The 72,089-nt window shown below is 40.9% G+C and overlaps 1 pseudogene; it reads right to left on the reverse strand.

Moving 5' to 3' along the window:
- Positions 1–22,510: 22,510 nt before the first annotated feature.
- On the reverse strand, positions 22,511–28,571 carry LOC110150820 (large ribosomal subunit protein uL14-like; annotated as a pseudogene).
- Positions 28,572–72,089: the final 43,518 nt, after the last annotated feature.

The following is a 72,089-nucleotide window of genomic DNA, read 5'->3' on the forward strand; positions in this document are numbered from 1 at the left end:
AGGATAGATTTATTGTGAGTGCAGTGCAAAAGCTTTAGAAAGCTTTAAGCAGGGAAACCTGACCTGGCTCACATACTTTTAAAGCAATGCTCAGAGAGCCTTGTAAGGGGATAAAAATGCAGTAATAGGATTCATTCTACTTCTTGCTTTGAAGCAATCATCAGCCCTAGACTCTTGTCCTGCTTTTTTTTTGGACTCTAAAGCTGACATAGAACTCCTTTAATGTGTGTTGTAGCCTCTGCGGAAAACGGATCTATGAATTTCTGCATCGATCCCAGATCTGGAGGGAAGTCGTGCTCACAGACCTTGTGTAGGGAGCAGCCCAAGCAACCCCTCACGTGGAGTAATCATATTCTGCCTCACCTGTCCTATCACCCTGGACCCAGAGACCGGACCAAGAGAGGCACCAGCGAAGCCAGACTACAGGCTGGCCAGCGCGTAGGGAAGTGGCCCACCTAGCCCAACAAGGTCAGCGATCGAGAGCAACAAACCTCTCCAAAGGGAGTGCGTTTCGTGGCAGAAGCAGCAGCAGATGGTAGCAGGAGGAGCTCACAGAGAGAGTAACACTGTAAGGATGGTTAGAAATGAGCAGAACTTAGAGGTTAGCATAAAAGGCTGAGGAAGATGCCCAGGGCAGAGGGGGAGCCACGGCAAAAAGATACTGATCTTTATCAATGGAGTCAATTAATTCATGCCACTGGGAAGTGGAATTGAAAAAAAACCAAAAGGACCTGGTTCTAGGGGAAAGTAGGGTCCTCCAGGGTGATCCGTTTCCAGAAGGCCTGGATGCAGGACACCTCCTGGGTTCTCTGCCTTGGTGCTCTCATTTCTTCATTTGTCCTACCCACCCCCCAGCAAACAGGGCAGTGCCTCCCCCACCCACCTTTGTTACCCTTTGCCAGAATGAAATCTGACAACCACACTGCCCTTAGGAATATCATGTTTACTGAATTCTTCTACATCCTTCAGATTTAGGAGGAATCTATCATAATTTTGACCAGAATAAATATGTCTTCATTGGCAGTTGAAGCTTCAGAGTTAAGCTTGATGCCTGGGTCGGGAAGATCTCCTGGAGAAGGAAACGATAACCCACTCCAGTGTTCTTGCCTAGAAAATCCCATGGACAGAGGAGCCTGGTAGGCTACAGTCCATGGGGTCGCAAAGAGGCGGACATGACTGAGCGACTTCACTTTCACTTTCTCAGAGGAAGAACTAAACACCTATAGTAACAAATAAGGAGATAACAGGGCTTCCAGAGTGGCACTAGTGGTAACGAACCCACCTGCCAATGCAGGAGATGTAAGAAATGCAGGTTCTGATTCCTGGGTCAGGAAGATCCCCTGGAGGAGGTCATGGCAAACCACTTCAGTATTCCTGCTTAGAGAACCCCATGACCATAGGAGCCTGGCAGACTACTGTCCATAGTGTTGCAAAGAGTTAGACACGAATGAAGTGATTTAGCAAGCAGGCAGGAGATAACAGCCAAAATGACTGTAAATTACTATAGAATCACAAAATCCCCTCCTACAAAATAACTTGTAGATTATTGAGCTGCACATTTATGGTTGATACATTTATATGTACATAGATATTTTAAAAATTAAATGTAAAAAATAGTAACATTTTCATAGATACAAAAGCGATCCATCACTCCTCTGTTTAGAATGATTTATTAGTAATCCATAACCCTTAGGACATAATCCTAGATCTTTAGAAGGGCACGCAAAGCCCATCTCTATGAGCTGCTTTTTCTTCTTTATCTTCTGAAATGCAAAGATTCTGCTCCAACTGTATGGAACCAGCTACAATATCCTGAATGGTTGTGCTCGCTCGTGTTTACCCGTCTGCTCTGGGAAGCCTCTTGCCAATGGCCATCCCCTCTGCTTTGAGCCAGTTCTCTCTGTGGGTCCATCAGCTTTGAGCTCACTTCCTCCTTCATGCTGCCCTGTGTCCCACCGGATCCCTCTGTGACCGTCTACTCTAGGCTGGGTTCTGAGTTGCCAGGAGGCAGGGGTTCTGTCTTTCTCCAGTGCCAATCACAGTCCCAGGCATCCATCATGTGTGCCTCCAAATAAATGTTTACTGAGTGAATCTAGAAAGTGTAGCTCCACTATCCCGAATGGAGTAATGACTTGGGGTTGCTTGGGAAAGACAGACTCTCTACTCTCAACAGTTATGCTATAGAGAATGTGTACATATGTATACATAGAGTATATATATAATGTATATATAATCCTTCTTCACACATAATTCCTAGATAGTGCTGTACAAGGATGGCGTGCTCCCTGATGTTTTCAATACTTCTACTCCCCACTCCTGCCTTGAAGTCTCACCTAGAAAAAGCAGACACGTCGTGCAGGCCCTGCCTCTATATGTGGCATAGACTAGGAGACAGCTCGGCTGTCAGAGGGAGCAGTGTCTTTCTGGTCCCACTAGGGGATGGCTTTGGTTATTTTTTAATCATTCACTTGGAACCCATCTCCTTTCTGTGGTTGATGCTTACAGGTCAACCCCTCAAAGGTGTTTCCTCCCTCAAAGGAGCTCATCTGTTCCTTTGTGTTATCCACCACAATTTCTTCTTAGACATTTATTTCTTTTCTGTCTTTCTGCCAGCTGGAGGTGGGGTGGTCGCTTCCTCGTCACTAGGCATAATGCAGAATGGCGCTTCGTTGGCACTCAGTGACCATTTGGCCGGATATGTTTGAGATGAATTACTCTCTGAATAAGTGTCACATTCCTAAGTGTGCCCAACTCTGAAAAAAAATCACACAACTTAATTCTCAAAAAGCAAACTGGGAGATAGGAATTGCTATGACTATTTTACTGGTAAGAAAATAGCCAAAAGAGACTGACTTGACAAAACCGTCAATGGTAGAAATAAAAGCCTGGATCCAAGGTGTTCTGACAGGAAGTCAATTTTTTTGACCTCTACAATTATCTTTAGAGAAAATTTTAGGAGTAGTGAAACATGGATGGCAGTACCAAAGTTCACCCCAGTGGGAATTCCATTGTCTCTGTGGTCAACGCACACAAGGGAAGAGAAAGACAATCAAGAAGGTGGCAATGAAATGATGCTAGAAATGACCTGAAGAGCCTATTGAACAAACTATGGATGTTTTCCCTCCAGTCACTATGCTTGTTTGCTAAGTCAGTTCAGATGTGTCCCACTCTTTGTGACCCTGTAGACCGAACGGTAGCCCATCAGGCTCCTCTGTCCATGGGATTCTCTAGGCAAGAATTCTGAGTCGGTTTCCATGCCCTCCTCCAGGGGATCTTCCCGACCCGGGGATTGAACCCGAGTCTCCTGTGTCTCCTGCGTTGGCTGGTGGGTTCTGTATCACTAGCCCTACCTGGGAAGCCTCCAGTCACTATAATGACATAACTCACTGTAACACATCAAGACCTAAATCCATAATTTATACCATAAAAAAAACAAAACAAAACCAAAAACAAAAAAATCAACCTCCCTGTAGTCTCACTTGCATGTTATGCCGTCTTTAGGAAGTTTTTTATGAGCCGAGTTGTGTTGACATTGAAGTCTTATCAGCTCAACAGGAACGAAGAAAACTCATGGGGCTTCCCTGGTGGCTCAGTGGTAAAGTATCTAACTGCCAATGCAAGAGATATGGGCTCGATCCCTGGTCCAGGAAGATCCCACATGCCTCGGAGCAAGTAAGCCCACGAGCCACAACTACTGACCTGTGCTCTAGAGCCCGTGATCTGCAACAGGAAAAGCCACTTAAATGAGACACCGACGCACAACTAGAGAGTAGCCTCCTCTTACCACATTAGAGAAAGCCCTTGCATCAGCGAAGACCCAGCACAGTCAAAATAAATAAATAAATAATTTTTAAAAAGAATGAAGAAAACTGAAATGCACAGTTCAGTTCTGGCAGGATTATTTATCGGGTGAGAACGAAACAAAATGAGGCTCTGAGTGTATTATTCTAGCTTTTAGAATGTTTATTCAAAATAAACATTACAAAATATTTTATTTTCATAACATACTGCTTTGTGCATATTAGTATAAAGCATCATGACTCAAATTGTAGTTACAATATCTCCACATTATGGCAATAACTGCAGTAAGAGCACATGAGACCAGTCCAAGCTCTTGTGACTAATGATGACCAAACGGCACTGAATCATTTTGTTGTTGTTCACTCACTCACTGCAGCACTCCAGGCTTCCCTGTCCATCACCAGCTCCTAGAACTTGCTCAAACTCATGTCCATTGAGTCAGTGATACCACCCTACCATCTCATCCTCTGCCATCCTCTTCTCCTCCTGCCTTCAATCTTTCCCAGCATCAGGGTCTTTTCCAATGAGTCAGTTCTTCACATGAGGTGGCCAAAATATTCGAGTTTCAGCTTCAGCATCAGTCTTCCAATGAACACCCAGGACTGATCTCCTTTAGGATGGACTGGTTGGATCTCCTTGCAGTCCAAGGGACTCTCAAGAGTCTTCTCCAACACCACAGCTCAAAAGCATCAATTCTTTGGTACTCAGCTTTCTTTATGGCCCAGCTCTCACATCCATACATGACCACTGGAAAAACAATAGTTTTGACTATACAGATCTCTGTTGGCAAAGGTATGCTCTGCTTTTTGGTATGCTCTTTAGGTTTGTCATAGCTTTTCTTCCAAGGAGCAAGCGTCTTTTAATTTCGTGGCTGCAGTCACCAACCACAGTGATTTTGGAGCCCAAGAAAATATAAATCTCTCACTGTTGCCATTAAGTGATGGGACCAGATGCCATGATCTTAGTTTTTTGAATGTTGAATTTTAAGCCAGCTTTTCACTCTCCTCTTTCACCTTCATCAAGAGGCTCTCTAGTTCCTCTTCGCTTTCTGCCATAAAGGTGGTGTCATCTGCATATCTTGAGGTTATTGATATTTCTCCCAGCAATCTTGATACCAGCTTGTGCTTCATCTAGTCTGGCATTTCACATGATGTACTCTGCATATACATTAAATAATATCTCTGTGAATTAAAAGCTTGGGAAATGTCTGCGGGACCACCCCTTTGATGTCATATTGCCTGCTGATCTATAGAGATAACTTCTTGTCTAATCCCATAATAAATTCAAATGTTTTAGTACAGAATTCCTCAAATGATTTGGACCACCATCTGCAGTGGAAGAAAGAGTTACTACTTCTGCCTGTGGCAGGAACTGGGGAGGTCACTCAAGGGCTGAGGCACTTGAGGTGGATCTTGGAAGATGAAGAGGACCTTGCTGGATGGATGAGCAGACTCATGCGTCCCTGGTCAAGGGAGAGCATGAACAAAGATGCAAAGGTAAGATGCATCTGCAGTGGTACTGAGAGTTTGCTGAATTCTTCTGAGCACGGAAGACAGAGAGCAGCAAGGAAGGCAAGGATAGAGAAATAAGACTGAGGAGGTTAAGTTGGAGCAGGGTCAGGAAGAGCTTTATAACATATTTAGTCACTTCAGCTTTATCCTGAAAGTAATTGGGAAGTATTTCATCAAATGAAATAGTGCTTAAGAAATTAAAGACAAAGGTCCTCCTGGAAAGATATGAACCGGTGTGACTCTCGCAAAGAAGTTAATAACTAAGCATATATCTCTTTTCCCCCTAGCATTCAGCAGAGGAAATTAAGAACAGAGACACACTTTCTTGCACTGGTAATGTGATGCAGTGATGATACCAGTTCATGATGTATAGCTGGAAGGTAAGACGCTGGGCTTTACCCCAGGAACACACTGGGGTGTAGTTTAGGAATGTGGGGTGGGCTGTTGGGCCCGCTGGACTCCTCACAGTGTCCAGATCACAGCTTTGTGATCGCCAGTCCGACAGGACACTTACTGGGTCTTGGTTTTCTCAACTATAAATGAGGAAGTGAGAGTAGATCAGTGATTTATATCAGTGGTTGGTAAATTTTTTTTCTCTAAAGGGCTAGATCATAAATATTTAGGATTCAAGGGCTTTACAGTTTCTGTCACAACTACTCGGCTCTGCCACTGTGGCTCAAAAGCAGCCACAGACAATATAGAAATGAGCGCGTGTCGGTGCGTCCTGATTAAACTATTTATGGGCACTTGAATTTGAATTTTTGAAATTTTCATGTTATGAAGTACTACTTTTCTTACGATTTTTTTCAACCATTAGAAAAGTATGAACCCCTTTCTTAGTTTGCAAGCCAGTGAAAAAGCAGGCAGTGGGCTGGATTCTGGCCCATGGGACATTGTTAGTAAATTCCTAATTCTACAAGCCTTACTTACTTCTAAAGAAAACATGTAATGCTTCTTAAAGTTCAGCAATAGTATCTGTTCAACATTTTCTACATTTAGTAATTTATTTTAAAATATAGCCAATCTGTATTGACAAAACATGCTGGTTGCAAGGGTGTTTGCCTTACAATTATAGAGATTTATTGAAGAATTACATTATAGGACCAAAATAAAATAACTTTCCTAATACTCCCACCAAGATCACAGAATGGTTTAATGAGAAACTACCTTAACAACCCATATATTGTCACTCCAAGGGATAAAAGATATTTTTAAAATACAGCATTAATATATTTTTTAAATGAAGAAGGATTGAACAGGTATTTGTATACTAATGTTCATAGCAGCATTATTCACAAGAGCCAAAAGGTGGAAATAACTCCAATGCCCATCAATGGATGCATGAATAAACAAAATGTGATATATATTATTCAATGGAATATTAGTCCATCTTAAAAAGGGAATTAAATTATTATACATTCTACAACATGGCTAAGCCTTGAAGACATTATGCTAAGTGAAAAGTGATGGACACAAAATGATCAATGTTGTACATTTCTACTTATATATGGTACTTAAAATGGTCACATTCATAGAGGCAGAAAGTAGAATGATGGTTGCTAGGGGCTGGAAAAAGAAGGGAATGGGAAGTTAACATTTAATGGGTGTACTGTTTCAGTTTTGAAAAGCGAAAAGTTCTGGAGATGAATGATGGTGATGGTTGCACTCACAGTGTGAATGTACACCATGCCACTGAACTATGGTGTACACATAGTACACCATAGTGTACACAAGCTACAATGGCAAATTTTATGTTAGCTATATTTTGCTACCGCAACAAAAAAATGGGGAAGAGAACAATGCAATGGCTAACCTAGTATCACACATCACAAAAGGAGGAACTTAGAATAGACTGCAGGACTGGAGCCTAGTATGGTAGGATAGAATGCTGTGAACCCAAAATGACCTTGTCAACTTAACGTCTGTCTTTAGAGCACTCCATTTCCGACCAGGCGTCTGTTCCTGTGTACTCTATTTCAGAGCACATTGTATCATGGAATCATCATAACTGACATTTTACTGAAGGGGAGACAGAGGTTTCGAGAGGTTCATTGTCAAGAAGCCAGCAGGCAGGGTTGAGAGCAAACCCAGGGCGGCGCCTCCAAAGCCTCTGTGCTAAACCACCTTGGGACACCGCCTCTCTGAAATTCTGAATCTGCCCCTTTAAGGGTCTTAAAATCCTTGGCCATTGCATACCGCCTTTCGAGTGTAATTCATGCAGCCATTGCTTCCTCTGAAGGAGTGAGGACCTGTGTGCTGTTGGTTTATGGAAAGGCCAGAAGGCTGAGGCCATGTGCTGGCTGATGATGCCGTGGGCCAGGCTGATTTGTGTCCTCACTCCTGGTCGAATGACTAATATAGCCCTTTAGCCCACAGATTTCCACCTCAGACATTTACACGATACCACTAAATAATAAATATGTGCATGTCTTATCTCCTCCACTTGACTGTAAGATAAGGGCAGAAGTTGAACCTGTTTAATATTTATACCCTCCATAGGATCACCCCATGCAGGGCTCTGCACCAAATAGGCACTCAGCAAATATTTGTTGAATGAATGCATAAATGAATGTTAAATAATCTGCCTCCAGATTTTCCCTTTGTTTCAAATTGTCTCCTCCGTCTGACACATGTAAGTGCTTTCCGTGTCTCTTTCATGGATATTTCAGATGCCCTCAACCACTTTTTGTGTTCTGGCTGGCTTTTTCTAATCACTGCGGAAACAGACTGGGGGCCAAAAATAGAACCTCCTTGACAACTTCGCAGAGGACTTCCGTCCTCAATTCCTAAGGTGGCAATACTGACTCTGTTAGAGCAGAATGGCAGTTTCATGACTGCCACGGTCTTGATTTTTTTTTTTTTTAACCACTGTCTGATGTTTAAAAGGGATCAAAGTTTCCCCTACATGTTCTTAGTACAAACTGCAATCACCCTTGGAAGGCAGGGTTTGGGACAGATGGAGGAAGCATCATCAGAGTATCAGCTTCTCTTAAAGATGCTTAAAGGCACTTCAAAAAGAGGCAGATTTTCCTCTCTTTGTCTCTACCTCTCTCTTCCTCCCTCTTCCACTGCTGTCTCCTTTCTTGTTCTCTTTCTTTCCTTCTGGGTTTATGGCAGGGTCAGTGACTCATCTACATTTTCAAGCCAGGGCGTATTATGAAAACATAAAGACAGGAATGTGTATAGGCCCATACTCTGCCATAATACTGATCCTTTTGGCTTAAACTGGGGAAAACCCACAGCAACACACACTGCCTCAATCTAGAATTATCGGTAATCCATGGATGCTGGCACATACGTTCCCAGCATTGCGCTATGGGGATTAGATAGGAGACTGGCTCCTTCTCCAGGGACACTACAAGATGGGAAGATGACGGAACAGATACAGAGCGAAGAAAACATCTAAGTGTTAAGTGGTCGAAAACAAAATCCTCAAGGGCTTCCCTGGTGGCTCAGATGGTCCAGAATCCACCTGCAGTGCAGGAGACCCAGGAGATGTGGGTTTGATCCCTGAATTGGGAAGATTCCTTGGAGAAGGGAATGGCAACCCACTCCAGTATTCTTGCCAGGAGAATTCCATGGACAAAGGAGTCTGCCAGGCTATAGTCACAAAGAGTGGTCACAAAGAGTCAGACACGACTGGGGTCACAAAGTGTTGGACACGACTGAGCAAATAACCATCATCATCACAATCAGACTCTTAGTCGTTACGGTTCCCATTTAAAAAATATTTGCTATGTGCCAGGCACCATGCTAAGGACTAAGGATGCCACTCGCATACCTCTCGAATCCTAACCACCAACCAAAGGTGCATAGGTGTGCAGAGGCAGTAGGGCATGGTGGGTGGGCCAGGCTCCGGATTCAGATCCCAAGGTCCTGGGTCCAGCTGTGGCCTGGCCTCTCCCAGCTGCAGAGAGAGAACCATTTCCCCCAGACGTCTGGTTGTTATATCCAGCCTTTGTTCCTGGCAGTGGGACTCTTTGAGCACTGATATCCCTTTGCTTCTATTTCCTCATTTGTGAAATAAGAATCATCATGGAACTTACTTTATAGAGTTGATTTTAAATGAGAAAAAGTAGGTATCCTGCTTGAAATGGTGCCTGATGTGGAGTCAATGGTCTATGAATATTAGGTTTTATGACCCTGAGGCTCAGAGAGGTTAAATAACTTGCCAGCATTCACTCAATAAATTTATATCAGGACAAGAATTCAAACTCAAACCTGAGTGATCCCAAGACCCGCAGATCTTAACCACTTCAGCATAATGGTAGTTCAGAGAGCAGTAAATCATTATGGATTAGTGTGAAAAGGGGGGAGATTTACAGAGAATGTGAGAGCATTTGAAGGATGGAGTAGAAATTATTGAAAAAGAAATAGAGACTGTTGGCTTTGATGGAGGACGATCTCTTAAGTTAACAAAATGTTCCCCTTTACCAAATACTACCTCTGGGGTTACTTTCTTGTCAACCAGACTCATCTTCCCTCCAGTGAAGACCACATAGCAGATGAAGGATATGGATCACTAAGGATGCTCTGTAGGTCAAAAACATTTCCTGCCCCTCCATGAATCTCCCATAGTATCCTGGGTCTTGGTTTCTTTGGCTCTATTTTATTTAGAAATTTTTTTTTCTGATTGCACACATATATGGATTTGTTGAAGTATAATTGACTTACAGGATTGTGTTAGTTTCAGATATATTGCATAGTGATTCTTTTGGTTTTTTGGTTTCCAGATTTCTTTTGCTCTATTTTAGATTTTACTTGCTCAAAGGGTAAAGAATCTGCCTACAATGCAGGAGACACAGGAGACACAGGTTTGATCCCTGGGTCAGGAAAATCCCCTGGAGAAGGGAATGGGCAACTCACTCCAGTATTCTGGCCTGGAGAATTCCATGGACAGAGAAGCCTGGCAAGCTGCAGTCCATGGGGTCACAAGAGTCATACATGATTGACTGACTAACATTTCAGTTTTTTCCATGTACATGTATATCAACTTCTATAACTGTATCTATGCTGAAATGTGACAAATTTGAGAAACACTGTTAGCATGGTGAACTACAGGAGGCTGGCTAGCAATTTAATCTTTGTAGTTCACTGAGTGTCTAATTGTATTTCACAGTTCTAACCTTAAGCTCAGCTACAGTGATGGGCTCCCTTCCCTTTTCCTCCTCCATCCTTTAGTTCTGGAGCCTTTAACAGACTGTGTGAGAGGATGACTGGTGATACACAAGGTCAGGGATCTTGGGGAAGGGGATGCAAGGCAGCAAGGTGGAGGGACAGAGGGAGAGAGAGAGCACAGGCCTAGAGCAGGCCATGGGCAGGCACTCGGTACTCCTGGAGCAGGCAGAGGACGGCCGCACCTGTGCACTCAGGGGTGTCTTAAAGAGACTTGGGAGGCCACTCACCAGAGCCTGTTATCCCCTGGTTCTGCATGGAGAACCTTATTTGCATCTGAGGCAGAGAACTGACTAAATTTGAGGCGGGGGGAGCGGGATTCCCAATCCATGTTGGATACGTTTTGACTGTTCCATCCCCAGTGACCAGCTGTCAGCTGGATTCCATCAGTAAGGGAGCCCAGGTCATGAAGACAGTCCTAAACGGGCCATCTAACCAGTTAACCATAAACCCATATGGCCTCTCCTGTGCATAGGTCTAAGTGAAATGAATAAGCCCTTTTGTGCACTATGCACTTCTCCCTCCTCACCCAGCACAATCTAGCCCTCTGGAGCATTTTCCTACTCTACAAAGTGGCCCTGAAATACATTTGACAATCCTGTAACGATTGCATTCTGTTTCTGATCTCTGATATACCTTCATTCAAGGTTTCATCATCTCTTGCCTGAACCACAGGAATAAACAACTTATTAGTCTCTGTGTCTTCCCTTCTCTTTGTGACTGATGCTGGAATTGTCCTTCTCAACCACATATCTACAGTTGTCATTGTCACCTGCTTTGTTGGTGTCCTTTGGTTTCCTTTTCCCCTTAAATGAAAGGTAATATGGAATCTTCTATGAAACCCTGAAGCAGCCCTGCTCTGTGGAAGTGGGCGTGGGTGTGGACAGGGTCCGGGCATGCTCAGCCTGTCTCCTGAAATCACTCACCTCGCTGACCTTGACCAGTTTTGGTCCTCTCGGGGGCGTCCGCAGGATCCTCTAGAACCTGTCTGGAGCATGAGCACCCTAAAGCACGCAGCCCAGTTCCTCCAGCCTGCTCCTCAGCTCTCCCCCCGCACAGCTTCAACTGCAGAACCCTCACTGTGCGCTTCACCCTTGCCCATGCTGCCTCTTTTTTCTGGAATGCTCTCCACCTCGTCTCTATCCAGTGATCGCCTCTGATCTTTTGAGGAGTTCAGATGTCCCCTCCTCTTAGAACCATCACAGCATTCCTGGGGAGGGCTTGGTCCACCCTTTGTGATCTCCCTGCCCGTCTCTGAGTCATCGTTTACTGCCTTGTCTTGCAATTTTTAACTTGCATCTGTATCACCCGTCACTCAGCTCTCAGAGAGCCCATGTCTTACTGCATATGTTCCCTCATATCCTATCTCCTAGCCTAGTGCTTGTCCGTAGCTGGTTGTAAATGATCATCGTTGATTAAATGGGAAAAATCAGTGCACTTAGCTCACTTTGGAGTCAAACAGTACCTTGAGTCTCAGAGAGCTTAGCAAATTTGGTGAAAATCAGTGAGTGTTTTCTTTAGTCTTTGTGGAGTAAACCAACACTGTGGTTTTGTCCTTTAAACCACATCTAGATAAAATGGACTTTTAAGGCTATAGTTTCAGTCAAGATGTCCAGAATCAAATGAAATGGAAGAAAATGGTTCCCCAGCATTTCTGGGAAATGATCCCACTTCTCCGTCAAGGCCCAGCTCATGCATCATCTTCTCCCTGGGGCTTTAGTTGGCTTCTCATTCCCGTGTTTGTCTCTTTTTATTTAACTCTTCTAATGATGATTGGCTTTACTGTATAACCCATTCTCTAATTCCCTACCCTGCACTCAATCAGTATTTTGAGTTGAAATATGTTGATCTGGGAAAGCAAAAGCTGTGTCTTGTGACTCTTTCCACTCTGTATTTTCTGTTAGGCAACAAAGGAGTTGAATCTCCTAGGGCTTTTTTTTTTTTTTTTTTTTTTGTCTTAGCCCTTCCCCCGCAAAAAAATCAGAGGAAGAAGGCTTACTGGAACATATGCCATTTGTTAATTTGAGCACGTGGTTCTTCTTTGGAAATCTTTTAGGAAGGTAATGATTACTGTTCCAAAAAAAGATTATTTAGCATCTTCTACGTTTCAAGGATGTAGCAGAATTTAATGAAGGGCAAAAGATGTCTTTGCCAAGAGCGTCCATTAATGGGCATCATTTGGTGTGCGAAAGAAAGCACCAGGTGGGGTGAGCCAGGTGGTCTGTAACAGGAATGCTCACTTTTTCTCTGGTAGGCAAGATGCTGGGAGCTGGAAGAGGAGAGTTGCAAAATGGGAATCTTGATAGGGATGGAAGTCCTGCCAATTTGGTAGCAGGCGCTGATACCCCAGGCAAGAAAAAGTGAAAGTGAAAGTCGCTCAGTTGTGTCTGACACTTTGCGACCGGATGGGCTACACAGTCATGGAATTCTTCAGGCCAGAATCCTGCAGTGGGTAGCCTTTCCTTTCTCCAGGGGATCTTCCCAACCCAGGGATTTAACCCAGTTCTCCCTCATTGCAAGCAGATTCTTTATCAGTTGTGCCACAGGGGGAGAAAGTGATGGTAAAAAAACTTCCCCTGTAGAGATGGCTGAGGAACCGCAAGTGCACTGTTCTCCTGTAGCTGATGTCCAGTTGTTTATTATTCCACAGGAGGCTAGTTCCTCTTCATTCTTCCCAAATACTCAGAAGAGTCTGTTGTGCACAATGGCTTTTTCATTAGTGGTGTATTTTGGAAGAAATGAAGACCAAGGTGGCTGCACATAGCACTGGAAGAGGAGAGAAGTCACAGGAGAAGGACAAGTCAGTCAGTCAGTCAGTCAGTTCAGTCGCTCAGTCGTGTCCAGTCCTCTTTGCGACCCCATGAATCACAGCACACCAGGCCTCCCTGTCCATCACCAACTCCCGGAGTTTACTCAAACTCATGTCCATCAAGTCAGTGATGCCATCCAGCCATCTCATCCTCTGTCGTCCCCTTCTCCTCCTGCCCCCAATCCCTCCCAGCATTATAGGTATCAAGAATTCAGAAGAAGCAGGAAGTCTGAGCAAGAGGTAATTAGGATGCTACCTCTGGGGGATACCCCAAAATCTGAAGGAGCGGGCTGTTCATCTCCCAGTTCATGGATTGAAGACGCCAACTATTTCATTTGGATGTTAAAGGAAAGGGCACTTCTTTCCTTTCAGGCAACAAAAGGGATGTACTGTATTGCAGAAGAATGTGTGTGCTTTCTTACTAGCAGGGCTATTTTAAGACATCTCTAAATCTTGGGCATCTTGATTTTGGACGGCTCAAGTTATATTGTCACAATAAATACAACACTGTATTTTGTTATATAAATGTGAAGCCATCTTGGTAATCTTGTTTTGATATTATTATACATTCTTGACATAATTTTTAATTTACTTTTTACAGTTTTTTTTGACCCAACACATTTCTTAAAATCAGATCTTAAATATTTTAATCTACCTTTGCAAGGCTTACGAGGCTTCAGCCCTGTGCTTAGCTAATGGATAAAATGTTCATATGTGAAAGTAAGCTCCTTCTTGAAGAGGTAAATCCAATTCCCAAAGAAGTGTTATCAGCTTTCCTTGACAAACACAGATATTTCACTCACATCCAAAAATGACTTAGACCCTGAGTTTTCAAACAGGATTTCAGTAGGTTAATTAAAATAGCATAGAAATAATTTTTGGTGTAGGTCTTTATCTATAAGCCTTTTGGTAATCAATTAGGGTCTTGTTTCTAATTAAAAAGCAAAACAAAACAATACATATAGTAATTAGTAAATGAAAACCTTCAAAGTAAACCTCAAGGCCTGATAAGAACCGTATAATTTTTTTAAGCATCTTTGTGTCAAGAGACTATTCAAAGTACAGGTTTTATAGATATTTTCCTTTCAAAGAGAATTCTCTTAGCTAATCAGATGCTGTGCGGCCTTGCCTTTAATTTTATCTGGCCAAGCTTCCCGCCATCTGTTTTCCCATAATGCTCTCATTCCTCCAGATGTTTGGCACAGCGTCTCAACTTGATGTCTATTTCTTCTTGTTCCCCTTCACCTCACATGAACCTTCCAAGTCATAATTCTTTAGAAATAGACACAAGGAGCTTTATTTCAAATCACCATTTTTACTGAAGGAGTTCCATCTCCAAGGTCAGTAGAAGTCAAAAAAATTTCTTATTGTAGAATTCCTTGGCTGTGTGCATTTTTTAAAAAGAAAGGAAGAAAAGAAACCAGAAGCATAAGATTGTTAAGCAATATCCTCATGTTCACATAAGCCAGGGACTCAGGAATGGGAATTAAACATCAAGAATTTTACTTTTGATTCTTTTTTAACATTTGATTTACTGAAAACTGAAGCTATTCTATCAGTCACTTGGCAGCTTCAACTTTGATCAGTGCCTCTATTCAATAGGGGGTCAAATACCTGAAGGGAAATAAAAGAATTCTCTGGAACATATGGCAGGAAAGGATCATTTGTGTGTGCCTGCTGAAAAGACAAATGACTCGCGTTCTCAGCTCCCTTACTGTGGCCGTGTTCTCTGCCGCTCAGCTCATCATAGACGATCTTGGGCTCCAGCTAATCTGCTGCTTTTCAAAGCAAGCTAAATGGAAATAAAGGTTTAAATATCTGGAAACGAAGTTATGATTTAAGAAAAAAAAAAAAAGCTAGCAGTCTGAAAAATTTTTCCTGACAAAGTGTACAGCATGTTAGGAAAATTCTTTTCTGAGACCACCTGCTGATATTCTATTTTATAACTAGAGAGAATACAGCCTTCTGGCCAAAACTTAGATGGAACTATAGCTTTTGGAAGAGGAAGGAAAAAATTACCCTAAACCTCATTGAGAACAGAAGTGGTTTTCATGGTACAAACAAATCTACAAGCTAGAAAAGCTCTCCTTGCTATCTTTTGAAAACTATTTTGTCCTTAAGGTCTCATGTGTACCCTCTATTCTCCTACGTTTACTGCTGAAATCTAGGTCAAGTCATTATCAGCTCATGCTGCGCCTGGGCCATGGCCTCAACACGAATCTTCCCACTTCCAGGCTCACTCAATTGCATTGATCTATCCTCCTTGAACTCCTCCCAACGAGAACCCTGCATTGGTTTAGGAAAGATATCTCACAAGGTATTGGGGAAGAAGACAAAGCACCAAAGACCCACCCAAGGGTATGGATTTGTGTCAGAAAGGGAGTCAAGATGTGGACAGGGCTGGAGTCTGTCATACAGCGTGAAATAAATCAGAAAGAGAAAAGCAAGGATTGCATATTAACTCAGGTATGTGGGATCTAGAGAACTGGTACAGATGAATTAGTTCCAGGGCAGGACAGAGATGCAGACATAACAAACAGAAGTGTGGACATGGCGGGCAGGACAGAGATGCAGACATAACAAACAGAAGTGTGGACATGGCGGGGAAGGGGAGCATGGGATGAATTGGGAGAGTAACGTTGGCATATACCAACACCATGGGTAACGTAGCTGCTAGGAAGCTGCTCTATAGCACAGGGTATAGCTTTGTGGTGACCTAGAGAGGTGGGATGGTGGTGGGGACGGAGGTCCCCGGGGGGAGGGCGTGTATGTATACATATTGCTGATCGACTTCTTTGTACGGCAGAAATTAACACAACGTTGTAAAGAATGATACTCCAATAAATTTTTTAAAAGAGCTTCAATCTATTTATGTGAGAATTATCTGGGAATAAGCTCAGGAGGTTGTTTCAAGAATGAACTGTGATAACATGTGAAAAAATCTGTGCCTTGCTTCTCACCCTATAGACACTCAGTGGGTCTTACCTGCCACTGCCTGTCTCTTGTGAATTTTTCTTGCCACACCCTTTGTCTTGTGAATTTTTCTTGCCACACCCCACCCTTTGTCTTGTGAATTTTTCTTGCCACACCCTTTGTCTTGTGAATTTTTCTTGCCACACTCTTTGTCTCTTGTGAATTTTTGCTTCTACTGGTCCTTTTACATGATTTGCTCTCCCCTGCCAAGTTCAAAGTCTACTTTCTTTGAAATACTATCATACATTATCACATCTGGCCTAGTAGTCTGGCTAATAATGGCCCTCCCATCTCCTCTTATATATTGTAAACATGCCAAGAACATGCATCTTTATATTCCTTGTAGCATTTTAAAAGTTTGCAAATAGGGTATGCTCCGTATTTATTGAAAAAATTCTCATTGTTTACCAAAACTCTCAACATGATTTTCAATCATAAACATTTAAATTTAATCCATTAAGAACTAACAAATCAGGTGGAATTTCTCTACTAAACATTTCTCACCCAGTTTCTAAGGATCACATCTTAAATAACAAGCCATATTCTCTTGAAGATGTCTATTCCTGCCAAGGTCATCACCAGTACAATGTTTTGACATAAATCAAGTCAATAATATGAGACTGAATAGAACTTATTTCAAGCTCACACAAATGAAGGAAGAAAAATAAAAATCCCTTGAAAAAGAGCTGCCAAACATTGGACAGCCTGCTAATGTTAAAAAAAATGCGATGTTTCTTTTCACCATCCCTAAATTATTGAGATGGCAGGTGTGCCTGTTTTATGTTGTTGCTTATGTCTGTGATTGAGAAGTAAACTTTGCCTGTAGCCAGTTAATCATCTGAGCCTTTTGGAAAACTTAATTGAGAGGTCATTATTTGCTTTGCTTCCTTCTTCCTCCGCATCTCCACAGCATATCAGCAATCACAGTGATGCATCACTCTGCTGGTAATTCATACGGTATATTCAGAACCACAGATCATGGCTGCTTCAGACCTGCCAGATGTTCCAAGTCTCTTGCTGCAATTAAGTTCCAACACAGCCCAATTTGAAAGAGATGGAGAAACCACAGTTCTAATTAAGAATATTCATGAGTTTGCACCTTGGAAAGCCAGAAATCACATAATGTCCCAGAGTGGACAATATCCTTTCCTTTGAGAAGACAGAAAAAATGCAATTTAAAATAAGTCACCAGATATGCACTAGGGGAAGCTCTGAAGTGAAACAAAAGGTGTGGGATTGAATGAACTATTTGAACTCTCAGCTAAACCTGCCTTAATGAGAATTTAAAGGGTTAGATCAGGGCTCCTAACACTGACCATACATTATCATCTGAGAAGCTTAAAAAAGGAAATCACCCTTGCCTGGGTCCACTGCAGAGCTAGTCTAGATCAAGAAGAAGAAACAGTATTGTTGTGAGCATTCCCATCTCCACACAGGAGTCACCGCTAGACTGTTGCTATGGTAACCACAAACTGTGTTCCTCTTAGACATTTAAAATGAGAACTCAAGGCATCTTCAGCTGGACTAGAAACAGGTGCCAGCATTTGGAGTAGGCTCAGCCAACCAAATTAGGCAAGGCTGAGACTTTCTGCTACACCTACAATAAGTGATCAGAGCATCTTCAGAAGAAATATAGGAAGTGATCTTCATTATGATACTTGCCTGAGGTGGTAGAGTTCACACTTTGTGAACCATTTTATGTTGAGTGCGTTGTGATCCCTGGAATTAGAACCCCTGAAAAGATATTAAAACACAATATGGTGAGTTAAGGGATCAGGATTCAATGTCTATCATTAATTAGCTGTGAGATGGGCAAATTATTCCAACTTTCTGGGTAATGATCTCCTTACCTAATAAAGAAAAAGTTTCAAGGGGCAATTTTAGGGGTGCAAGGGGCCTTAGAGGCAGTTGTTTTATCCTACAGTGGACATCTGTTCTGAACTTTCAAACCCCACTTTCCCTCTATCCTACAGCTGACCCTTGGTTTTTCTCCGGAAATCAATCTTCCCTCGCTCTCAGGCTCTGTAGGTATTGACTACTCCTGGCTCCAGAGCACAGCATTTCACCTAGGTCTGGCCAGTTGAAACACTGCATTCCCTGTTCATATAGTGAGTGGTTTAGGAATGTGACTCAAGTCAATCAAATTCAGTGAAACTCAGTTCTGGGATTTTTTTTTTTTTTTTCTGGAACTATGGTGAACGATAAACTCTTTTCTCTGGGTTTTAAGTTTTAGGAAGTAAGCTTGGAGCTGAAAGGAGAGATCTTGTCATTATAGAGGGATAACATGCCTGAGGATGAAGCCAACACAATACAAATTAGAGCTAACAAAAGGAGAGCTATCATTCCCTGGTGGCATAATTTAAAGCTCCTAGATCCAGCTATGCCTGAAGCTGTTATGCCCTTTTCAGTAGTCTATATCAATAATGCCTCCCCTCTTGTAAATTAAGCCAGTTTGAATTGGATTTCTTTTACTGGCATCCAAAAGAGTTCTGATCAATACCAACTCCTCATTTTATAGGCTTTGGAAAATGACACCAAAGGTGGTGACTTGTCCAGATGTAGATAAAGTCAGAGGCAGGATTAGAACCAGCTTCTGAGCTTTCCAGTTCAAACACTTTCAAAGTACATCTAAACCTTGAATTAAAAAAAAAAAAAAAAACCCCACAAAAAGTGCTGATTTCTTGGAAATTTCCATTTAACCAACTCTTTCCTCTGTTCCAGTAATATTACTCTTTGTAATTCTTGAGTGATTTATTTTCTTGCAGTCTTTTGCTCTCTCTGAATTCACTTATTTTGTAACTAGTGTACCTACTAACCAAGTTAATGAGAAACAAACCTGGCAGCAATCCTCCACTCAAATTATTATTTTGGTGCAGCTGAGAACAACTAAACAATAGGTTGTCTGAATTTCTGTTTTTCATCATACTTATTTTTCAAATCTATTTTTCAATAGATTTTTCAAAATGTTGTAGGACTGAGACCTCAATTTCCCATTAGAGGCAGAAGATGTGGATATCTTTAAAAAGAAGAATGCAGAATTAGGGCTTACTGTTTTGCTAAATGTGAAATGCCAGGCCGGATAAAACACAAGCTGGAATCAAAATTGCCAGGAGAAGTATTATCGACCTCAGATATACAGATGATAGCACTCAAATAGCAGAAGGCAAAGAGGAACTAAAGAGCCTTTTGATGAGGATGAAAGAGGAGAGTGAAAAAGCGGATTTAAAACTCAACATTCAAAAAACTAAGATTATGGCATCCAGTGACACCACTTTAAACAAATAGAGAAAAAGTGGAACTAGTGACAGGTTTTATTTTCTTGGACTCTGAAATCACTGTGGATGGTGACTACAGCCATGAAATTAAAAGATGCTTGCTCCTTGGAAGGAAAGCTATGACAAACCTAGACAGCGTATTGAAAAGCAGAGACATCACTTTGCCAACAAGGACTTGTATAGGTTTTTCCAGTAGTTATATACAAGAGTGAGAGTTGGACCATAAAGAAGGCTGAGTGCCAAAGAACTGATGCTTTTGAACTGTGGTACTGGAGAAGACTCTTGAGAGTCCCTTGGTCAGCAAGGAGATCAAACCAGTCAATCTTAATGGAAATCAACCCTGAATATTCAGTGGAAGGACTGATGCTGAAGCTGAAGCTCCAATCCTTTGGCCACCTGATGTGAAGAGCTGACTCATTGGAAAAGACACTGATGCTGGGAAAGATTGAAGGCAAAAGAAGACTGGGATGGAAGAGGATGAGGTGGTTACATAGCATAACTGACTCAATGGACATGAATTTGAGCAAACTTAGGGGACAGTGAGTGAAGGACAGGGGAGCCTGGTGTGCTGCAGTCCATGGAGTCACAAAGAGTAAGACATGATTTGGCGGCTGAAAAACACAACAATTTTGCTAAAAATTGATCTCCATCAACCATTATTTTCAATCTGTAGCTAGTGAATTAAGAGCCAAATACGTAAATATTTTGCAAAACAGTGAATTCAGCTTAAGATCTTCATTCTACATAAACTGTGTATTCCAATCACCCATGACCCCTCTATTTAACATGTAAATTGAATCCTTATGAATTTTTCTTCCCCATTGAGCCCTGAGCTTCTATATGTCAGGGATCTTATTTTAAACATTTCCAAGTCTCATGAACACTCAGTCACTATGCACTGTACGTGTGCATGGAGTGGTGGTTAGGACACATGGCTGTTTCCAGTTTATTACTCAGAATATTGACTCAGCATGCTTGCTACAACTATCTCTGTGATCTGGTATCAAGTTCATTTGTCTGTTATTAGTATGTGTGAGAAGAGTTTGTAATATATTCAAACTAATTTCATGTTTTGAAAGTTTCTGCATGGACCATTTTTAATCAAGCAGAATCTCGTGGGATTTTAGACCCTGAAGTGTCAGATCTAATTGTTATATTTTCATTTTCATGTCTTCAATAAGCAGCTAGAAATGAAATTATGGATTGACACTCGGGGGCTGTGTGAACTGTGAGAAGGTACATTCTCAAATCTTCTCAAGTCTTACTTGCTATCCTTCCAATTCATCTCACATCATCTGGGGCAGAGAAAGTGTGAACCTTTTTCATTTTACACACCTGGAGCTGCTGAAACAAACCAGAGAGAGACTAGACTAAGGAACATTATGGAGTTTTATGTTGTCACAGATACATGTGAATTTGTCAAGTTCTACCTCATGCAGAATAGAGAGATTGGGAATGCTTTTTCATCTAGAAAGGGATGATATGAAATTTATGGGTATGGATCTATTAATATTTATCTTTTAAACTAAAGAAAGAAATCAGAGCAATTTAAAAAATAAGAGAACACATCCAAACAGCTTTCACTGGAGAGTTCATTTTCTTTTTCCATTTAAAAGTGAAACATTACATTAAAATTTGCATATTTATGTCAAAGGAGAGAGAGGCCAGATCTCCATGTGATATCTCATTCACTCCTCACAATATCGCTAAAAACATGAATATTATTATCCACATTTTGTCAGTGAAAGACCATCTTTATGGAGGTGAAGTCAGTGGTCCATGGTCATGTAGCCAGTGAGCTGCTGAACTGGATGGAGGTCAGGCGTGCTTGCCTCACAGTTTCTGTCCTGACCACTCTCCTGCAGAGCTTCTCATGACATGGTCTCGACAGCTTGAGAAGACCTTCATGTATGAGCTGCAGGCTGTTCAGCTACAAACTTCACACTGTTACCTCCACTGGTGCTTGTGACTATGCTGTGACTGAGATATTACTGTCTGCACTTTGGAGATCAGGGAAGTGGCCTGGGTAACTTGCCCAAGGTCACAGAGCTCACACATGTGGCAGAACTGTGCTATTAGACACCAGTCCTTCCTTCAGCTCATGTTTATTACACACAGCCTCTGTGCTAGGGTGAGAAGGAAATGCACGATTTCTGTTTTAGCTACTTTAAATATTAGTAAAATATTTTTTTGAATGAAGGTATTGACTCATGCAAAAACTAAAGAACAGACATCATCACAGCATTAGTGTTTCTGAAATCTGACTTTAGGCCCCCTGCAGGGCCCTCCAGTCCTGCCCTGGAATACTCTGAGAGTTTCTGAGCTGAGTTTGATCCATGTGCTTTGGAATCTAGGTCTTGCTAGACTTGGCTCACTCCCTGGGCTAAAAGAAATCACTGTCTTCCTTTCCGGTCTCTTTTGGGCCCTCCCTCACCAGTTCTCTCCTGCAGAGGAGAGGCTTGACCCTCTGAGGCCCATCCACCCACTTGCCCCCTCACCCTCATTCTGTCCTCTTTCTTCTGCTGCCAGGCATCTCCAGGGAGAAGCTTATCTCAGCTGCTTACGTTTCCACACCTCCCAGTTTTTCCTTAAGTCCCTCAACTATCATTATCCTCACCCAAACCCAGTGGGTTCAAAGTCACCCATGACCCCTGGTCACTAATCTAAATATTCTTTCCTAGTCATCTCCACCAACTTCTGGCTGGATAAAGTCCAGGTCTGATTTCCCTTGTTCTCTGCAGTCTTTGGGCTTGGAACAAAGTTCTGCTTTCCTCTCTTGTGACTGATATAAATAGCCTTGCTTCAGCAAAACTGGTTGACTCCATGTTTCCTGAAGGTATTTTACACATTTTTGTGTTAGGCAAACAAAGCTATTTTCTTTTCTTGTCTTTTCGGTTGGGTGCAGGCAGGGAGCAAATCATTTTTAATTTTAATTCTTTTTCTTTTCCCACAAATACACTGAAGAATCATGCAATGCTGTCAGTGCTGGATGCAATCTTGGGCCACAAGTCTGCACACTCCTTTGCATCTGGTCCTGTGATGGCAGAACCTTTCATCTCTCCCTTATTGTTTACTATGTGTAATTCCTTGTGTTATCTTCAAAATAAAGAAACACACTATCTTTTCTCTGGTATGACTTTCATTGTTGAATTACCACTGCTGGATGTACCTTCTTTCTGAGCTCTGGTTTGCCTTTATTCACTGTGGCCATCCCCATGTCACCCATACCAGCTGTAGGAAGTCTATTTAGTCATTCCTTGCTCCCTTTCACAGAGATGATATACAAATTTTTGGCTCCTGTGTTGTCAGAGTGGTTGGTCACGGCTCAAACTGGAAGAGACAAGGAAATTTGGAATTTTGCACCAGAGAACTTATCATGTCCCTACTTTGACATCTTGAATGCCAGAAAGAGATAAAATGCAGCAATTTTCTTATTGGGTAGATGCAGTATGGCTTAGAGTACCAGTACAAAGGCCCAAAGGGAAGAGAAAAGTGAGGCTTCTGTTAAACTATTCAGAATTTTTCTATTAGAAAGTCTAGAAAGAAGCAGCCTTGATTTCAGCACACATAGATGATCTGTACTTTAGAGATCAGATTGTGTGAGTATGTTTTCATTACCTAAGGCATGAGTTGGTGTATTTTTCAGTGTTTAGTGTTTGAATCTCTTGAATGTCCCTAATTCGATCTAAGACTTTGGGATGGCTTTCTAACACATTGAGACTCAATTACCTCATATATGAAATGGAGGTGATTATGGTCCCTGCCCCATAGTATTGTTAGGAGAACTAAAGATATAATGCACATGTATTAGTTTCCTGTAGCTGCTGTAACAGATTATCACAACCATGCTGGTTTGAAACAACAAAAATGTATTCTCCCACAATTCTGGAGCCCAGAAGTCTGAATCCAAGGTAGCAGTAGGGCAATACTTCTGCCAGAGGTTCTAGAGGAGAATTTTCTCTACGCCTCTTTCAACCTCTGATGTCTGCTGGAATTTCTTGGTGTTCATTGGGTTTGTATTCACATCACTCAAATTTCTGCCTCTGTCTTCACATTGACTTATCTTCTGTTTGGGTGAGACAAAGCTCCATCTCTCTCTGATGATATTTAGGGTCCACTCAGAGAATTCTAGTGGAAACAGTGATAAACTTTATTTTCTTGGGCTACAAAATCATTGTGGATAGGCACAGCAGTCATAAATTAAAAGATGCTTGCTCCTTGGAAGAAAAACTATGACAAACTTTGCATATTAAAAAGCAGAGATATCACTCTGCTGACAAAGGTCTGTATAGTCAAAGCTATGGTTTTTCCAGTAGTCATGTACGGATGTGAGATTTGGACCATAAAATAAGCTGAGTGCTGAAGAATTGATGGTTTGGAATTGTGGTGCTGGAGAAGACTCTTGAGAGTCCCTTGGACTGCAAGGAGATCAAACCAATCAACCCTAAAGGAAATCAATCCTGAACATTCATTGGAAGGACTGATGCTGATGCTCCAGTACTTTGACCACCTGATGATGTGAATGTCTGACTCGTTGGAAAACACCCTTATGCTGGGAAAGATTGAAGGCAAAAGGAGAAGAGGGTGGCAGAAGATGAGACAGTTAGACAGCATCACTGACTCAATGGAAATGAATTTGAGCAAATTCCGTGAGACAGTGGTGGACAGGGAAGACAGGTGTGCTGTAGTCCATGGAGTCACAAAGACTTGGACACGACCCAGAGACTGAATAGCAACAACAACAATGGAGAATTCAGTTATCTACTCATCTTTAGATCCTTATTGTAATCATATTCGCAAAGACTTTATTTCTTTCTAAATGAAATGATAGTCACAGGTTCCTAGGAGTAGGAGAAGGAAATGGCAACCCACTCCAGTATTGTTGCCTGGAAAATTCCATGGATTGAGGAGCCTGTTAGGCTACAGTCCATGGGGTTGCAAAGAGTCGGACACGACTGAGTGATTTCACTTGGAAGCTGCTATCAGCCTATCACACTAAATTAAAACACCTATCACATCATATTTCACATCCTGAGAGGTGTGACCTGTTTCCTTCATCTCGGTACTTCCCACAACACCTAGAACTGTGACTAGAGGATGATGGGTGCACAGGAGTTCCTAAGTTATTAGTAAGTAAGTAAATAATAAACTATCAAAAATGTTCATGCTTGGATCAATGATGGAAGTGTTTGTGCCTCTCAATTAAAAAAAAATTAAAACTGTGGCAGTGTTCAGTTAACATCCACTGAATGAAATCCTAATATTAAAGATTTTATAACTAGTCAGTAGTTTGATGGGCTCCCCTGGTGGCTCAGATGGTAAAGAATCTGCCTGCAAAGCAGGAGATGCAGGTTCGATTCCTGGGTTGGGAAGATCTCTTGGGTTGGAGAAGGGAATGGCAACCCACTCCAGTATTCTTGCCTGGAGAATCCCCATGGACACAGAAGCCTGGTGGGGTACAGTCCATGGGGTCACAAAGGGTCAGATACAACTGAGTGACTAAGCCCAGCAATTTGATAACACTATTAAATTATTATAAACATTTAAAATTTCAATTAAAAAATTGTAATATGTACCAAGCTATGTCCATTCAGTCCAATCCCATCCTGAGCTGTTTCACACTCAAAGAGGCATAACACAAAAAGGGATTCCAGTGTTTACACACACTTCTCTCAGACGTTTAAAGGTCCGAGCACAAATGCACAGCAATTCATTAAATCTTCTAGTCTAGTCTCTAATCTACTCTGCAAGCTTCTGGAACAATGGAGCGTCTCATTGTTTTGACCCCAGAGAGCACTTCCATTCATGATGTCCTACTATGCTGGCCCTTTCACAGTAAGCGTGGCCATACCCTCTGTTTACCTCACCTCTCTCTCACCCAGGAGGCTGGGGTGGGGAGGTGGGATCATAGCCTCTCTCTTAGGACACAGATGGAGGGTACACCCTGGAGGACTTGGAATTGACCAGCCACTGTTTGACTGAACCAGCTGACTTTTACTTCTTGTCTCCTTAGAGGGTTCACCAATCACAGAAATATTTTAGCTCTCCCCTGGTGATATATACAATATCTAGAAATCAGATGTTTGGCAAATAGCCCACCTGGGTCCAGTCAAAATAAGATGAATAATTCTTCAACTAGTGTGAGATTAAAAAGACAGTGTCTGTTTGTGTGTACAAATCCATTTTCTTTCTTAAAATCTCCAAAATCACAAAATGTGCACCACAGTAGGCTCTGCACTTTTCACTGCCAAGGAGAAAATTCAAAATAAAGGCCCACTACTGAATGGATTGCACTGTCAGAGGAGAGCCATGCCACATTAAATTCAATAAACCACTCAAGCTTCTGATTGAATATATTATGGGAACTCTACAGGCTACAGTTTAAAAGATTAGTCCAGGAAGAAACAATATACTACTGTATTGGCTTTCTTGCTGGCAGTCTCAGCTTCAGGCACAAGACGATGCTACCTGATAGTTGCCATGGTAACCATGCAAGTACTCAGCTGGAGCATTTTCAAACCAAAAAATAGAACATCATACACGAGTTTGCTGTTTAAAGTGGAAGAGGATAGGCAGCAGCTTTGAAAATGGGAGCCTCCCGGTACAAATTCTGCAATGTCAGGCTTGCGAGTCTTCTGATTTTTGTGAGGCTGGTTGAGGCTGCCATGGCATGCCTGCCTGTGGGTGTCCAAAACTGGTGGTATCCTGGGTGACTTTCAGGGTGAAAAAATAGGATAAGAGGTGCACCTGTGATTCAGTGGAGGTTGGAGAGGACTTTCTGTCCTGCGGAGACTGGGGCTTGCCAACTTCCCCAAACTGTAGCCCTGTAAGGTCTTACTGAAATCTGCCAGGTCCTCTATTCACAATAGTTATAGATCCACTTGGCCTAATGCATTCTGCCTAACTCAGCATCCATGCTCTGCACACCAGTTCTTTGTTGGTTATAGCTTTTGAAAGACTGAGGGATTTATTCAATGGTCCTTTCAACCTATCTGAACATCTGCCCTACAAAATGAGGTTCCTGCCTTCCTTCTGCCTTTAGCTGCCTCTCCCATAAGCACTGCTCCTTCCCTGGCATCCTCTTCTCTTTACCAACTGCACCCCTCATTTACAGCATGGCTGCTTTATTTTCTGAGCTGTCAATTTCCTGGGCCAGTCAGTCAGTTCAGTCACTGTCGTGTCCAACCTTCTGTGACTCCATGGACTGCAGCACGCCAGGCCTCCCTGTCCGTTACCAACTCCCAGAGTCCACCCAAACCCATGTCCATTAAGTCGGTGATGCCATCCAACCATCTCATCCTCTGTCGTCCCCTTCTCCTCTTGCCTTCAATCTTTCCCAGCATCAGGGTCTTTTCAATGAGTCAGCTCTTCGCATCAGGTGGCCTAAAGTATTGGAGTTTCAGCTTCAACATCAGTCCCTCCAATGACACCCAGGACTGATCTCCTTTAGGATGGACTGGTTGGATCTCCTTGCCATCAAAGGGACTCTAAAGAGTCTTCTCCAACACCACAGTTCAAAAGCATCAATTCTTCAGCACTCAGCTTTCTTTATAGTCCAACTCTCACATCCATACATGACTACTGGAAAAACCACAGTCTTGACTAGATGATCTTTTGTTGGCAAAGTAATGTCTCTGCTTTTTAATATGCTGTCTAGGTTGGTCATAACTTTCCTTCCAAGGAGTAAGTGTCTTTTGATTTCATGGCTGCAATCACCATCCGCAGTGATTTTGGAGCCCCCAAAAAATAAAGTCAGCCACTGTTTCCCCATCTATTTGCCATGAAGTGATGGGGCCAGATGCCATGATCTTTGTTTTCTGAATGTTAAGCTTTAAGCCAACTTTTTCACTCTCCTCTTTCACTTTCATCAAGGGGCTCTTTAGCTCTTCTTCCCTTTCTGCCATAAAGGTGGTGTCATCTGCATATCTGATGTTATTGGTATTTCTCCCAGCAATCTTGATTTCAGATTGTGCTTCCTCCAGCCCAGCGTTTCTCATGATATACTCTGCATATAAGTTAAATAAGTGGGGTGACAATGTACAACCTTGACGTACTCTTTTTCCTATTTGGAACCAGTCTGTTGTTCCATGTCCAGTTCTAACTGTTGCTTCCTGACCTGCATACAGGTTTCTTAAGAGGCAGGTCTGGTGGTCTGGTATTCCCAACTCTTGAAGAATTTTCCATAGTTTATTTGATCCACACAGTCAAAGGCTTTGGCATATGCTACTGGAGATCAGTGGAGAAATAACTCCAGAAAGAATGAAGGGATGGAGCCAAAGTAAAAACAACACCCAGTTGTGAATGTGACTGGTGATAGAAACAAGGTCTGATGCTGTAAAGAGCAATATTGCATAGAAACCTGGAATGTTAGTTTTGCCATGTTCAATTTGCCATGAATCAAGGCAAATTGGGAGTGGTCAAACAGGAGATGGCAAGAGTGAACGTCAACATTCTAGGAATCAGTGAACTAAGATGGACTGGAATGGGTGAATTTAACTCAGATGACCATTATATCTACTACTGTGGGCAGGAATCCCTTAGAAGAAATGGAGTAGCCATCATAGTCAACAAAAGAGTCTGAAATGCAGTACTTGGATGCAATCTCAAAAATGACAGAATGATCTCTGTTCATTTCCAAGGCAAACCATTCAATATCATGGTAATCCAAGTCTATGCACTGACCAGTAACACTGAAGAAGCTGAAGTTGAATGGTTTCCTGGGTAAAGGTTGCAAACGAATGATAGAGCTTACCTTTTGTTGGACCTACGTAATGGTTGCAAAACTAACCCAACATTCAATCAGGCTCTTTCACACCTCATTCCAGATTCTGGCAACTCTACACCCACATTCTTGGTATAGCAGCAATGAGCTAGAGCGGTGGAGTGACTGCCCCCTGAAGATCAAGGTTGTGTTCCATCATTTTCGGCTGCGTTACCACCGTTACTTACCTGCTGGTTCCTGTAACACCTGGATGGACTCCTGTCCTTGAGGATGGGGACAGCATCACAGCTTGTCCCCCCCTCCATGTTCTTCCTATATTTGTTTCTCCTTGGGCCCTCATTTCTTCACTTGGTAGATTCACAATACAGATTTATTGATGAAAATGAAAGGTAAGATCAGCTATCTGATGAATACTTACTGCTTACTCAGGCTCTCCTCCTCAGATAAACTGAATCTGAGTTGCTTGTGCGCTTGGTGATATATGTGGTCTCATAACAAGATAACTCTCCCAGAGGGATGGGAAGGAGCTTCTGGCAGTGAGAGGGGTGACTCCAGCTTGGGTATCGTTCTTTAAATGAATTGAAGGGAAGGCTTGGAACAGCTGGCACCTAGGTCCTAACAGTTGCTGCAGGCTGCTCGAGGGAACAATTCTTACGGTCTTCCACCCATCATCCAGGCACCCATTCATTCAGCCATTCCATCAGGGTTTACTGGGAACATTTCACAACCCAGCATTATGGAGAGTGATAACAGGAAGGAAAACAGTCCACGTTTCTCTCCTCATGGTGTTTATAACAGTCCAGTAGACTTTTTTTTTTTTCCTTATCCAAAGGGCTAAAGCAGCTGCTAATTGAACTGTATGACCAATTTCATAGAGATCAAATTGTGTCAGAGACAAGTTAAAAAATGAAGGAAACAAAAAAAGAGAGAGAAGGAAAGGAAGAGAGATGTAATGTCCAAAATATAGATGGAAATTGTTTAACTTCTCAACACACAAAGAAATAAAATTGAAACAGTAATGATCTAGATTTATAACCACTCAATTTGGTAAAAATTATTTTTAAAAAATCATAATGACTGCTGTGGAAAAGATGTGAAGTAATGAGCATTTTTTTTCCCACAGGAAAGTAAATAGGTACAATCTTTTAAGAGGGCAATTGGCACTAAATGCAAAAATCTATTAATATGTTTTTATTTAATCACGCAATTTCTAGGACTTACTCTCAGGAAATAATTGAGAGTATGAACAAAAATCTAGCTAGAAAGATTTTTATAACCCTCCTACATTGTCAGTGGGAATGTGAATTTGTGTAGCCACTGTGGAAAACAGTAGGGAAGTTCTTCAAAAAACTAAAAATAGAGTTTTCATATGATCTAGCAATCCCTCTCCTAGGCATATATCCAGACAAATGGATACATGCAGCCAATGTTCATACCAGCACTATTCCCAATAGCCAAGACATGGTAACAGCCTAAATTTCCATCAAGAGATGAATGGATAAAGACATGGTACATATATATTATACAGTGGAATACTACTCAGCCATAAAAAGCGAAATAATGCCATTTGCAGCACCATAGAGGGACCTAGAGATATTATACTAAGTGAAATATGTAAAAAAAAAAAAAAGACAAATACCATATGATATCACTTAGGTATGGGATCTAAAATATAGCAGAAACGAACATATCTATGAAACAAAAGCAGAGTTACAAACGTAAAGAATAGATTTGCGGTTGGCAAGAGATGGGGGGAGGTGAGGGAGGGAAGGACTGGGAGTCTGGGATTAGCAGATGCAAATTATTATATATAGGATAGAGAAATCACAAGGTCCTACTGCATAGCACAGGAATGGTATTCTATATTCTATGACAAACCATAACGGAAAAGAATATAAAAAGGGCTGTAAGTATGAGCATAACTGAATCACTGTACAGCAGAATTCAGCACTGTATTATAATTCAATTATACCTCAATAAAATAAATTTTAAAAAAGATTTTTGTTGATAATAGTAACATTCCATACAAGTAAATAATAAGAACGAAAGCAACTAACGTGCTGGCTGTGTTCCCTCCACTAAGACACCACACAACCCCTGCGAGAGAGGCGTGGTGGCTCCTAGAGGAGGTGGCTGCGAGGTTAGTCACTTGTCCGTGTGGACACAGCTCCGAGGAAGCAGTACCGGCGGGGGGCTGAGCCCATTTAGTTATCCTGTGTTTGTTGCTTTTGTTAGTGAAAAAAGTGTCAGAGTCTTGCCTTAGGGAACTGGCTTAATAAATTATGTAGTCATACCAGGGACTGCGAGTCAGCCATAAAAAATAACATAAATGAAGATACATCCGCCTGGAAAAATGTCTAAAATACGCTACTAAGCTGGTTATCAAAGAATGTTTATAGCGTGGTCTCATGTGTGTAAACGAATCACTTCATAAGCACGCACAAGCATAGAAATGTCCAGAGGCATGGATACCAAGGTTTCATCAGTGACTGTCTCTGGTGGTAAGATGATTGTTTTTTCCCGTCCATTCATATTTTCTTTATCTATATTTTTAAATTTAAAAAAATCACCTTGCATTGTTTATGTAAAAATCTTAATACATACTTTAAAAAAAAAAACATCGTGGCATATTGACTTTGCATTAGCATTCCAAGTCGGTCCATGACACGCGGACTCTTGCTTCCCTGAATTAACATTGCTTCCCCCAGGGTGTGATAAAAGTCATCCTGAATTGAGAGCAGAAGAGCTGGGTTTCCGGCCGAGCCCATCTATTGATGCGTCCAGGATGTGTCCCGAGGCAAGTCACTGGCTCCCCTGGCCACCGCTCGCTGATGGCTGGGTGAGCTGAACTCTGAGGCTCCTGCCAGCTCTAACACACCATGTGCTTTTATGCATTCATTTTCTCCTTTGGAGACAGCCTGTAACCATTTCCAGTCTACGGGAGAAAGATTCGAGAATGCAGAATCATTTTGGTCTATAAAAAAGCGTGGATAAACACCTGCCTAACCCATTTTAAGAAATAATAACATGACATTTATAAACCACTTTGCACAGTGCTTATGAATTCCCTCCCTGGAGGCTTGAGTTTGACTCTAGTTATTCTGGTTATTTACATGCCTGCATTTGGGTAGAGCATTTACAACTGTGAGAGGGGAAAACGCTTCCCCCTGAGCCTGCTGTGGACTCGGTGCAAAATATCAGACCCTTTTCTCTGACACAGAATATGGCCCTCCAAAGCAAAGCGACACTTCATTTCAGCCCCATCTTCTCAACTGTATCTATGGACAAATGTTGTTCCTGAAGGCAGATGAGCTGGGCTGAAACTGTATATCAGAGTTGCCACTTCTTCTCAAGAGGGCAGTTTAGAGCAGCAGGACCCACTACGAAGAGGATCCCTTTTCTCTGAGAATGAAGAATTTGAGTTGGTGTTTAATATTCTTTACTTCCTGAAAAATTAATTCTAAGGCCACTGATCAGGTGGGTCTTTAAGTGCCCGGGCCCTGAAGTCAGAAAAACTAAAATTCACTTCTTCATTCTGCTTCCTGTTACCGTGGAGTTTGGGGGGCAATTACTTAACCTGGTTTTTGAAATCACCATCTGTAAAAGGAAATCTGATGCATGCATATTTAGGGTTGTTGTGAAGATGAAACAAAAGATTTTCATGACCCAGATAACCACGATTGTGTGATCACTCACCTAGAGCCAGACATCCTGGAATGTGAAGTCAAGTGGGCCTTACAAAACATCACTACAAACAAAGCTAGTGGAGGTGACGGAATTCCAGTTGAGCTCTTTCAAATCCTAAAAGATGATGCTGTGAAAGTGCTACACCCAATATGCCAGCAAATTTGGAAATCTCAGCAGTGGCTATAGAATTGAAAAAGGTCAGTTTTCATTCCAATCCCAAAGAGACAATGCCAAAGAATGCTCAAACTACCACACAATTGCACTCATCTCACAAGCTAGCAAAGTAATGCTCAAAATTCTCCAAGCCGGGCTTCTACAGTATATGAACCGTGAACTTCCAGATGTTCAAGCTGGATTTATAAAAGGCAGAGGAACTAGAGAGCAAATTGCCAATATCCGTTGGATCATTGAGAAAGCAAGAGAATTCCAGAAAAACATCTATTTCTTCTTATTGACTATGCCAAAGCCTTTGACTGTGTGGATCACAACAAACTGTGGAGAATTCTTAAAGAGATGGGAATACCAGACCACCTTACTAGTCTCCTCAGAAATCTGTATGCAGGTTAAGAAGCAATAGTTAGAACCAGACATGGAACAACAGACTGGTTCCAAATTGGGAAAGGAATATGTCAAGGCTGTGTGTTGTCACCCTGATGCTTTTGAACTGTGGTGTTGGAGAAGACTCTTGAGAGTCCCTTGAACTGCAAGGAGATCAAACCAGTCAATCCTAAAGGAAATCAGTCCTGAATATTCATTGGAAGGACTGATGCTGAAACTGAAACTTTGGCCACCTGATGCGAAGAACTGACTTATTAGAAAGACCCTGATGCTGGGCAAGATTGAAGGCAGGAGGAGAAGGGGACAACAGAGGATGAGATGGTTGGATGGCATCACCGACTCAATGGACATGAGTTTGAGCAAGCTTAAGGAGTTGGTGATGGACAGGGAAAGCTGGTGTGCCGCAACCCATGAGGTCACAAAGAATCAAACACGATGGAGCTACTGAACTGAACTGAACTGTGAAGATGAAATAAGAAAATCTGTCAGGGACCTACTGGGTGCCTGACCCATAGTAGGTACTCAATAAATAGAAAGTGAGAGTGTTAGTCACTCAGTTGTGTCAGAGTCTTTGTGACCCTATGCACTGGGGCCCACCAGGCTCCTCTGTCCATGGGACTCTCCAGGTAAGAATACTGGAGTGGATTGCTATGCCTATCTCTGGGGGATCTACCTGACCCAGGGATCAAACTTGGGTCTCCCACTTTGCAGACAGATTCTTTACTGTCTGAGCCACCAGGCCATTAATATTGCCATGTATACAATAAAGTGTCTGATTCCTTTCATGCAGCATTCCCAGATGCAGCATCAGGAGATGTGAAGCCGGATAACAGAAGATGAGCTGAGGGGAAGAGATTCAAATACAAATATTGTTACAGTGAACACTGCGTACCTTGCCTGTGGTTTGTGATTATGGAACACTGGGGCAGAATAAATTATGATCTTTACAAGATGCTTTTAGAAGACGACCAGAAAAAGGTAACAGATAATGTTATACTGCATATATTATTGATTCTCCTCTCTGATATTTCAACTTTGGGGGGCTTGCCTTAGCATATTTTTTTTTTCAGTAGCACACTCCCATTTGGAAAAATCTTATCTGTTGAGTTGGTCCTTTGTTTATTTTATTTATTTATTTTTTAATCTTCCTTTTATTTTTATTTATTTATTTAGTTTGTTTTTTGATTAATTAATTTATTTTACTTTACAACATTGTATTGGTTTTGCCATACATTGACTTGAATATGCTATGGGTAGACATGTGTTCCCCATTCTGAACTCCCCTCCCACCTCCCTCCTCATCCCATCCCTCTGGGTCTTCCCAGTGCACTAGCCCGGAGCATCTTGTATCATGCATCGAACCTGAACTGGCGATTCATTTCACATATGATAATTTACATGTTTCAACTCCATTCTCCCATATCATCCCACCCTCGCCCTCTCCCACAGAGTTCAAAAGACTGTTCAACACATCTGCGTCTCTCTTGCTGCCTCGCATACAGGGCTATCGTTACCATCTTGGTCCTTTTTTTAATCTGGCCTGTTTCTTAGTTGTTAATTTTGTTAGACTACTAGATTGAATTACTTACATCATTCATTTTGGTTCATGCTAGTTCATGCTAGACGCAGACAACACTCCAGACTCTGTACTAGACATTCAGTACAGTTACGGTTCCTGTCCTGAGGGAGCTGACACTCAAGTGTAGGGAGAAAAATGCGTTAACTTCATTTGCAATTTTTTCCTCTCCTCCTGCCTAAGGAGTACCAATTGCTGGATTCTCCTTTGTTTAACAGGTTCAAAGTGTAATGAAACGTTATAGATGCTATGGGAGAAGATGTCCCAGGACAGTGAGGACCTCACTGTAGATTCTGTAGAAAAGTAGATTCTAGCAAGGGAGGTGCAGAAAGACTTCACAGGAAGAACAATTGAGACAAAGGGCTGAAACCATGTCATATTTGTATTTCTGTTCCTAATTCTCTGTTCCCTGTCCTTAACACCTATTATAGTGTCTTAGACATGCTGTCCTTTGGACTTAATTGAATTCTTCCTGGCTTGCAGAAATGTCTCTTCTGTTTTTGTTTTTTTATTAGAGTGTAGTTGATTCACAGTGTTGGGTTAGCTTCTGCTGTACAGCGAGGAACATCAGCTATACACATACACACACTCCATTCCAGATCTTCCCCGTGTAGGTCACGGCAGAGTGCTGTGTGGGGCTCCCCGTGCTCTGCAGTTGTTGTTGTTCAGCTGCTAAGTCATCTCTGACTCTTTGCGACCCTATGGACTGCAGTACTCCAGGCTTTCCTGTTCTTCACTGTCTCCTGGAGTTTGCTCAGATTCATGTTCATTGAGTCAGTGATGCCATTCAGCCATCTCATCCTCTGTCACCCCCTTCTCCTTCTGCCCTCAATCTTTCCCAGCATCAGGGTCTTTTCCAATGAGTCGCCTCTTCACATCAGGTGGCCAGAGTAGTGGGATTTCAACTTCAGCATCAGTCCCTCCAGTGAAATATTCAGGGTTGATTTCCTTTAGGATTGACTGGTTTGATCTCCTTGCAGTCCAAGGGATTCTCAAGAGTCTTCTCTAGCGCCACAATTTGAAAGTATCAATTCTTCTGTGCTCAGCCTTTTTAATCTATTTATCAGTCTTATTAGTTATCTATTTTATATATAATGGTATCCCAATCTCCCAATTTATCCCTCCCCACTTTCCCGGCCCCCCCCACCCCCCCGCCAGTAAACATAAGTTTGCTTTTTACATTTGTGAGAAGTATCTCTTGTTTCAGTGGGTGGTGACTTCTTTCTGGGAGGTTCAATGAGATGAGACCAGGAGTTGTGTCTTAAAGAGAAAAGAAACATCCATCAGAACAATGTTTAAGAACTAACTTCTGAAGAATAAAATGCAACTGGATTTAGAGTTACATAGCCTGGAACACATATCCTGGATTCACCACAGAACAGCTATATGAACTTGAATGAGTGACATAAACTCTTTGATTTTAAGTTTCTGTATTTTTAAAATTAAAGTAGTGACACCAATGACACAATGAGATAAAGAGTACAAAAAACCAGTGTGCAAAGTGTATAACATTTGGAAGACACTTTATTTTTTATTTTTATTTTTTCCATTTATTTTTATTAGTTGGAGGCTAATTACTTTACATCATTGCAGTAGTTTTTGTCATACATTGAAACGAATTAGCCATGGATTTACATGTATTCCCCATCCCGATCCCCCCTCCCACCTCCCTTTCAACCCGATCCCTCTGGGTCTTCCCAGTGCACCAGGCCCGAGCACTTGTCTCATGCACCCACCCTGGGCTGGTGATCTGTTTCACCCTAGATAATATACATGTTTCGATGCTGTTCTCTCGAAACATCCCACCCTTGCCTTCTCCCAGAGTCCACAAGTCTGCTCTATACATCTGTGTCTCTTTTTCTGTTTTGCATATAGGGTTATCGTTACCATCTTTCTAAAGTCCATATATATGTGTTAGTATACTGTAATGGTCTTTATCTTTCTGGCTTACTTCACTCTGTATAATGGGCTCCAGTTTCATCCATCTCATTAGAACTGATTCAAATGAATTCTTTTTAATGGCTGAGTAATATTCCATGGTGTATATGTACCACAGCTTCCTCATCCATTCGTCTGCTGATGGGCATCTAGGTTGCTTCCATGTCTTGGCTATTATAAACAGTGCTGCGATGAACACTGGGGTGCACATGTCTCTTTCAGATCTGGTTTCCTTGGTGTGTATGCCCAGAAGTGGGATTGCTGGGTCATATGGCAGTTCTATTTCCAGCTTTTTAAGAAATTTCCACACTGTTTTCCATAGTGGCTATACTAATTTGCATTCCCACCAACAGTGTAAGAGGGTTCCCTTTTCTCCACACCCTCTCCAGCATTTATTGCTTGTAGAGTTTTGGATAGCAGCCATCCTGACTGGCGTGTAATGGTACCTCATTGTGGTTTTGATTTGCATTTCTCTGATAATGAGTGATGTTGAGCATCTTTTCATGTGTTTGTTAGCCATCTGTATGTGGAAGACACTTTAAATTGTAGTTTCTTTCCATTGCTTCCAAAACACAGTCCAGAATATTTTGACAAGCCTGCCTCTCTATCCCTCCACCTGACTGAAGAGCAGAGGACAATCTATTTCAGATGTTATCATTAAAAAAAATATTTATTTTTAATTGAAGGATGATTGCTTTACAATGTTGTGTTAGTCTGCTATACAACAAGATGAATCAGCTGTATGCATAAATATATCCCTTCTCTCTTGAGCTTCCCTCCCATCACTCCCCCGCCCCCATCCCACCCATCTAGGTCATCAGAGAGCACGGGGCTGAGTTCCCCCTGCTATCAGATGGTATCATTTAGAAATTCAGATATGTAAGGCTTGATTAAATGATTCCTTAGCCATAGTTCAATGTTAATGCCTTTTAACGATTGTTGCTTTTACCAGCTGGGATTTGATTTAGTTTTAATTTCAAGTTCAAATGGCAGTTTTTAGGGTTGCTTTCAGCAAAATATACCACTTGATTATCTAAGAATTGGCGCAGCCCTTATCCAAGTGTGATAAGTAGTCTTAAGTCTAGAACAGAGTTATCAAAAGTCACAGAAACTTTTAAATTTATATCAACAATTAATTCTCTGTAGCTACATCGAATCTATTGGTAGATATGCCAGATAAGGCAGAAGAACAGTGATGCAGTAACACAGCATTCTCCAGCATTGAGCGATGACAGGAGGCAAAGTGCAGCCGAAGGTGAGAAGGGCAAAGAGGGAAGAGCATGTGTTTGACGTGGCTAATTCAGTCTTTCTCAGAACTGTAGGGGAAAACCCTTGCGAGTATAAACTCACTTGGCTTCTTTGCAATGAGTCAACTTAATAGGCTATATACACCTTGAAATTACTGGTCTGTGTTTAAAATGGGAAATTGAAGTTTGACAAAGTCATTTGGACTAGCCTGGATCTCATGCAAAGCAATTGGTTCATAGCTATTAGCACAGCAGATTTCTCGGTCCATTGAGAGTCTGATATAGTAGGGGAATCTCCTTGTGATTCTTTCCATTTCAAGCTCCAGATAAACTGCCCTTTCTGGGTCTTTGGCTTGTTTCTCGGATTACATTTTAAATGTCTCTTAGAAAAGTTTTTCCTCAATTTGATGCTCATAGTTCCAAGCCTTTCATTTCTGCCCCTCTCTCTTTGCTCCCTGCTTTTTTTTTTTTTTTTTAATACACCATCTTTGAGAAACCACATCATATGGAGAGCTCCTAAATTTACTGTTCTCCACTCTTCGCTTTTTTGGCTGTCTACTCAAATTTCTCCCTCATATTCTTGCAGTAATACTTCACATATTCACTCTTTTCCTTTAAAGGGTTGCCAAAACAGGCAGCTGCTCCCTTTTGAACATTGTGAAGATCCACTCTCTTATCTATCAAAAAGGGGGAGGAAGGACTTTATTTCCAAACCCTAAATTCCAGTTAACCATATAGGAAATGACTAGAGTCCCTAGACATCTGCTCTTTGGTCAACTGGTGTTTATTTTCTCTTGATTTTCCTGCTCCAGCTTCTCTTGGCTGGGTCCACCGAGGCTCAGGCAGCCACTGACATCTTTTCCATGGCCTCCACTCCACAATGTGCTCTGGTGCCCTGTCGGGGCAGCCTCAGTGGACACAGCTAAAGGCAGCACATTGTACACACAAAGCCAAATCCTCCTCTTTGGCTGGGGTGGCTGGAAGGAGTTTTTTTGGAGGGTGTGGACCTATGGCAGAAACCTTCTCTCCCTCCCTCCTCTTCCTGGCCATAAAGCAGACATTTCCAGGCCTGTTTGAGGCAAAGGAAGAAGGGTTTTTTTTTGTTGGTGGTGGTGTTTCTCCCTTTTCTGGCTCCTTCCCACAAAGAGAGGCATGGTGTGCCTCTATGCAGTGTGATGGTGAGGGGTGGGTGCTCCCTGGTCTGCTATTGGGTGGAGGTAATATGTGAAGGGTAGCATGCACTGGTGGCCTCCTTCACTTTGTCTCTACTAATAGGATGGCTGCATTCAAAGAGGATGAGGCAGGCCAGGATCCTCTACACAGCTGGGGGTGAGTGGGTGGTGAGTGTCTGCTCTGTAGGCCTGAGCTCTTGGGTATGTGAGTGGGGGAGGGAAGACTATTAGGAAGCCTATATTGGCCTCAAGTCCTAGCTATCTTATTTAATATAGTTTTACTAATCAGATTTTTTAAACCCCCATCAACAAATTCATGCAAGGATGGGTTCAATAAAGGACAGAAATGGTTTGGACCTAACAGAAGCAGAAGATATTAAGGAGAGGTGGCAAGAATACACAGAAGAACTGTACAAAAAAGATCTTCATGATCCAGATAATCACGATGGTATGATCACTTACCTAGAGCCAGACATCCTGGAATGTGAAGTCAAGTGGGCCTTAGGAAGCATCACTATGAACAAAGCTAGTGGAGGTGATGGAATTCCAGTTGAGCAATTTCAAATTCTAAAAGATGATGCTGTGAAAGTGTTGCACTCAATATGCCAGCAAATTTGGAAAACTCAGCAGTGGCCACAGGACTGGAAAAGGTCAGTTTTCATTCCAATCCCAAAGAAAGGCAGTGCCAAAAAATGCTCAAACTACCACACAATTGCACTCATCTCACATGCTAATAAAGTAATGCTCAAAATTCTCCAAGCCAGGCTTCAACAATACATGAACTGTGAACTTCTAGATGTTCAAGCTGGATTTAGAAAAGGCAGAGGAACCAGAGATCAAATTGCCAACATCCACTGCATCATCAAAAAAGCAAGAGAATTAAAAAAAATAATCTATTTCTGTTTTACTGACTATGCCAAAGCCTTTGACTCTGTGGATCACAATAAACTGGAAAATTCTGAAAGAAATGGGAATACCAGACCACCTGACCTGCCTCTTGAGAAACCTCTATGCAGGTCAGGAAGCAACAGTTAGAACTGGACATGGAACAACAGGCTGGTTCCAAATAGGAAAAGGAATATGTCAAGTCTGTATATTGTCACTCTGCTTATTTAACTTATATGCAGAGTACATCATGAAAAATTCTGGACTGGATGAAGCACAAGCTGGAATCAAGATTGCCGGGAGAAATATCAATAACCTCAGATATGCAGATGATATCACCCTTATGGCAGAAAGTGAAGAGGAACTAAAAACTCTCTTGATGAAAGTGAAAGAAGGAAGTTAAAAAGTTGGCTTGGAGCTCAACATTCAGAAAACAAAGATCATGGCATCTGATCCCATCACTTCATGGCAAATAGAAGGGAAACAGCAGCTGACTTTATTTTTTGGGGGCTCCAAAATCACTGCAGATGGTGATTGCAGTCATGAAATTAAAAGACACTTACTCCTTGGAAGAAAAGCTATGACCAATCTAGACAGCATATTAAAAAGCAGAGACATTACTTTTTCAACAAAGGTCCGTCTAGTCAAGGCTATGGTTTTTCCAGTAGTCATATATAGATGTGAGAGTTGGATCTTTATAAAGACAGCTGAGCACCAAAGAATTGATGCTTTTGAACTGTGGTGTTGGAGAAGACTCTTGAGAGTCCCTTGGACAGCAAGGAGATCCAACCAGTCCATCCTAAAGGAGATCAGTCCTGGGAGTTCATTGGAAGGACTGATGTTGAAGCTGAAACTCCTATACTTTGGGCACCCGATGCGAACAGCTGACTCATTTGAAAAGACCCTGATGCTGGGAAAGATTGAAGGCAGGAGGAGAAGGGGATGATAGAGGATGAGATGGTTGGATGGCATCACTGACTCAATGGGCATGAGTTTGAGTAAACTCCGGGAGTTCATGATGGACAGGGAGGCCTGGTGTGCTGCAGTCCATGGGGTTGCAAAGAGTTGGACATGACTGAGCGACTGAACTGAACTGAACTGATATGAACAAATAGGTTTTGGACTCAGAGAAGCAAGGGGAGAAAGATTATCATCTCAAAGCTTAATAAGGCCAGGCTGTCTATTTCGTATTACCTTCTCTGTGCCTTGGGTGGCATCTCTGGCAGTAGCCATGTATCTTCTCTGGCTCCAGTTAACACCAGGAAGCCTGTCAAGGTTTCAGTTTCCACCAAGTGATCCTCACCTCCCTGGTTTTCCTTGCAGTCTAGTGGATAGAAGCAGTTTCTTGTTCTCAAGCTCTGGATTGTCTCAATGTCCTCTGGTTGACTTTCTTGGCCTTTTCAATCAACTGTATAACCAATTCTCTTTATGAAATCTCTTTTTATTAAATAATCAGTGTGTTTTCTGCTTCCTGATTAGATCTAGTGATACATCAGTGAAACCTGGGAAACCTAATGCTTGAGTCAGCTAATGCCATAACAGTGCTGCATAACAGGCTCCAAAACGCAAGAGCTTAACATAACAGATTTTCTTCTGACATTAAGGGTGTGCAGGCTGAATGTTGCTTGGCTGGTTAGCCTAAACTCCAGGTTTCTGGCTGAGTTCAGGTTTGTCCCATGTGTCTCTCTTTTTTGGACATGTGGTTACCCAGAGCATAGGGTATGATCCTTGTATCTCTTTCTGGGGCCAAGGTTGAAGGGGCAACAGCTACACTGGGGCATGTTACTCTGATGGTAAGCAGGAACGCACAGAAGCTCAATTTTACAAGTTCATTTCTAGCCTGGTCACATTCCCTAAAATCTCACAGACTGAAGCAAGTCACATGTCAGAGCACAAAGTCAAGAGGTAGAAGGGTACATTCTGTCCACCATAAAGCCAGGCAGAGGTGTGGCTGTATGATTCAGTTATGAAGGAGGAAACACTTGGGACCAGTAATTAAATCTAGTACATTTGGCCTAAAGATTCACCATGTCAGTGACAATTGAGCTATGTCATGGGTTATTGTGCCTGTACAAGGGATGGCTAACATAAAATCTGTTGTACTTATAGTTGACGTTTTATTTTTTCTATGTTTTTAAACACTGATGTTGATTTGAAATTCAGAGGCACAGCCCACTTTTCACTAAAGACCTCCTTTTCCCCACCAAACAGTGGAAGTGTTAACTCTTCTCACCTTTAAACTCACTGTTCTACCTACTTCTTTCTGATGCAGAGACTGGAACTCTGCAGATCATCTTTTGCTTTGCCTCCTGATTTCTGCTTGGCTTTGCCAGTAGGAAGTGCTAGAGTGGATCGACTGTAAGCTAGAGCAGGAAGTATGGACTTTCTTTTTCCTGTTGGCTTGCTATGGGCTTCCTTTCAGCTCCATGTCTTTCGAGAGTTACCCAGGAAAGCGTTTTTACCTCGGAAACAGCAGTTCATTCCAGTAACTGGCATTGAATCTAGTTTGTAGTGTTTCCAATGCTCACAGCACTAGCTGAGTGGCAATCCCACCTCAGAAGAGCCCCTATTCCAGGTGTCTAAGTTTTAATTATTCCAACCTCTTTCATTTTTAAAATAGAAATGTATATTTATGTTCATTTATGTTTATGTTTAAACGAGAAGAAGTGATGTCTGCTTCTTGCAGTTGTCACTTTATCTCACCTCTGTCAGCTTTCTTTCAGGTAACAATTCTTTTATATCTAATGTACAATTGTCGATATTAAATTCCTTCTTTTTTTTCATTTATTTTTATTAGTTGGAGGCTAATTACTTTACAATATTGTACTGGTTTTTGTCATACATTGACATGAATCAGCCATGGGTTTACATGTATTCCCCATCCCGGTCCCCCCTCCCACCTCCTTCTCTACCTGATCCCTCTGGGTCTTCCCAGTGCACCAGGCCCGAGCACTTGTCTCATGCATCCAACCTGGGCTGGTGATCTGTTTCACCATAGATAATAGACATGTTTCGATCCTGCCCTTCTTTTAAAATAACTGTTTAGAAAGAGAAAAACAAATATCATATAATAACACACATATACATGAAATCTAGAAAAATGGTACTGATGAACCTATTTGCAGGGCAGGAATAGAGAGGTAGACACAGAGAACAGACTTGTGGACATGGTGAGGGGAAGAAGGAGGCGGAATGAATTGAGAGAGTAGCGCTGAAACATCTACACTACCATATGTAAGACGGATAGCTAGTGAGACGTTGCTATACAACACAGGGAGCTCACCCCAGGGCTCTGTAACAACCTAGAGGGTGGGATGGGGTGGGGAGTGGGAGGAAGGTTCAAGACAGAGGAGACATATGTATATTTATGGCTGATTCATGTTGTGTACGGCACAAACCAACACAACATTGTAAAGCAATTATCCTCCAATTGAAAATTTAAAAATAATAAAATAACTGTTGAGATTGTTGTCTCCCAATGTACAGATGTGAGAGCTGGACAATAAAAAAGGCAGAGCTTTGAAGAATTGATGCCTTCAAACTGAGGTGCTGAAGAAGACTCTTGAGAGTCCCTTGGACAGCAGGGTCAAACCAGCCATTCCTAAAGGAGATCAACTCTGAATATTCATTGCAAGGACTGTTGCTGAAGCTGAAGCTCCAATCCTTTGGCCACCTGATAAGCTGACTCATTGGAAATGAGCTGACTCATTGGAAAAGACCCTGATGCTGGGAAAGATTGAAGGCAGGAGGAGAAGGGGATGACAGAGGATGAGATGGTTGGATGGCTTCCCCAACTCAGTGGACATGACTTTGAGCAAGCTCCAGGAGTTGGTGAAGGACAGGGAAACCTGGCATGCTGCACTCCATGGGGTCACAAAGAGTCAGACATGACGAACACCAACAAAATAGACCTACTGATACAAGCAGATGCTTTTTTGTAGACTCTACATTCACTTAATAAGATTCACCTCCATTTTTAGGGAAGACACACATTGCCAGAAAGAAGAAGAAATATAGGAGGAAGAACAGTCCATCATTGGAGCCAGACTAGCAGAACTCAATTGGATTTTTATTGTAGTTTTCTAGAAATACAGGTTAGTTTCACTAGACATGCTGAAGGCCTTCCAGATGGCTAAGGAAACAGAAAGGTAGTGTGGACTAGAGAGAAAAGAGTTAACAGCCTTCCCATTAATATAATAAAATAGTTTTTAATTTCTTCTTTGAGTCCTCAAAATTATGGGTAGATTTTTTGCCAAGTGGTTTCATTATGATTGTCAAATTCTAAACATCTCTCTGTGCATACAGTGGATATATTCAAAACCAGCTGAAGCATGGCCTGTCCTGTACTTTACAGATTTTTATGGAGGCTTTATCATGCATGCTTGATCCATTATTAATTCAATTTTTAGCCCCCTTTCTTTCCCTAGAACATGGGAGATGGAGCTGAAAGTTCTAAGCTTCTAGTCATGATTGATCTTTCTGGTGACCAATTGCCATCTTGGAGCCTACTAAGGATTGTTCTATAGAGCAAAAGAAACTCCTAGAACCCAGGAATTTTTTAGGGATTTAAGAGTCCTGTGTAAGATGCTCCTATCACCCCCAAAGTTTTAGGAATTACTAAGACTTTGGGATCTCTGTGTGAGGAAGTAGGGTCAAAGACCAAACATTAGCAGGAACCTGGGGCAGAGACCAATATATTTTTATTATTTCACACCCACTCTCACTCTAGACCTTCATATGTGTTGTTCCCTCTGCTTTAAGTGATATTTTCACTTCACCTTTATCCCCTCCATCTAACTCATTCCTACTTGTCTTCTCTCATAGCCTTCCCTAGACTAGGCTAGGTACCCTAACTTTGTCCTGTGATACAGGCATATTCTAATTTTTTTTAACACTCATCACAAAATAGTGAAATGACTACTTTTCAAACCTATCTTCATCACTAAAGTATAAACTCTGGAGGAGGGACATGTGTGTTTAATTCTACTGTGTGTGCAGTACCTAGCAATAGCAGGTGTAGTAGGTATTCCACAAATGTTTAATGGAGGGACTGGCAAAGTGCTGGGTTTATGGGGGTGGTGATGGCAGTTAATCACATATAGATTTTCCACCTGTCTGTTACACTTTGCATTCTGTGAATCTGAACAGTACTCCCAGGTATGTTGATAGCATTTGCTAAGGGACCATAGTTTGTGAAGCAAGTCTAGACATTTGGACAATATACCCAAAAAAAAAAAAAAAAAAAAAGGAGCATCACAACTAAAACCCTGAGTAGGGTAGAAGTGAAATGAGTATTACATGGACCCCTTCTTCCATCCAGGCTTGCTTGCTTTTCTTCCCACCCTTTAGATCCTGAACTCATCATCTTCCCCTAACTAAAAGTCTATTTCTTGGAAAGTATTCACACTCCTGGGCTAATGGTAGAGAAGTTTAAATGACCATGTTACTTGTTCAACACTGCTTGCATTTTTTAAACAAGGAAGAAAGCTTCTGTTTATTTTGAATCAAAAGAACAGAACTCTAATTGTGTGATGCCAGGTTTAAGAAACTAGTAGGGAAACAGGAGACCACAGTTGAAGGTGACCGTAGACTTGACTCATTTAGTAAGCACAGCACCAAGACAAGGTTGTGCCCAGGACAAGGTAGGTACACAGACATGTTTGTTGAATCAATGAAGTCAGAACAGTCTAGCACATCCCTCAGTGAAAAGAAAGAGTATAAATTGTACATGCACAGAAAATCTGTGCTATTGTGAACCTTCTGGAGTTCTCTGGGAGATTCATTCGAGAAACTTAAAAAACACATCCTACTGACAGAGTGCTCCATGAAAAAAAAAAACCTCAAAATAAAATGTTGTTAAAATAGATGTCATTCTGGCTGAAAATGTGCACATTTGGTAAATGAGTCACTCTATTAGGGAGGCAGAAATCAGTATAGCGAACTTGGGGCAAGCCACTAACTATTGATCAGATGCTTAGAGTTAAAAGTAGGAAAGAGTGTGAATTTCTGGGCTCAATTCCTTATATTCTCCCACCATTACAAAAGATTCTAACATTTTCTTTCTTTTTTTTTTTTTTCCTGACATTTTCAAAATGTAGAGATTGGCAGTCTCTGATTTTGGAGAATTTCTCTTGAAGCTGCTGGTGCTTTCGGAAATGATTGGTTTGTAACACTTGGTAGAGGAAACCTGTATTATGGAGAATAGGAGTTGTCACAGGCTTTGTAGAGACCAGAGAGGACCACATGCTGTGGTCTTGAGCATCATTACTTCAGTGAGAATACTGTTGTTCCTTATTGATGAGCCTTGATGAGCCCCCGAGAGCGCTGATGAATTGATGAGGCTCACACTCTGACTCCAATACTCCATCAAGGTTAGAGATGCTCTAGTTTGTTGCCTTTTTGGTGGTTTTATGCTTGCTCCACTCTCTTCCTGCCTTTTGTACACGCTTCCGTGTGACACTTAGCTGATATCACTGTTGCTGAGTTTGGACATCCTTCCAAAGAGCCTGGGATTTGCTCTAACTTTTCCATCCAATAAATTCATCTGTTAAGTATTGGAAAAAGAATTCTGGAAACTCCATCACTAGTTGGCAACTATCACATTTTTTAAGAGAAGAAAAATCCTCCATCTAGTCGGAACCATATTTCTTATGCTGGAAATGGATTTGAGACAAAAATATATTGCACATTTGGGCATGGACCTTGATTTTTCAACATACATCTTTCATGTGGTAGGAACTGATGATGCACATTTTTCCCCCTTGAGATCTTCTTTTCCTTAAGGCACTAAATTGCTTGCTGAGATGTATAAGGTGTCTACTACCTGGAATGGATTTGCTAATTAGCAAGGGCAAAGTTTATGTACATACACTGAGAAGAAAAGAGAAATTAAAATTAAAATCCTATTTTATTTAAGTATTTTATGTTTACAAAAAGGAAAAAAATTATGGTAAAGTGACTTCCTTTATCTAATAACAATTTAGAAATGAAAGGCATTCATATATTACGTGGAAGGAGGAAAGCAAAAGCTGGCATTCTGATGTCTTTCTTGCAGACATTCCACACTGACAGTTCTCAAGCCCTGCCACCCATAAGCCCCTGAGAAAGCTCCCACAGTTAGCCTTTGCACTGTCCATGCCTCTATCCATTGCCTTGACATTCCTCTATCCAACCACAGCACTGTTCATCTTGTAGGTTACCAGAACTATGGTTCTTTCAACCCATAACAACAGTAAACCATTGTTTACGGTTCTAAGGGAACAGTTCTCCAGGAGCAGAACATCATCACCTGGGAACTTGTTAGGAATGCATATTGTTTGTTGCAACTCCAAACTTCATGAATAATAAATTTTGGGGTGGTGCCCAGTAATCTGTGTTTTAACAGGCACTCCAGGTGATCCCGATGCATGCCCTAACTGGAAAAATCTTGCCTCCTAATTTGGAAATGAAGATTGAAAGACTGTTCTTTGGTCCTAGTCCAAAGTAATAAACAAGTAACCACAGAACAAGTATTAAACCCATACTAATCAATTAGTGATAGTCCCACGCTTTTGAAGGTCAGCCAGCCAGCCAGCAACAGCATCACTCCAGGAACTGCTTCTGAAAGTCAGTTAATCCCTAAACTCCACGGCTGAAAGTCAGCCAATCTCTAAACACTCCTGCTTCAGAAACTCTGCCAATCCTTGAACTCCATGGTTCCTAAAACCCTTTATGATATCAAGTCTTGCTTTGTACTGAGAGATTGAGACATAAGAATAGCTAAATAAGCAATACATTTAGCTTCTTTGCTTCACATATATGTGTTTGAGAATTTCATCCTTCAACAAAAGGATCACTGTAGATTTTGAGAAAGTCAAAATTTGTACTTAGGATTTGCCAGCATTGTTGAAATTTTAGTGGTGAAGAGTTTTGAGCGATATGACATAACTTGTCCAAGACAAGGACCAACTATGAATCAGATAGAAGGTATAGTTGCTAATCAAAAATATATAAGAAAAAAAAATTGTCCAGCTGGCTTACTTAGTAGAGCAAAATTATTTATCCACAAGAAAAAAATTAAGGAATGAGATATACTCATTCATTACTATATGTATATGTATGTATATATTGTTACAGAGTAAATAATGAATATTCACTTTGTAAATAGTTGTAACATAATAATATTAGGAGAATGGGGAGAGAAGAAAAGAAGGCATGAAGGGTGGTGGTGGGGCTAAATCATAATTTTCTACAACAGGAAGCCAAGAAAAAGAAGAGATACATGGCCCAGTTGGAAGTAGATAAAAATAAATGATGTCACAATTGACATCAATTAAATTTAAAGTGGTTCAATAAATATTTGTTGAGTGTACACTTTGTATTGTTAGATATTGCAGTTATAAAGATGAAATTCTGTCAGAGGGGCAGACTGTAAGTAATTTCAAAACATTCTAAAGAAGAAATTAATTCTGACAGTGGTGACAGTAGTGAGAAAAAGTTGTGAAGAGGGGATCATGTGAGCTAAGGCTTTTAAAGATGAGTAGGTGCTTCCCTGTGGCTCAGATGGTAAAAATTCTCCCTGCAATGCGGGAGACCTGGGTTTGAACCTGGATTGGGAAGATTCGCTGAAGAAGGACATGGCAACCCACTCCAGTATTCTTGCCTGGAGAATTCCATGGACAGAGGAGCCTGGAGGGCTACAGCCATGGGGTGGCAAAAAGTTGGACACAACTGAAGCGACTTAGCACTTACACATCCTGTAAGTCACAGGATATTTAATATCTCTGGTCCCCAACTATGAAACCCTAGCAGTGCTACTCGGTCACTATGACAACAAAAGAATATGCCTACACACCTCTAAGTGCCTCTTAGTGGGAATAGCACTCTTCCCGGAAGAAAACCACACAAGGAAGCTATTAAGAAGACTACTATAATTAAAATAAGATTCATCATAGTTCTTGATCTCTTAGCAATTGTCAGGGAGGGCTTTCACTAATCAAGAGTGAGACAGTGTGGTACAACAAAGAAAGAACAACCTTGATATTCTTCCCAAGAGTCTACAGGGTCAGGAAGGGGTTCTTTTGTTCTGAGAAAGCAAAACCGATCCCTTGTCTTGCCACCAAATGACTAATGCATTGTAGACCATAGTGAAAAAACAAGCAAAATAACAACAACGAACATTTTGCCTCCTGGGATACACCAAATCAAACAAAAGAAAGAAAACGAGGCAACATTCTGTTTAGCACTAGTCTTCAAAATAAATGAAATCTCGAGTCCTTTCCATGAAGGTGTTCACTCTTTAGGAAAAAGTTATTCTTCATTTTTGCAATACTGAACTTGTCAGATATGTGATACCTTGAAGACATAATTGTGTGAGGGAACTTCTGTTTTTCTCTCTCTGAAAAGACTAAATACAACCTTGTTGATATTTTTTCAGATTCTTTTCATTATAAGTTATTACAAGATAACAAATATAGCTCCCCGTGCAATACAGTAGGACTTGGTTGTTTATTTCATATACAGTAATGTATATATGTTAATCCCATACCCCTAATTTATATCTCCCCACATGCCCTTTGGTAACCATAAGCTTAAGCTTAATTTTTATGTCTGTGAGTCTATTTCTATTTAATAAATAAGTTCACTTGTGTCATTTAAAAAAATTCTACATATAAGTGATATATATTTGTCTTTCTCTGTCTGAATTACTTCACTTAATATGATAATCATCTCAGTGGTAAAGAATCCGTTTGCCAAGCAGGAGACATGGATTTGATCCCTGTGTTGGGAAGATCCCTTGGAGAAGGAAATGGCAATCTGCTTCGGTATTCTTGCCTGGGAAATCCCAGGGACAGAGGAGAGTGGTGGACTACAGGAGTTGACAAAGAGTTGGGCACGACTTAGTGACTAAACAACAACAATATGATAATCACTAGGTCCATCCACATTGCTACAAATGGCATTTTTCATTCATTTTTATGACTGAGTCCATTGTGAATTAAAAAAAAAAATACCTACCGTGTCTTTTGTTTGGAGAACGCCCCCACCCTTTTTTAAATCTTTTTAAAACCCTGTGAGTAAAAATACTTTAGAACATTTCAACCACAACTGAAAGCATGATGCAATTTTTATTACCATCGATTAATTTTTCTCTTTGTAGACTTCGTATAAATGAAATAAAACACTGTGATTCGTTTGAGTCTGGCTTTTCTCATTCAACACATTTTTTAAAGACTCATTTCTGTTCTGTTGATCTACATGTGGGTTGTTTACAACTTTTGACCATTATGAATAAGGCTACTAGGAACATTTTTGTGAAAGTGAAGTGTTAGTTGCTCAGTCATGTCCGAGTCTTTGTGACCTCATGGACTGTAGCCCTCCAGGCTCCTCTGTCCATGGAACTCTCCAGACAAGAATACTGGAGTGGGTAGCCAGCCATTCCCTTCTCTGGGGCATCTTCCTGACTCAGGGGTCGAACACAGGTCTCCTGCTTTGCAGGCGGATTCTTTACCATCTGAGCCACCAGGAAGGCCCAGGAACATATTTGTACACATTTTGTGTGTGTGTGAATATAAAATTTCATTTCTTACCTAGAAATAAGAGTTGTTGAGTCATGGGAGGAGATGTACATTTAACTGTATAGAAAACTGAAAAGCAGTTTTTCATAGTTTTTATAAAATTTTATAGTGCACAAACAAGTGAGTTCTAGGTGCTTCACATTCTTGCTTTATGTTAGTCTTTTTAAATTTTAGCCATTCTAAGTGGTTGTGAAACAGTATCTTGTTTTGATTTTAATTTGTATTTCCATGATAACAATTGTTGCTCAACATCTTTATATGTGCCTTTCATAAATCTCTTTTAGTCTACTCATATTATTGGACTATTTGTCTTTATAGTGTTGATTTGTAAAGAGTTATTTATATTTCTGGATATAAGTTATTTCTTTCAGGTATTTTAAGTATTCCCCCCCCACACACACCCTCTGAATTGTGACTTGTCTTTCATTTTCTTGATGGTGTCTTTTGATGAGCAGGCACTTTTAATTTTGATGGAATCCAATTTTATCAATATTTGCCTCTTACATAAAATGCCTTTTATGTCCTAAGAAATCTTTGACTAGCCCCAAATCATAAAGATATTCTCCCATGAGTTCTTCTGGAAGTATTACAGTGTTTACTTTTATCCTTAGATCTGTAATCCATCTCAAATTATTTCTGTTGGTAATAAAGTAAGGGTTGAGTCTGCTGTAGACTGAGTTCTCCACAAAACATTTTCACATGCACATTTATTAGTGCATTATGTCAGGAAAAGTACTTGTAAAAGGTGAAAGAAGCAGAATTGAGCAGAAGGAGAAAGTGAACTGTGATGCAAAAGGGGCCTCAGTTACTCCTTTCTAGAAGGAGCTTGGAATCTTGGGTGGTTCTTTAGCATTGTCCCCAGTGATTCAATCGGGATGGCCATTGTACCTCTAATTATTACCCAATTACTGGATCCAAGCTTTCACCAGGAAGAAGGTGTAACATTGGCTGGCCACAATTCCCAGAGAATAGTGGGTTCGGCTGCGAGCCGTCAGCAGCCAGCACTCCAGTGGTGGAGAAAATGAGTCTGAAGGAGGAATCTGTATGTTATACCACAGCAGCCGTTACCAGGTTCTTTTTGCTTTATTTTCTATACAGATATTCAATTTTCCTCCACTATTTGTTAAAGGAGGTCAAACTAGTCAATCCTCAAGGAAATGAACCCTGAATTTTCATTGAAAAGGACTGATGCTGAAGCTGAAGCTCCAATGCTTTGGCCACCTGATAAGAAGAGTCAACTCATTGGAAAAGACCCTGATGCTGGGAAAGATTGAGGGCAGGAGGAGACAGGGATGACAGGGGATAACCTGGTGTGCTGCAGTCCATGGGGTTGCAAAGAGTTAGACTAAACTTAGCAATTGAACAACAACAATTTGTTAAAAAGACGCTTTTTTCTCCCATTGAATTGACTCAGTGTCTTGGTCAGAAGTTAATCGTAAAGATGTGTCTTGGTCTGGGCAAAAGGCAGGCACGTTTGCTCTTTATCAGTGATTGGGGTTCCTAACCTTGGGATTATACAGCTATGACACAAGCCAACCATGTGTACATCATCTACCTGAACTGCTCATGTCACCCAGGCGATTTCAAGGATCAAGGAAGAACCTACTCAAACTTGAAGCGCACAAGGCTTGTTGTGTTATGAATAATAACAGACTTTGTCTCTGACCCAAGAATTTTGTGTCTTCTGCCAGTCACAGGAGACTGCCAGGCTCACTCATTAGCTTGCAAATATAGTAAAATCTTTACAGTTCTTGACAATAGGCATAAATTGCTTATAATGTCCCTTACTATCTTTTGAATGTGGATTAGTGATAAAACTGTCTTTTACTCTTGTTACCATTGTTTTTCTCTCTCTCTCCTTCTGTGTATGTGTGTTCTCATCAGTCTTGCTAGAAGTTTATCAATTATATTAATTTTTTAAATGACAACTTTGACTTCATTAATTTCTCTATTATTTGGTCTTTTTTAATTACCAATTTTTAAAATTTAATTTTTAATTAATTTCAACTCTCATATATATTATTTCCTTTACAGTATTTATTTTGGCTTTAATGCTTTCTTCTTTTCCGGCTTCTAAAGAGGAAACTCAGGTGATCAGCATCATTTTTATTTTCTAATAAAGGCATGTAAAGTAATAAAGTACATTCTAAGATTTGATTTAATGTAACACAAATTTTAATATGAATATTTTCATTACCATTCAGTTAAAACTATTTTCTAATTTTCCTAGTGATTTCTTTTTTTTGTTTTAACTGTTAAGAAAATTTTCATGCTTTTATTGTTTTATGAAGCATTGAAACATCTGAACAGATCAATACCTGGGCGGTGAGGCAGCTGCCTTCTCCTTCCCTTCTTTGGGTTACTAGAGCAACTTGTCAGTAGATTAAAAAAGAAAAAGACAAGCTTTTGCATTACTTAAGTCTTTCCAAGGCATGCGCTGGTACAATACAAACTTCTCCTGTCAGATGCAACTATTCTAGCGTCCAAACCTCATGCATGACATCTCGGAAGCCGCAGCACACTGCACCTATGCCCAATGCAGCCCTACTCATTTGTGAATGATATTTAGAGCATCTGGAAGCGTGTGAATAGTATTGGGAAGAGGAGGGAGGAAGAAACAGCATGAGTGGCTGGCTGGGAGGAGATCAGCCAAAGTTGTGCAGGGCAAGCCTGAGCATGTCATTGGTGCAAACCCAAGCGTCATTGATATTCTTTAATAGGAACATCTGGTGGAATCCCATGATGGGGATCTTCATCGGCCTTGAGCTGGCCCACAACCATGCTGATGGTCCAGCTGGCGGGCGTGGGCTGACGGTCCTCCGCTGTGATGCTGTGCTGGATTTTCTGGAATGGAAGGCTGGATGATTTCTCCAAAATGGCAGCTTTCCCCTGGAATTGTTGTCCCTCCCACGTGAGGCATGACACATCAATCCGAGGGGCTGGCATGATGGTGGCCCTAGTGATTTCTTCTTTGACCCATGAGTTATTTAGATGTGTATAGCTAAATTTTGAAATGTTTGAACATCTCCTAGATGTCTTATTATGATCAATTTCTAATTTAATATTATTGTGGTCAGAGGACATACTCTGTACTTCCACCTTGGTGAAAGCTCTGTGTGCATTTGAAAAGAATGTATCTTTGAGGTATCGCAGTTATTATGTATATGGTTCTAAAATAACAATTAGTTATAGGACTGATAATAGTTTTCACAATTTTCTATCTCATCACAGATTTTTGTCTATTAGTTTTGTCAGTTATTGACATAAAGGTGTCAAAACTTCCTATATCCACCTTTTAAAATATAGGTAGATTTCTCTATTTTTTTCTTTGATTTTCTTGGCTTTTGGTCCATGTATTTTTAATCTATTTTGTTAGGTGCATGCTCATTTAGAGGATTATTATGTCTTCTTGATGATTTGACCCTTTTGTCATTAAGTAACGTCCCTCTGGTATCTCCTTGATCTTGAAACCTATTTTGTCTGATATGATTATTAGTCATATTACCATTGTTGTTCTTAATGCTTACATTTTTATCTGAGCACATTTTTACTTTTCACCTATTTTTGTCTTTATACTTAAAATAGGTTTCTTGCAAAAATCATGGAGTTGTATTCTGTACTTTTAATCCAGTCTGGCAATCTTTGTCTTTTAGTGGGATGGTTTAATTTAAAATTAATGTAGCTTTTTGATACAGTTGGCTCCAAATAAACCATATTGCTATTTGTTTCTGATTGTCCCATTTAGTCTTTGTTTTTCTGTCCATTCTTTGATGACTCCCATTGGCTAAATTGATTATCATTTTTTTGCTTAAATTTATTCCCCTATTGACTTTTTATGTGAGCATTTTTGACTTTGCTATATATATTAAAGTATGAATCTTTCACTTAACAGAGTCTATCTTTAAACAATGTTTAAATTATATCTTGCAAAGTGTAAAGAACCCTACATTGGTGTAAAGAAACTTAATTCCCTCCTGTAATTCTTTATGTTCTTATGGTTATAAACTTTAATTTTACAAATGCTCTAAGTCCCAGTATACATTGTTACTACTTTTGCATTAGACAATCAATAGTAATGTATGTGTGTGCATTATATATAGATAGAATGGTCTCAACATATTTACCATTTCAGCTGCTCCTCATTCTTCTTTGTGGTTCCTCAGAGGTGATTTCTCTCAATTCTCCTGCCCTGTCCCCAGCCTTCTGAACACTAACCCCTAGAATTTAGTGAAGAATTGAGGGAAAGAATTGCTAACTTAGTGCAGACTTATTCTGTGGCTGGAATCCTTGGGTTTTATTTTTTTTTATTATTATTATGAAATAGTATTAATTTATTTAATGTTTCTATCTCCTGTGGTCCCTCTGATTTAGAAGACAATTTGTGTGTAATTTATACAAATTGCATACATTCTCAGTCAATTCAGAACAAGTTTGAGATCATTGTATTATGCATTTGTCTTCTAGATCCTTGGGTTTTAAATCTACTGTGTCAATCTACAGAAGGCCATTCAAAACTTAGTTAGATTTTGCCTTTTTTTCCTTAACCCTGCTTATATCAGACTTTTCCACTTTTATCACTCTGCCAGGGATGAACAAAGTCATGGCTCTCTTTTCTCCTAGGAAGGGTTATCACTTTCTGGAACTTAGAGTTTATTTAAATTTCTATGTAAATACACACTGCAGAAAAATACAGTTTGATTCCACTTATACTTATTCACCTTAGATGTAAATGGGTTGAATGCCCCAACCAAAAGACAAAGGCTGAATGGATACAAAAACAAGACCCCTATATATGCTGTCTACAAGAGACCCACCTCAAAACAAGGGACACATACAGACTGAAAGTGAAGGGCTGGAAAAAATATTTCATGCAAATGGAGACCAAAAGAAAGCAGGAGTCGCAATACTCATACCAGATAAAATATACTTTAAAATAAAGGCTGTGAAAAGAGACAAAGAAGGACACTACATAATGATCAAGGGAACAATCCAAGAAGATATAACAATTATAAACATATATGCACCCAACATAGGAGCACCGCAATATGTAAGGCAAATGCTAATGAGTATGAAAGGGGAAATTAACAATAACACAATAGTAGTGGGAGACTTTAATACCCCACTCACACCTATGGATAGATCAACTAAACAGAAAATTAACAAGGAAACACAAACTTTAAATGACACAATGGAACAGCTAGACCTAATTGATATCTATAGGACAATTCACCCCAAAACAATCAATTTCACCTTTTTTTCGAGTGCACACAGAACCTTCTCCAGAATAGATCACATTCTGGGCCATAAATCTAGCCTTGGGAAATTCAAAAAAATTGAAATCATTCCACTCATCTTTTCTGACCACAATGCAGTAAGAGTAGATCTCAATTGCAGGGAAAAAAATTATTAAAAATTCAAACATATGGAGGCTAAATAACATGCTTCTGAATAACCAACAAATCATAGAAGAAATAAAAATATAAATCAAAATATGCATAGAAACAAATGAAAATGAAAACACAACCCAAAACCTATGGGACACCATAAAAGCAGTGCTAAGGGAAAGGTTCATAACATTACAGGCTTATCTCAAGAAACAAGAAAAAAGTCAAATAAATAACCTGGCTCTACACCTAAAGCAACTAGAGAAGGAAGAAATGAAGATCCCCAGGGTTAGTAGAAGGAAAGAAATCTTAAAAATTAGGGCAGAAATAAATGCGAAAGACACAAAAGAGACCATAGCAAAAATCAACAAAGCTAAAAGATGGTTTTTTGAAAAGATAAACAAAGTTGACAAACCGTTAGCAAGACTCATTAAGAAACAAAGGGAGAAGAACCAAATTAACAAAATTAGAAATGAAAATGGAGAGATCACAACAGACAACAATGAAATACAAAGAATCATAAGAGATTACTACCAGCAGTTCTATGCCAATAAAATGGACAACTTGGAAGAAATGGAAAAATTCCTAGAAAAGTATAACTTTCCAAAACTGAACCAGGAAGACATAGAAGATCTTAACAGACCCATCACAAGCACGGAAATTGAAACTGTAATCAGAAATCTTACAGCAAACAAAAGCCCAGGACCAGATGGCTTCACAGCTGAATTCTACCAAAAATTTAGAGAAGAGCTAATACCTATCTTACTCAAACTCTTCCAGAAAATTGCAGAAGAAGGTAAACTTCCAAACTCATTCTATGAGGCCACCATCACCCTAATTCCAAAACCAGACAAAGATGCCACAATAAAAGAAAACTACAGGCCAATATCACTAATGAACATAGATGCAAAAATCCTTAACAAAATTGTAGCAAACAGAATCCAACAACATATTAAAAAGATCATACATCATTACCAAGTGGGCTTTATCCCAGAAATGCAAGGATTCTTTAATATCCTCAAATCAATCAATGTAATACACCACATTAACAAATTGAAAGATAAAAACCATATGATTATCTCAATAGACGCAGAAAAAGCCTCTGACAAAATTCAACATCCATTTATGATAAAAACTCTCCAGAAAGCAGGAATAGAAGGAACATACCTCAACATAATAAAAGCTATATATGACAAACCCACAGCAAGCATCACCCTCAATGGTGAAAAATTGAAAGCATTTCCCCTAAAATCAGGAACAAGACAAGGGTGCCCACTCTCACCACTACTATTCAACATAGTTTTGGAAGTATTGGCCAGAGCAATCAGAGCAGAAAAAGAAGTAAAAGGAATCCAGATAGGAAAAGAAGAAGTGAAACTCTCACTGTTTGCAGATGACATGATCCTCTACATAGAAAACCCTAAAGACTCTACCAGAAAATTACTAGAGCTAATCAATGAATATAGTAAAGTTGAAGGATATAAAATTAACACACAGAAATCCCTTGCTTTCCTATACACTACCAATGAGAAAACAAAAAGAGAAATTAAGGAAACAATACCATTCACCATTGCAACAAAATGAATGAAATACTTAGGAGTATATCTACCTAAAGAAACAAAAGACCTATACATAGAAAACTATAAAACACTGATGAAAGAAATCAAAGAGGACACACAAAGATGGAGAAATATTCCACTTATAAGATAGTTAAAATAGACAAATTCATAGAGTCAGAAAGTACATTGTTACATGCCATAGGCCAGGAAGTGAAGGGTTGGGGGATTAGGGTTTAATGGGGATAGAGTTTTGATTTAGGAAGGTGACAGACTTGGGAGACGGAGGATGGTGAGAGTTACACAGCAGTGTGTGCTTAATGCACTTAGTGCCGCGGAACTGTACAGTAAAGTATGGTTAAAATAGCATTTTATGTGACTTTCACCCAATAAAAAAATTAATTAAAAAAGAAGGAAACACCTACAGCCATGATTTAGGAAATTCTCTGGACCTGTCTCCTGGGAAATCTGTATGCAGGTCAAGAAGCAAGAGTTAGAACTGGACATGGAACAACAAACTGATTCCAAATCAGGAACTGAGTACGTCAAGGCTTTATATTGTCACCCATCTTATTTAACTTATATGCAGAGTACATCATGAGAAACGCTGGGCTAGGTGAAACACAAGCTGGAATCAAGATTGCCGGGAAAAATATCAATAACCTCAGATATGCAGATGACACCACCGTTGTGGCAGAAAGAGAAGAAGAACTAAATAGACTCCTGATGAAAGTGAGGGAGGAGAGTGAAAAAGTTGGCTTAAAACTCAACATTCAGAAAAATAAGATCATCTGGTCCCATCACTTCATGGCAAATAGATAAGGAAACAATGAAAACAGTGAGAGACTTTATTTTTTTGGGCTCCAAAATCACTGCAGATGGTGGCTGCAGCCATGAAATTAAAAGACACTAGCTCCTTGGAAGAAAAGCTATGACCAACATAGACAGCATATTAAAAAGCAGAGACATTAGTTCGCCAACAAAGGTCCATCTAGTCAAAGCTATGGTTTTTCCAGTAGTCATGTATGGATGTGAGAGTTGGATGATAAAGCTGAGTGCTCAAGAATTGTTGCTTTTGAACTGTGGTTTTGGAGAAATCTCTTGAGAGTCCCTTGGACTGCAAGGAGATCCAACCAACCAGTCCATCCTAAAGGAAATCAGTCCTGAATATTCATTGGAAGGACTGATGCTGAAGCTGAAACTCCAATACTTTGGCCACCTAATGCGAAGAACTGACTCATTGGAAAAGACCCTGATGCTGGGCAAGATTGAAAGAGTGAGGAGAAGGGGATGACAGAGGATGAGAAGGTTGGATGACATCACCAACGTGATGGACATGAGTTTGAGTAGGCTTCAGGAGTTGGTGATGGACAAGGAGGCCTGGCATGCTGCAGTCCATGGGGTTGCAAAGAGTTGGACATGACAGAGTGACTGAACTTAACTGGACTGTTCTTGTTGCTTGTGACTTTATACAAACGTGTAAGAAATGGAAGTCACCCAACATCTTTTTCAATTTATTTGTGGAGCTCAACCTCCATGTATGGATGTAAAGTTGGACTATAAAGAAAGCTGAGTGCAAAAGAATTGATGCTTTTGAACTGTGGTGTTGGAGAAGACTCTTGAGAGTCCCTTGGACTGCAAGGAGATCCAACCAGTCCATCCTAAAGGAGATCAGTCCTGGGTGTTCATTGGAAGGACTGATGTTGAAGCTGAAACTCCAATACTTTGGCCACTTGATGCGAAGGGCTTACTTATTCAAAAAGACTCTGATGCTGGGAAAGATTGAGGGCAGGAGGAGAAGGGGACAACAGAGGATGAGATGGTTAGATGGCATCACCGACTCAATGGAGTGAGTTTGGGTAAACTCCAGGAGTTGGTGATGGACAGGGAAGCCTGGTGTACTGTGGTTCACGAGGTGGCAAAGAGTCAGACGCAACTGAGCAACTGAACTGAACAATCTCCATGAAACTTAGTGTGATCCCTGTGACTTTTCTGATCACTTTTAGTTAATAAAAAGGTCTTATAGTAAGCCATTCAAATGTTCATTCCAATATAATAAGAAATCCTTAAAATTTCATTTCTCCCCTTTCTCACTTCTGGCTCACTGCAGGCTGGAGAGATGGGGCAGGAGAGTACCACTAGCTTTCTCTAACATTCCTCTTGTCTTTCTAATGTGCTCTCAGACTCTTGCAAGATGGAAAGAGTGGGGAGAGAGGAGCAAGGTAGCAGAAATACTTCATTCGACCAACACCACTTTGACTATAGTAGACTTTTTAACTTCATTCTGCCTTGAGATCGTTCATGAGTTTTTGGAGACATGCATCTGTCTCTCTTATGACCAGGGGATATCTCACCTGATTTACCTTCCCTTAAGTTATACCTATTTCTATTCCAACTGGTCTTCCATACTTTCCTCAGCCCTTATGACTTCATTTCTGCTGTGATTTTTTTTTTCTTTAAAAGATGGAAAAGCTCTATACAGTCAAAAAACAAGACTGGGAGCTGACTGTGGCTCAGATCATGAACTCCTTATTGCCAAATTCAGACTTAAAGTGAATAAAGTGGGGAAAACAACTAGAGCATTCAGGTATGACTTAAATCAAATCCCTTATGACTATACAGTGGAAGTGAGAAATAGATTTAAGGGACTAGATCTGATAGACAGAGTGCCTGATGAACTATGGACAGAGGTTCCTGACATTGTACAGGAGACAGGGATGGAGACCATCGCCAAGGAAAAGAAATGCGAAAAAGCAAAATGGCTGTCTGATGAGGCCTTATAAATAGCTGTGAAAAGAAGAGAGGTGGAAGGCAAAGGAGAAAAGGAAAGATATACCCATCTGAACGCAGAGTACCAAAGAATAGCAAGGTGAGATAAGAAAGCTTTCCTCAGTGATCAATGCAAAGATATAGAGGAAAACAATAGGATGGGAAAGACTAGAGATCTCTTGAAGAAAATTAGAGATACCAAGGGAACATTTCATGCAAATATGGGCTCAATAAATGACAGAAATGGTATGGACCTAACAGAAGCAGAGATATTAAGGAGAGGTGGCAAGAATACACAGAACTGTACAAAAATCTTCATGACCCAGATAATCACAATGGTGTGATCACTTACCTAGAGCCAGACATCTTGGAATGTGAAGTCTAGTGGGCCTTAGGAAGTATCACTACAAACAAAGCTAGTGGAGGTGATGGAATTCCAGTTGAGCTATTTCAAATCCTGAAAGATGATGCTGTGAAAGTGTTGCACTCAATATGCCAGCAAATTTGGAAAACTCAGCAGTGGCCACAGGACTGGAAAAGGTCCATTTTCATTCCAATCCCAAAGAAAGGCAATGCCAAAGAATGCCCAAATTACCACACAGTTGCACTGATCTCACACGCTAGTAAAGTAATGCTCAAAATTCTCCAAGCCAGGCTTCAGCAATACGTGAACTGTGAACTTCCAGATGTTCAAGCTGGTTTTAGAAAAGACAGAGGAACCAGAGATCAAATTGCCACCATCCACTGGATCATTGAAAAAGCAAGAGAATTCCAGAAAGACGTCTATTTTTGCTTTATTGACTATGCCAAAGCCTTTGACTGTGTGGATCACAATAAACTGGAAAACTCTTCAAAAGATGGGAATACCTGCCTCTTGAGAAATCTGTATGCAGATCCGGAAGCAACAGTTAGAACTGGACATGGAACAACAGACTGGTTCCAAATAGGAAAAGGAATATGTCAAGGCTGTATATTGTCACCCTGTTTATTTAACTGATATGCAGAGTACATCATGAGAAATGCTGGACTGGAAGAAGCACAAGCTGGAATCAAGATTGCCAGGAGAAATATCAGTAACTTCAAATATGCAGGTGACACCACCCTTACAGCAGAAAGTAAAGAAGAACTAAAGAGCCTCTTGATGAAATTGAAAGAAGAGAGTGAAGAAGTTGGCGTAGAGCTCAGCATTCAGAAAACTAAGATCATGGCATCCGGTCCCATCACTTCATGGCAAATAGATGGGGAAACAGTGGAAACAGTGGCTGACTTTATTTTTCTAGACTCCAAAATCACTGTGGATGGTGATTGCAGCCATGACATTAAAAGATGCTTACTCCTTGGAAGGAAAATTATGACTAGCCTAGACAGCATATTAAAAAGCAGAGACATTACTTTGTCAACAAAGATGCGTCGAGTCAAAGCTATGGTTTTTCCAGTAGTCATGTATGGATATAAGAGTTGGACTATAAAGAAAGCTGAGCCCAGAAGAATTGATGCTTTTGAACTGTGGTGTTGGAGAAGACTCTTGAGAGTCCCTTGGACTGCAAGGAGATCCAACTAGTCCATCCTAAAGGAGATCTGTCCTGGGTGTTCATTGGAAGGACTGATGTTGAAGCTGAAACTCCAATACTTTGGCCACCTGATGTGAAGAGCTGACTCATCTGAGAAGACCCTGATGTTGGGAAAGATTGAGGGCAGGAGGAGAAGGGGACGACAGAGGATGAGATGGTTGGATGGCATCACCGACACAATGGACATGGGTTTGGGTGGACTCCGGAAGTTGGTGATGGATGGGAGGCCTGGTGTGCTGCAGTTCATGGGGTCACAAAGAGTTGGACACGACTGAGCGACTGAACTGAACTGAACTGAACTTGCCCAAAACCTAAGACATTTTACATTGCCATTGCTTGGGATCTCATCCAGTCCCGAAAAACCATACATCCTTTTCCCAATCCTAGGAGTGTGAGCTCTCCTGTAGCCATCTCTTTGTTCACCTTCTAAGCAGCTAGATTTTTTTTTTTGTTCAGTTGCTCAGTCATGTCCAATTCTTTGCGACCCCATGGGCTGCAGCATTACAGACTTCCCTGTCCTTCACTATCTTTCAGAGCTTGCTCAAACTCATGCCCATTGAGTCAGTGATGCCATCCAACCATCTCATTCTATGTCACCCCCTTCTCCTCCTGCCTTCAATCTTTCCCAGCATCAGGGTCTTTTCTAATGAGTCAGTTCTTTGCATTAGGTGGCCAAAGTATTGGCACTTCAGCAGCAGCTAGATGCACATCTCTTATTCTCTAGGTTTTCTAGGTAGACAACATGGCCACATAAGAAACTCTCTGGGTAATCGTCTTGAAGCCTCTTCCTTTGTCATGAAATGAAGGATAAGGATTCCAAAGGACCCTCATAGAATTTATATCCCCTGAATACAGACTCCAAACGCTTTCTAATCTCTAAATCCCAACCCCTTTGTATCCTCTCTATGGGTCAGAAGCTTGAGATCACAAAACTGGCTTTTCACCTCCTTTAGAAATTATGCACTCTTTAACCTCACTTTGGAATGTAATATCTTGATGCCTCAGTGCAACCTGCATTAAAGAAAATTTGGTTCCACTTGCAATTGTAAAAAATTAAAAATTATCCCAAATATAGCAATAAGGGATTAGTTAAATAAATTGCTCTACAATATGTAATGGATTGTTCTACAACTCCTTCACAAAAAAAGAATGAGGATGCTCTTTATTTGTTGATTTGAAATGATCCCTAAAATATAGTATTAAGGGGAAAAAGCAGCAGTGTATTGGATGTAATTGCCATTTTTAAAATGGTGAAAATAGATATGTTTTTGCTTGTGTTTAAAAAAGTATCTTTGATAGGGCACATAGGATATTGGTTGTTTCTAGGGAGGAATATTTGGGAGCTAGGGATAGATTCTGATACTTTTTGAATTTTAAACCAAGTGTACATTTCAGTTCAGTTCAGTTCAGTCACTAGTTGTGACTCTTTGTGACCCCATGAACCGCAGCATGCCAGGCCTCCCTGTCCATAACCAACTCCCGGAGTCCACCCAAACCCATGTCCATTGTGTCGGTGATGCCATCCAACCATCTCATCCTCTGTCGTCCCCTTCTCCTCCTGCCCTCAATCTTTCCCAACATCAGAGTCTTGTTAAATGAGTCAGCTCTTCGCATCAGGTGGCCCGAGTATTGGAGTTTCAGCTTCAACATCAGTTCCTCCAATGAACACCCAGGACAGATCTCCTTTAGGATGGACTGGTTGGATCTCCTTGCAGTCCAAGGGACTCTCAAGAGTCTTCTCCAACACCACAGTTCAAAAGCATAAATTTTTCTGGGCTCAGCTTTCTTTGTAGTCCAACTCTCACATCCATACATGACCATGGGAAAAACCATAGCCTTGACCTGATGGACCTTTGTTGACAAAGTAATGTCTCTGCTTTTTAATATGCTGTCTAGGCTAGTCATAATTTTCCTTCCAAGGAGTAAGCGTCTCTTAATTTCATGGCTGCAATCACCATCTGCAGTGATTTTGCCCCCAGAATAAATTCAGCCACTGTTTCCACTGTTTCCCCATCTATTTGCCATGAAGTGATGGGACCGGATGCCATGATCTTAGTTTTCTGAATGTTGAACTTTAAGCCAACTTTTTCACTCTACTCTTTCACTTTCATCAAGAGGCTCTTTAGTTCTTCTTCGATTTCTGCCACAAGGGTGGTGTCATCTGCATGTCTGAGGTTATTGATATTTCTCCTGGCAAATGCATGTGCAGTAGAAAGTAAAAATTATAGCTTATTCTTTCAAAGAGCTTGGATGTGAAGAGAAGAGAAAAAAGCAGGAGCTAGAACTGGATGCAGGATTGAGAAGTGATGCTTTATTTTTTGTAGCAGAGTCATGACTAGTCCATAATTTGTGTAAGACAATGGTGGAGTTGAGGGCACAATGCTCCAGAATATGGCACCTTGGCATATTCAATATTTTAAACTAAGAGAGTTTGAGATAACAGAAGAAATAAGAATTTTACTTTGACTTTCTCCACTTTTTCTCCCCTGAGATAGGTCATAAAACCCTCAGGTGAGATGTACCCTCCCTAAACCCAGAGGAAAGGAACATCTTTATCTATGAAGACAAAGTGGATGCTGAGAAGAATCCTAACAAATAGGGCTTGCTATATTTCCTCCAGTTTATTACACATACCTCATACTCTCTGACTTGTCACCTTTCTACATGACTGCCCACTCTTCATCAATCCTAGCACAAAAACACTCAGGTATAACTATTTCTTCAGGTCCTCATTTTCTTATGAAGCTTCCTGTGTCACATAAAACTTACATTAAATAAATGTGTATACTTTTCTCTTGTTACTCTGTCTTGGACAGTACACTTTTCACATCCAAGGCTCTTAAGAGGGTGGAGGAACACTTTTCTCCCCTACAGCTACCATTTTGAGCTGTGACACTCATAACTATCCAGGTATCTGTTGACACCCACTGATTTACAGGAAGCTGAGGACCCTCCTGGGAAGCTGAGCTGTAACCACAGTGGGAATTCAGACACACACAGACATGCCTAGCAGATGGGTTTTGATTGGAGGTGGGCAAGCAGAGGCTTCCCTGGTGGTTCAGATGGTAAAATAAAATTGACTTCTATGTAGGAGACCAGGGTTCCCTCCCTGGGTTGGGAAGATCCATTGGAGGAGGGAATGGCAACCCACTCCAGTATTCTTGCCTGGAGAATTCCATGGACAGAGGAGCCTGGTGGACTACAGCCCACGGGGTCGCAAGCACAGCCTGGAATATTAGACAGCACTGCCCCCAAGAGAGGACTCTAAAGAGCTTGTTCTGAGTATGTTATTCACATAGAAAAGAATGTGCATGGGGTCCCCTGGTGTTGTACAAGGCATCATGTGTGTAGAGGACATGCTTGCTTTGGGGTTTCTTAATAGACACTAGGGCAGATGCATGGAAGCAATTACCTTCCCTTCTGTTTGCATGTCACACCTGTCCTGATATCATGCAGTGTGATGGGGCTAGAGTCCATTTTGAGAACATTGGTGGGCAGAACCCTCAGGGGAACTCTGCACCCCAGCACGAAGCCCTAACTCAGCTGAGGGGAGGCCAACAATAAGTCATACTGAAGATTCAACAGGGGTCTTGAGGGGTTACTGAGGCCAGGGCAGCCATGCTAAGACCTCGCCAGTGGTGGCTGACAGAACCTCAACACGGGATCTGGCAATGGTTTGGCAGAGGTAGGTCTCCAGCAAGGTGACAGCAAGGAACAAACACACCTTTTTTAAGAACACAAGTAAGAACCTCTTCCTCCCATTTGGGAATCTCAGATATACCTAGAGGCAGGAGTGGGTGGAGGTTGGGGTTAGGAAACTTGTTAAGGTGCAGGAAAATGTTTGTAACTAGTGGATTATTTTTCACCTGTTACAATCTGGGTTTAATCTGGAATCTGATGAAGCCTAAAAGCACTTAATTTGCTTTATTTTAAAATTTATTTATAATTTAGTGTGTATGTGTGTGTGTGCATATTAGTGTGTGTGTAAGGGAGATGTATATGTTTACTATTGAGTAATTAAGAGGAAGAGCTTGAACTTAAGAAGATAAAAGTGAGGGAGGAAATAAACCAATTTTTTCAGGTTTTTGTCCCCAGTTAATTGGGGGATAATGATAGAGAACCAGGATAAAGAATGGCACTGTTTCTGTTTTTACTGAGTCAAGAGGGGAGGCATTGAGATGGAAATGGATTTTCAACATGGAATGTGCTTGCTCCTTGTAAACAGAGGCTATCTCATTTATTGCGAGGTGAGAAAGGCAAGAGTAATCTGGGTGTCTTGAGGAGAACCATGAGATCTTAACCATTCTTTCAGGGAAATTGCAGTTGACTAGATAACTAGGGGCTTCTCTGATGGGTCAGAGGTAAAGAACCCACCTGCCAATGCAGGAGACTTAAGAGACACAGGTCTAATCCCTGGGTTGGGAAGATCTCCTGGAGGAGGAAATGGCAACCCATTCCAGAAGTCTTGCCTGGAGAATTCCATGGACAGAGGAGCCTGATGGTCTACAGTCCATAGGATCCCAAAGAGTCAGACACAACTGTTGTGACCTAGCACGCACTCAGACAACTACAGAAGATTTCTGAGTGGTGCTGGGGACCCCACTGGAATTGAAGACCATGAATTTGAAGTGGCATAGTCTTCCCTTGGCCCCCTCTATCTCTGGGTTAGGTGCCCTCCTGCGGGCTTTCTCTGTAATTCCATCCTGAAGATCCTTATCACGTGATGGTGTGATTGTTGGACTTTCCTGCCCCATTAGGCATTATTCTCTAAGAGGGAGTAGACCTGGCTTCATTTACTGTTACATTCTTTCGAGCCTACTATAGATTCTTCTAGTGTTTTTAGTGCATAATAGATGCTCAATAAATACTGAGTAAGCATCAGCAAAATGGTAGTTGTGAGGCTTCACCCATAGCTCTCAGAAGGCAGAGTAGAAAAGCAAAGGAAGTAGATGAAGTAAATGATCTAGCATGATCAAGAGGTTTGTGGGGTGGGTGTCTCCTGGGGTAAAGATGCTAAGGATGCTGGCAGGAGCCTTGTTGACACAATGCTCCAGAAGGTCTGGTTTGGGTAGGATGTGAGAGGCAGTGCCTGTCAAGATGGGGGAGAGGTCTGGGGTGAGGCCGAGGGAGTGGAGGACTTATGGGAAGCATTAGAGTTGAGGCAGGGCTGGGGTGTGAACTTGGCAGGTCTAAGAGTGTTTTTGGCCTTTCAGTTCTACTTCTCAGAGCATTCCTCACAATCCAATGGGAACCTCCCATCCATCAAGGATAAGGAGGGGAGAAAAATCTAAACAACGAATAGATTCTACTTGGGAAGTAGATTTGTGAGTGGGAGAAGGGAACAGACATTAGAACTCAGTTTTTAAATGACAACATTGACATTAAATTCCTACAGATACTTTTTTTTTTTCTACAGATACTTTTTAAGGTAGTTAAAATAAGACTTGCACAGTTATGTGGTTAAAGTTTGAAACTCTCATAGCTTTTGGTCACGGTTATCCTGGTTTGGAAAACAGAGGCCACACCCAAGCGATCTTTGTAGACCCTGGGCCCGGCAAATAGGATATTGTCCAGAAGGCTGACATTGTCCTGAAAAGTCTCGAGGTCTTGCACTCATTTATTTGACTAGTAATTAGAACCTATTTCCAAGGACATCCCAATCAGTTAAATTTACATGCCTGTTTTAAAGTCTTTTTTGAGCTACTCAAGAGTTTCCTATTCCTTTTGGCTCTGCCATTTAGAGACTGGGCTTCCCTAGTAGCTCAGTCAGTAAAGAATCTGCCTGCAATGCAGCAGTCCCAGGTTCGATTCCTGGGTCGGGAAGATCTCCTGGAAAGGAAAATGGCAACTCATTCCAGTATTCTTGCCTGGATAAACCCGTGGACAGAGAAGCCTGGCAAGCTACTATCCATGGGGTTGTAAGAGTCAGACACGACTTAGCGACTAAACCACCACCATGCCATTTAGATAACCCAGAGAAGATCAGGAACTTTATAAGGAAGGAAAACTCACAGGTTCAGGAAGACTGCATTAAGACTAAGGACTGAGGGACTTCCCTGGTGGTAAAGCGGTTAAGAATTTGTTTGCAATGCAGGGAACATGAGTTGGGTCTCTAGTCTGGGAACTAATTTCCTACAGGCTGTGTAGGAACTAAGCCCATGCTGCAACTACTGAGCCTGTGAACCTCAACTAGAGAGCCCTTGTGCTGAACTAAGACCCAACACAGCTAAATAAATACATAAATAAATAACAGAAACTAAGGACTGCTGGGATAATTAAGTTTCACATCACTCTAACAGAGACTGAGTACTCTGTGGAAGACAGTGAACAAGGGAAGACAGATACTATTCCTGATCTCAAGAAGTTTACAGTCAGAGAATGATAAAAATGAATCAAAGACCTATAAGAGAAAACAGGATTGTGAAGGAGTCAGAAGAAAGATGGAAAGGCAGTAGAAATGTAGCAAAGAGAAAGGAACTACAGTCTGTGATACATAAAGAGTTTTCACTAGTTACACTATTACAAACAACTGTATATTAGTAACATATTTTATATTTCTGAATTGTACATTTGTAATAAAAAATATGGTATTAAATTATAAATAGAGAAGTCAGTTCATAAGATGCCATACCAATTACAAAGAATATAACTAACATGTTTTATGAAATTAATTCTTGGAAATCAAGAAGCAGTATAGTGACGGAGAAAGGAGTTATTGAATGATAAAAGAATGTCACGATTGTATATTAATGTGGAGAAAAATCATTTAAATTCATGACTCTTCCTTATGTATGTGCTTAGTTGCTCAGTCGTGTCCAACTCTGCGGCCCCGTGGACCGTAGCCCACCAGGCTCCTCTGTCCATGCGATTCTCCAGGCAAGACTACTGGAGTGGGTTTCTATTTCCTCCTCCAGGAGATCTTCCCAACACAGAGATCGAACCTGTGTCCCTTCCACTAGTACTGCCTGGGAAAGCCTCATCCCTAAAATCTCATTAATTTCCAAATGAATTAATGAGTTCAGTGATGGCAAAATTAGAAGAAAATAAAAGTGTATTTCTCCCACCTACAAAGAAGAAATGTGTCTATTAAATTACACATTTTACCTCATTTAATAAAATAAATCTAGGAAATATGACACATTTGTCTCAGAATGAAAAAATTAATATATGATAGAAACATATATATATATATATATATATAAATTATCTATAATTATATTTCCATGCATGCTAAGACACTTCAGTCCTGTTCAACTCTGTGTGACCTATGGACTGTAGACTGCCAGATTCCTCTGTTCATGGGATTCTCCAGGCAAGAATACTGGAGTGGGTCACCATTTCCTTTTCCAAGGGAACTTCCCAACCCAGGGATCAAATTCATGTCTCTCGTGTCCACCTGCATTGGCAGGTGGGTTCTTTACCTCTAGAACCCCCTGGGAAGCCCCATACAAAGTCAATATTTGAAATGTAGTGGCTTCAGATGATAACCACTTATTTGACACTTGAGTCCATGGGTTTGGACTGGCTCAGCGATCCTTCTGCCTGTCTCTGCCAACTTACTCCGGCCTCTATGGTCCTGCCTCTAAGGGATGGCGAGCTGTCAGCTGGAGCCCTGGGGTCCCACGCTCTCATCATCTGAAAGTCTAGTCAAGCTTTGTTCACAGATGGCAGAAAGTTTCCAAGTGCAGCCAGAGGGCAAACTCCAAAGCACATGCATTTGGCATGTCTCTTGCTTACATTACATTGGTTACCATGTGAACCAAAAGAGTCCCACGGTCAGTCCCAGAGTCAGTGACCTGGGGCACTACTGGAGTATGGAAGTGGGGAAGAGGCAGATTTGTGACCATCTTTACCATGCTTCAGTGATTGGTACGGGAGACTGCTTAGCTATGGAGAATACTAGGTCATCAGTGAAAACTTTACCTTGCTACTGGTGATCAAAGACGCATACATTCTTTAAAGAAGACTAAGAAATAAAGGCCTTTAGTCTTTATTTTGTAGAGAAGGAAACCGAGGCCCAAAGCCTTGTAAGATGGTGCCATGGGTGACTTCCCAGCCTGCAGACAAAACAGGGTCTCTGATGCCAAGCTCAGCAGTAAAACGGAAACTTGGGCTCGCCCTTGTTCTGCCATGTCCAATGGTGTAATTCTGTATAATATCTCTAAGCCTCAGTTTATTTCCATAAAACTGAAAAACAGCTACCTCACAGATTATGAAGATTAAATGAGATCATGTGAAAATACTCTGCGCTGGCTCAGCTCACACTTCTTCCTTTCCATGTCTCTGATGCAGTCTTGTAAAAGCAGCAAAAAAGCAAAGCAAAACAAAAAGCCCAAACAAAAGCAATCAACAAGGAAATAAATAAAACTCTAGGAACCAAGAAACAATTGCTACATCTGTGTATAAGTGAGGACTTCATACAGTTATTGATTCCACAATTATTGGGTGCCTTTCTGGGCATGACACAGTGTGAAGCACTGGAAATAAATGATAAACAGAAAAAGGCAGACCCTTGCCCTCATGGAGCTTATAGTCTGATTGAGAGTTAGAAAACAAAAAATCATCATATCAATAAATTGCATCCTTAATTAATTGACAAAATTGCATCCTTAATTAATGTTACAAAGGGTTCTTGGTTAGTGCTCATACGAGAGCATATAATAGGAAATGAGATAAGATCCAGTTGAGAGTAAGAGGGGGCAGGAAAGACCTTGAGAAAGGAATGAGTTGAGGTATTAAGTGGACACTGATCATTGCCTAGACCAGGATAGGGTTATAAGGAAGTATTAAAAGACACTTTCCCTGCGGGAATTGAGAAGGAGATTATCTTAACCCTTAAAGCAATGGGAAGTCGTGGAAAAGTATGGCCAAAGTTGGGATTTCAAAAGGCTTTCTCTGGGATTAGGGTAGAGAACAGACTGACATGGAGAGGGAATGGCTGCAGGTAAATATAAATTAGAAGACTGTTGTAGCAATCTATAGTCTCAAAGTAGTTCAATTTTCCAGAAAGTAGCTGTAGACCTACTAATTCTGTCTTGGCGAGTCCTAAGGAAATGTATCCCAAATGAGAGTACACTCATCAAAAGTGATCAGTGACTAACATTATACTGATAATAATATATTTCAGAATGAATAAAGTTGATTAAATGAGTTTTAGAAAGCTGAGTCAGTATTAAAATCCGTATATACTCTTTAAAAAATTTTTATTGAACTATAGTTGGTATATAATGGGTTTAATTTTTACATACACCAAAGAGACTCAGTTATACCTATATATATTTTTTATTTGTATTTATATACATATATTGTTTTCATATTCTTTTCCATTATAGTCTATCACGGGATTTTGAATATAGTTCCTTGTGCTCTGTAGTAGGGCCTTGTTGTTTATCCATCTTATGTATGGTAGTTTGCATCTGCTAATCCCAAACTCCCGGTCCTTCCCCCTCCCACCCCACCTTCCCTGTGGCAACCACAAGTCTGTTCTCTGTCTATAAGTCTGTTTTTGTTTCTTATTTTAGATTCCACTTTTAAGTGATATCCTATTGTATTTGTGGACGGCTACAGAGTATGAGATGGTTGGGAGGCATCACTGATTCAATGGACATGAACTTGGGCAAACTCCGAGAGATGGTGAGGGACAGGGAAGCCTGGCATGCTGCAGTCTGTGGGGTCGCAAGGAGTGAGGCACAACTTGGCAGCTGAACAACAACAGCATGGGATTTCTCTTCCTTTTTCTGACTTAGTTTAAGCATGAAAATCTCTAGGTCCACCTCATATATAGTTCCAACAACCAAGAAGCCATACTTACGTCATCATGATTAATTTTAGAAATCCAGGTACTGCAACCAGGTTGCCCCTGACCTGATGTTACACTGTAGGGAGACTAACTAACTGGGCTGGGCCATCTCAACATGAAGAGAACCTGGACCGCTACTACATACAGCAGAAAAGTGCAGGTGATGTGAATATGTAAAGTACAGGACAATCTGAATCCAAATTATTGGCAGCACATGTATTCCTACAGAAAACTCATGAACAAAGTTCAGAAGAGAAATTGAAATTGTTCTTCTGGCCTGGGTACTTGAAAGATTTAAGAGTAACTCTTGAGTTTAGTTGTAGGATTGGGAATAAACGTGCTCTCCAAAGAAGGCTGAGAGACTGCACTTCCTGTACCATATCTTTGTACTTTATCTGCTAGTCACACATTCCCAGAAGTAAGGCTGTAATACATAAATCCTCAATCCAAATGCTCAGCTTTAGCATCATCATGGTAATAACTGTATGTTCCAAGTTTCTGGTACTTTATAGCATCTTTGTGCTACAATTGCAAAATGCCTGTAGAAAATGATTGCACCTCAAATATTTCAGCTTAATAAGAAATGGAAGTCAGAGGCAGATCTGGAAAAAAATCAATTATTTGGAAAGCAATTTGTAAAATATTAGTGAAATTTGGTGACCGAAAATGAAATTTCAACTTGCTGCTAAATCTCCTCAAATAAATTTAGACCACATTGAGTAATAATCAAATTTTCCTTTTCAGGGTAAAACTATAGCTTCATAAAAAAAAAACCAAAGTTTTGAAGTTTTCTGGAAGTGACAATAAAAGAACAAAGTTAATCTGCAACCTTAAACTATGGGAGAGAGTGTGAATCTTGGCAAAGATGGGTTTGGTTCCAATCCCTGCCCTTAGTTGGGCAAATCCCTTTGTACTTCTGACCTTTCATTTCTTCGTGGGAAAACGGGGATAAAAGTGATTGCCTTTTAGGGTTGTTAGGAAGTTGAATGATGTATTACACAAACCAGTGATAGTTGCTCAATTGTGTCCAACTCTTTACGTCCCCATGGACTATACAGTCCAAGGAATTCTCTGGGCCAGCGTACTGGAGTGGGTAACCTCTCCCTTCTCCAGGGCTTCTTCCCA

The sequence above is a fragment of the Odocoileus virginianus genome, chromosome 30 (genome assembly GCF_023699985.2).
Source record: "Odocoileus virginianus isolate 20LAN1187 ecotype Illinois chromosome 30, Ovbor_1.2, whole genome shotgun sequence".
Taxonomy (NCBI): domain Eukaryota; kingdom Metazoa; phylum Chordata; class Mammalia; order Artiodactyla; family Cervidae; genus Odocoileus; species Odocoileus virginianus.